A 72,089-nucleotide genomic window follows, 5' to 3' on the forward strand; every position below is an offset into this window, starting at 1 on the left:
GACCGATGGAGTGCAGTTTTTGGAAAAAGTGGACCCTTGCCTTTTGGCTGATCCATTTGTGGTTTCAGGGTGTGTGGAAACAGAATTGGGTACTGTGGAATTGGTGAGTGTAACCAGAAGTGGTCTTCTCATAATTGTTTGTGTTTCTGCTGGTCAGAGGGAGAAGGCGCTCAGCGTTAAACGAATGCCACTAGCCACTTTAAACAATGCCACTTTATATAATGTTCTCATACCCTACATTGCTCATCTCATATGTATATACTGTACGCTATACCATCTACTATATTTTTATGTACATATTCGTATTCATTCCTTTACACTTGTGTGTATAAGGTAGTTGTTGTGAAATTGTTAGGTTATATTACTTGTTAGATATTACTGTATGGTCGGAACTAGAAGCACAAGCATTTCACTACACTTGCATTAACACCTGCTAACCATGTGTATGTGACAAATACATTTGATTTGATTTGAGTGGGGGCAAGAAATGTGAATTCTTCCGCTCTCAAAAGGGCGCCATTGAAAGAAGTGATTACTGGGGTAAATGTAAAAGTTGACCAACTGAAGGGGAAGATTCCCGGTGTTTGTGATGCTCATCATTTGGTGCGACGCAGACAGGGTGGTGAAACAGAGTCATTGTCTGTTCTTTTGAGTTTTGATGTTGTGTCTTTGCCCGACAAAGTGATGTTAAGATATATAAGTTATCATGTATGAGCTTTTGTGTCGAATACCTCACATTGTTACAGGTGTCAAGCTTATGGGCATGTGGCAGCAGTGTGTAGTAGGGAGGTTCCTAGGTGTGAGAAGCGTGCAGAAGGGCATGAGACAAATAAATATGTATCATTGGGGAAAGTAGTGGATTGTGTTAATTGTAGGGGTGCCCATGGGGCTGGGAATCAGAAATGTCCCGTGCAAGAGAGGCAGGTTCAGGTTTCCAGAGTTAGAGTAGTGCAGAAGTTATTGTATGCTGAGGCAATGAAGAAAGTACAGGAAGATGGGTAAAGGGGGAGTGTAAGGGGGTGCGTAACTGGTGGCAGGGAAGTCAGACGCAGGAGAGCAGAACTAGGTAGTAGCCGGAGCAGTTTAATCCAAAAACCAACGGCATAAAAATAAAACAGAATATGGGTACAAAAACCCGACGCGCACCAGTAAACAAGTGCACAAGCACTTACAACAAACAATCCCACACAAAGACATGGGGGGAACAGAGGGATAAATACACAACAAATAATGAGGGAAATGGAAACCAGATGTGTAGGAAAACAAGACAAAACAAATGGAAAATGAAAAGTGGATCGACAATGGCTAGAAAACCGGTGACGCCGACCTCCGAACGCCGCCTGAACAAGGAGAGGAAACGACATGACAGTACCACCCCCTCCCCCACGCGCGGCTCCAGCAGCGCGCCGACACCGGCCTCGGGGACGACCCGGAGGGTGAGGTGCAGGGCGATCCGGACAGAGACGGTGGAACTCCCGCAGCATTGAAGGGTCCAACACGTCCTCCACCGGAACCCAGCATCTCTCCTCCGGACCGTACCCCTCCCAGTCCACGAGGTACTGAAGGCCCCTCGCCCGACGTCTCGAATCCAGTATAGATCGAACGTAGTACGCCGAGGCCCCCTCGATGTCCAGAGGGGGCGGAGGGGGCGGAGGAACCTCCCGCACCTCAGACTCCTGGAGTGGGCCAGCCACCACCGGCCTGAAGAGAGACGCATGGAACGAGGGGTTAATACGGTAATCGTGGGGAAGCTGTAACCTGTAACTCACCTCGTTCAGTCTCCTCAGGACTTTAAATGGCCCCACAAACCGCAGACCCAGCTTCCGGCAGGGCAGGCGGAGGGGCAGGTTTCAGGTCGAGAGCCAGACCCGGTCCCCCGGTGCGAACACCGGGGCCTCACTGCGGTGACGGTCTGCGCTGGCTTTCTGGTGCAGCACGGTGCGCTGAAGGTGAACATGAGCGGCGTCCCATGTCTCCTCCGCGTGCCGAAACCAGTCGTCCACCGCAGGAGCCTCGGTCTGACTCTGATGCCAAGGAGCCAGAACTGGCTGATACCCCAGTACGCACTGGAAGGGGGAGAGGTCAGTGGAGGAGTGGCGGAGCGAGTTCTGGGCCATCTCTTCCCAGGGCACGAACACCGCCCACTCCCCTGGCCGGTCCTGGCAATAAGACCTCAGAAACCTACCCACATCCTGGTTAACTCTCTCCACCTGCCCGTTACTCTCGGGGTGAAAACCTGAGGTAAGGCTGATCGAGACCCCCAGACATTCCATGAATGCCCTCCAGACCCTTGAATTGAACTGGGGACCCCGATCAGGCACTATGACCTCAGGCACCCCGTAGTGCAGGAAGACGTATGTAAACAAGGCCTCCGCAGTCTGTAGGGCCATAGGGAGACCGGGCAGAGGAAGGAGATGGTAGGACTTAGAAAAAAGGTCCATAACGACCAGGATCGTGGTGTTACCCTGTGAGGGAGGAAGATCAGTAAGGAAATCCACCGACAGGTGCGACCAAGGCCATTGTGGAACGGGTAAGGGGTGTAACTTACCTCTGGGCAGGTGCCTAGGAGCCTTACACTGGGTGCACACCGAGCAGAAGGAAACGTAAACCCTCACATCCTTAGCCAAAGTGGGCCACCAGTACTTCCCACTCAGACATTGCACCGTCCGACCGATGCCTGGATGACCAGAGGAGGGTGACGTGTGGGCCCAATAGATCAGCCGGTCACGGACAGCTGACGGAACGTACAGACGCCCAGCGGGACACTGGAGGGGAGTGGGCTCTGCATGTAGCGCCTGCTCAATGTCCGCGTCCAGCTCCCACACTTCGGAGCCCACCAGGCAGGAGGCCGGGTGTATGGGGGTGGGATCCATGTGCCGCTCCTCTGTGTCATACAGCCGGGACAGTGAGTCTGCCTTGGCGTTCTGGTAACCTGGTCTGTAAGAGAGAGTGAAAACAAAACAGGTGAAAAACATGGCCCACCTTGCCTGGCGAGGGGTTCAGTCTCCTCGCCGCCCGGATGTACTCCAGATTGCGGTGGTCAGTCCAGATGAGAAAAGGGTGTTTAGCCCCCTCAAGCCAATGTCTCCACGCCTTCAGAGCCTTGACGACAGCCAACAGCTCCCGCTCCCCCACGTCATAGTTTCTCTCCGCCCGGGCTGAGCTTCCTCGAGAAGAAGGCACAGGGGCGGAGCTTTGGTGGTGTACCTGAGCGCTGAGAGAGCACAGCTCCTATCCCAGCCTCGGACGGGTCCACCTCCACTATGAACGCCAAAGAGGGATCCGGATGAGCCAGCACGGGAGCCGAGGTAAACAGAGCCCTCAGGTGACCAAAGCCCTGTCCGCCTGAGCCGACCACTGCAAACGCACCGATCCCCCATTCAGCAGTGAGGTAATCGGAGCCGCCACCTGACCAAAACCCCAGATAAACCTCCGGTAGTAATTGGCAAACCCTAGAAACCGCTGCACCTCATTTACCATGGTGGGAGTTGGCCAATTACGCACGGCTGAAATGCGGTCACTCTCCATCTCCACCCCTGAGGTGGAAATGCGATACCCTAAGAAGGAGACGGACTGTTGAAAGAACAGGCATTTCTCAGCCTTGACGTACAGGTCATGCTCCAACAGACGACCAAGCACCCTGCGTACCAGGGACACATGCTCGGCGCGTGTAGCGGAGTATATCAGAATGTCATCAATATACACCACTACACCCTGCCCGTGCAGGTCCCTGAAAATCTTGTCTACAAAGGCTTGGAAGACTGATGGAGCATTCATCAACCTGTACGGAATGACGAGGTACTCATAATGCCCTGAGGTAGTACTGAAAGCCGTCTTCCACTCGTCTCCCTCCCGGATATGCACCAGGTTGTAAGCGCTCCTGAGATCTAGTTTGGTGAAGAAGCGCGCCCCATGCATTGACTCAATCGCTGTGGCTATGAGAGGTAGTGGGTAACTACCTCACAGTGATCTGGTTTAGACCTCGATAGTCAATACACGGGCGCAGACCTCCCTCCTTCTTCACAAAAAAGAAACTTGAGGAGGCGGGTGAAGTGGAGGACCGAATGTACCCCTGACGCAGGGATTCGGAGACATATGTTCCATAGTGTATCCCCTGTGACAGGGGATACACGTCACTCCTGGGAAGTGCGGCGTCTACCGGGAGATTTATCGTACAATCCTCTTGTCGATGGGGTGGTAATTGAGTCGCCTTCTTTTTGGAGAAGGCAAGAGCCAAATCGGCATATTCAGGGAGGATGTGCACGGTGGAAACCTGGTCTGGACTCTCCACTGTAGTAGCACCAACGGAAACCCCTAAACATCTACCCGAGCACTCTTGCGACCACCCCATGAGAGCCCTCTGTTGCCACGAGACAGTGGGGTCGTGACAGGCTAACCAGGGTAGGCCTAGCACCATGGGAAACGCAGCTTAGTCAATAAGAAAAAGACTGATTCTCTCCTTGCGATCCCCCTCCATCACCATGCCCAGGGGAGCGGTGGCCTCCCTAATCAACCCTGACCCTAATGGTCGACTGTCTAAGGTGTGAACGGGGAAGGGCACAGCCACGGGAACAATGGGGATCCCTAAACTATGGGCAAACGATTTGTCTATAAAATTCCCAGCCGCGCCTGAATTGACGAGTGCCTTATGCTGGGACTGCTGGGAAGATTCCGGAAAAGTGACATACAAAAACATGTGTGCAACAGAGGGCTCTGGGTGAGAATGGTGCCGGCTCACCTGGGGTGACACCAGAGTGCCCTGCCTACTGCCTCGATCCCCAGAGGAACCAACCCGGCACCGACCAGCAGTGTGACCTTTGCAGCCACAGATGGTGCACGAGACGGAACCTCCTCTGGTCTCCCTGCGCACAGCACCTCCCAGCTCCATGGGCATCGGAGTGGTGGTGCTGGGGGATGGAACTGACAGACCCCGCTCTGGATGTCCGCGGGTAGCCAGCAGGTTATCCAACCAAATAGACAGGTCCACCAGCTGGTCGAAGGTGAGGGTGGTGTCCCTGCAGGCCAACTCCCGACGGACGTCCTTGCGCAAACTGCATAGATAGTGGTCGAGCAGGGCCCTGTCGCTCCATCCCGCGCCGGAGGCCAGGGTCCGAATGTCCATGGCGAACTCCTGGACGCTCCTCGTCCTCTGCCTCAGGTGATAGAGACGTTCACCCGCCGCTCTACCCTCGGGCGGGTGGTCGAAGACTGCCCGGAAACGGCGGGTGAAATCCTCGAAATGGTCCAGCGCCACATCTCCTTCTCCCCACATGACATTGGCCCACTCCAGGGCTTTCCCTGAGAGGCATGAGACGAGGGCGGACACCCTCTCACCGCCCGAAGGAGCCGGGTGGACGGTTGCCAGGTAGAGCTCTAGCTGCAATAGGAAACCCTAGCAGCGTGCAGCCGTCCCGTCGTACTCCCGGGGAAGGGTGAGACGAATCCTACTTGGACCGGGTGAAAGGGAGGCGAGTAGTGGAGGCCCTGGTTGTGCTGGGAGAGGCGCTGGAGGAACTCCCTGTCTCTCCCAGCTGTCCAGGGTTTGGACAACGCGGTCCATGGCGGCGCCGAGATGGTGGATCATCGCCGCTTGCTCCTGGACGCGCTCCTCGACCCCTATACCAGGGGCACCTGCTCCTGCTGACTCCATATGGTGATGTGGGATTCTGTAAGGGGGTGCGTAACTGGTGGCAGGGAAGTCAGATGCAGGAGAGCAGCACTGGATAGTAGCCGGAGCAGTTTAATCCAAAAACCAACAGCATAAAAATACAACAGAATATGTGTACAAAAACCCGACGCACACCAGTAAACAAATGCACAAGCACTTACAACAAACAATCCCACACAAAGACATGGGGGGGAACAGAGGGTTAAATACACAACAAATAATGAGGCAAATGGAAACCAGGTGTGTAGGAAAACAAAACAAAACAAATGGAAAATGAAAGGTGGATCGACGATGGCTAGAAGACCGGTGACGCCAACCTCCGAACACCGCCCAAACAAGGAGAGGAAATTACTTCGGTGGAAGTTGTGACAGGGAGGAAGTAGTGTGAGTAAAATATCTGTACGAGTACAGAGGGATAGGCCAGTAAGTGGTATGTTTCAGTAAGTTTGGATTTTTAGCATTTATAGCAATGGTTATCAACTGTACTGCAGGTCAGTCGCAGAAAATCGAGGTTGTGGTGGCGGCTGCAGAGAGGTATTTGGGTGTGCGAGACATCAGAAGAGTTACCGGGTGTGTTAAGTGGTGTTGTCCCATCCTTTCAGGTTGTTGGCATTGAGGTAGGACTAAATAGATTTAAATAGTGGAGTTGGGTGATGTTATTTTTATTAATTTTTTGAATTTTTTATGAGTGTAGTGTTAGATGGTAGGGTATTTATGTATTCATTTTTTCAAGCAAAGTATAAGGGAGTTGTACTTCAGTCTACTAGGTGGCAGTAATACAACATATTGGATGTCAACCACAATTAAACCTCATTGAAGAAGAAATAGTGCATGTCAGAGTGAAAACCAAGCCATGAGGTCAAAGGAATTGTCTGTAGAGCTCAGAGACAGGATTGTGTTGAGGTACAGATCTGGGGAATTGTACCAAAACATTTCTGCAGCATTAAAGGTCCCCAAGAACACAGTGGCCTCCATCATTCTTAAATGGAAGAAGTTTGGAACCACCAAGACTCTTCTTAGAGCTGGCCACCTGGCCAAACTGAGCAATTGGGGAAGAAGGGTCAGGGAGGTGACCAAGAACCTGATGGTCACTCTGACAGAGCTCTAGAGTTCCTCTGTGGAGATTGGAGAACCTTTCCGAAGGCCAACCATCTCTGCAGCACTCCACCAATCAGGCCTTTATGGTAGAGTGGGCCAGACGGAAGCCACTCCTCAGTAAAATGCACGTGACATCCCACTTGGAGTTTGCCAAAAGGCACATAAAGACTCTCAGACCATGAGAAACAAGATTCTCTGGTCTGATGACACCAAGATTGAACTCTTTGGCCTGAATGCCAACCAGCACATCTGGGAGAAACCTGGCACCATCCCTACCGTGAAGCATGGTGGTGGAAGCATGCGGTGGGGATGTTTTTCAGCGGCAGGGACTGAGAGACTAGTCAGGATCGAGGCAAAGATGAATGGAGCAAAGTACAGAGATATCCTTGATGAAAACCTGCTCCAAAGCACTCAGGACCTCAGACTGGGGCAAAGGTTCACCTTCCAACAGTACAACGACCCAAAGCACACAGCCAAGACAACGCAGGAGTGACTTCGGGACAAGTCTCTGAACATGTCTGGAGAGCCCTGAAAATAGCTGTGCAGCAATGCTCCCCATCCAACCTGACAGAGCTTGAGAGGATATGCAGAGAAGAATGGGAGAAAGTACCCAAATACATGTGTGCCAAGCTTATATCGTCATACTCAAGAAGACTCGATGCTGTAATCAATGCCAAAGGTGCTGCAACAAAATACTGAGTAAAGGGTCTGAATACTTGTGTAAATGTGATATTTACGTTTTTTATTTGTAATACATTTGCAAAAATGTCTAAACCTGGTTTTTCTTTGTCATTATGGGGTATTGTGTGTAGATTGAGGAAAATATTTCATTATATACATTTAGAATAAGGCTGTAATGTAACAAAATGTGGAAAGAGTAAAAGTGTTGGTGCTGACATCTTCAGGACAGGAATACCGGTTTACTTAACGGAGGAATAAACACACATGTTCATCATTGGTATTTTAACCAGAACGGGGGAAAATGCACTTTATTTATTTTCGCACATGCGCAGTCATACATCTCTCATAGGGCATGACTGTACGAGTGTAAGAACACAACTCAACAACATATTAGTCCACATGCCAACACCCCCACTTGCTCTTATACTGTACAAGTCGTATTCAACCTAACTTTATCAACACATTTAGCTTACAGTTATTCATCTCACAAATGTCAGTTTATATTCCAAACATGTAACCCAAGAATTTTTCATTTTTGAACTTCGTTACAGGTTTAGTCAAAACATCTGCAGCCATGTCTGCCGTTGGACAATATTCAATACTTATTTTACCATCACTGAGTGCAGATCGAATGAAATGATATCTGATGTCGACATGTTTACATCTCTGACGACATACTGGGTTCTTTGACAGAGCAATTGCACCTTGGTTATCTTCAAAGATTGTTACTGGTGTATATTGGCACTCACTATCCATCTCGCCCAATAACTGTACAAGGTACAAACTTTCTTGTGTAGTAGCAGCCAGTGCCATGTACTCTGCTTCACATGTAGATAAAGCTACTGTTGGCTGCTTCTTAGACCTCCATGAAATGACAGGTCCACATTTAGTTAAACTAAAACAATACCCTGTTATGCTTCGTCTGTCACTTTGATCTGCTGCCCAATCAGCATCACTATATGCTACGAGGTTGAGTTTTTCCACCCCCTTTTTGTAACACAACTCCTGATTCATTGTTCCCTTCAAGTACCTCAACACATGTTTAGCTGTTATCCAGTGTTGCTCTTTTGGTTCTGATAGGTATTGTGACAGCTTGCTGACAATCCAACTGATATCCGGTCTTGTACATGTCATCACACATATCAAGCTGCCTATCACTTCACGATACCTTTTTGAATCAATAAGTTCACCATCACCATCAAAGTTTAGTTTTTGTTCACATGGTGTTGACCTTGTCTTACAGTCTGACATACCAAACCTTTCCAGTATCTTGGTTATGTACCTTGTTTGGTTCATCGTTATTTTCCCTTCACTTTGTGTAAAATCAATGCCTAGGAAATGTCCAAGCCTCCCAAGATCTTTCATCTTAAATTTTTCACTTAACATTTCTTTTACACTTGTGAGTGAGTCACTATCACTAGCAGCGATAATTAGATCATCGACCCAAATTATCAAAATTATCCTTTCTGTTGCAGTTTGTTTGTTATAAACACAGTGATCAGCTAGGTTCTGTGTAAAACCATTTTCACTAAGGTGATCATGCAACATTTTGTTCCAGTTCCTTCCTGACTGTTTCAGGCCGTACAATGACTTGTTCAGTTTACAGACTAGTTGCTCACCTGTATCTGACCTGACTTCAAAACCCTCTGGTTGCTCCATGTACACTTCACAGTCAATAGGAGCATGTAGATATGCTGTTTTGACATCCATCTGATGTAACTCTAAGTCATACTGAGCTGCTAGCTGCATCAAACAGCGTACTGATGTCATATTTGCAGTTGGAGAAAAAGTCTCCTTATAGTCTATTCCTGCCACTTGACTATACCCCTTTGCAACATATCTTGCCTTGTATGTCTCAGTCTCATCTGAATTGTTTTTGACCGCATAGACCCACCTGCCCCCCACTGCATTTTTACCCTCTGGCAGTGTGGTTAATGTGAATGTATCATTTTCCCTAAGGGAATCCATCTCCTCCTTCATAGCAGTAGCCCAAATCTCTGATTTTGGTGAAATCATTGCTTCTTTGAAGGTTTGTGGTGCATTGCACATTACTCTGTAGCAGTAGTCAACACTAGGTGATATCTGGTCATCACATTTCACTTTACACTCATAGTCTTTTAAGTACTGGGGTTTCTTCCTCGCTCTGTCTGGATAGCGTGGACTCTGACCATCTGAAGTCTCAATTTGCACATCTTGTGTCTCTTCTGAGTTTTGATCTGCCATCTTGGCTTTCGGCATGGGGTTTTCAAATCTCTCCCCATGAAGATCATCACTGTTTTCCAAATCTGTCTGAGTTTGGTGTTCGACTACACCTTTTGTAACACACTTGACTAATCTGTTTTTAAGAACTTTCCCAGTGTGTGGGTAGTAGACTAGGTATGCTGGACTATTTTTATCATACCCGACAAAAATACCCTTTTCACATCTTGAGTCTAACTTTTTCTTGTTCTGTCTATATGCATAGCAAACAGATCCAAATTCTTTCATCTTTGAAAGATCAGGCTTTCTCCCAGTAAACATGTAGTGTGGAGTCTGTCCTACACGCTTATTGTAACACCTATTGCGAATTACTGCAGCAGTCATTACAGCATATGTCCACAAGTTCTTTGGTAGGTTGCTTTCAAGTAGCATGCATCTTGCCATTTCGAACAGTGTTCTCCAATTTCTCTCAGCGGTCCCATTTTGATGGGGTGAGTAAAGGGCTGAAGTTTCATGTCTTATGGTGTTCTTACTGAGCAGTGACTGGAACTCTTTGGCTGTGAATTCTGTGCCATTATCTGACCTGACACACTTTATTTTCCCATAAGGGGCCACATCAGCAATAAACTTCTCAGTAGCTTTTACAGTATCACTCTTTGCTTTTAGGAAATACACAAAAACTGCCCCTGAATAATCATCCGTAAATGCTAGAGTATATCTGAACCCATCTTTCGCCTCTGGCTCAATAGGGCCAGCCAAATCAGTGTGCACAAGCTCAAGAGCCGCTTTTGCCTTTTCATCAGGCTCTCTGTTTCTGCTCTGAACAAATTTTCCCTGAGTGCAGATTTCACAGTTGAGGGTAGATTTGTCAATCTTACCTGTGATTTTCATTCCCTCTGTCACATTTTCTAACTTTGACACATCCTCAAAATTACAGTGGCCAAGAATTTTGTGCCATGTGTGAATATCATAGCACCCATGACATCCATCATCATTTTCATCACTTACAGTGTTAAGATAGTAAAGTCTATCGTACTCCTCGATGTCAAAAGTGGTACCGTTCTTGTGGATGAGCTTGTTACACCCCTGTCGAAAGTTGACTGAAGCTCCGTTGGCTGTCGCTGCTTTAACAGAGAAAATGTAATGTGGAAACGACGGCACGTACAGCGCCTTCGTCAGCGTTGTTTTTACCCGACGACCCGTGTTGTCTCTCAGGTAAACCTCCGCTGCACCTCTCCTCTCCGCGACACCATTCGTTCTTGTTCCGTCAGCCAGCTCCACGGAATGTTTTTCCGGTTTGAAAGTCTCGTCAAACTCCTTAAACTTCCCGATGTCCGTGACTATATGTGACGTTGCTCCCGTATCCACCATCAGCCCTTTCTGTTTCAGTCCACTAACCTGACAGTCACTTATTCTGAATGCAAATGTGTGGCTTTCAGCATCTGTTGCTTGTTTCACATTGTCTCTTCTTTTTCGTCTGCAATTTGCGTCAGTATGAGTGGAGCTCTTGCAAAAACTACACCACTGTCTCCGTTCTTTGCGCTCTCCAGTAACGGTACATTCCCAGGCCTTGTGCCCTTTCTGGCCACAGTTGAAGCAGGTTATCTCGGTCCCTTTATCTCTCCCTCTTGGCCAGCTAACTTTAATGTTACTTACCTTCATCACGTTGCACGAATGATATAGTCCGTAACACTTTCGTCAGCGGCTTTCTGAAGAGAAGTTAGTTCAGTGTAGAGGCTAATCACACGTGGCTTCCCTTTACCTGCATAATGTTCCCTCAATATCTTCAACGCTTTTCTCCCATCATCTGCTGCTTCTCTCATTATCAGGGAAAGACTTTTATCATCCAAAACCTGTATCAATTCGGCGTAGGCTTCTTCATTTTTCTCTCCGTCTTCTTCATCTTCATCCACGCTCAATATGGCGGCCTTTAGCCCAAGTAAACGCAAGTGCCCCAAAAACTTTGTCTCCCATAACTCGTAGTTTTTTTCATCTCCGTCGAAATATAATCTATTCCATCGGCTTCCATGTTCCCTCCTGGGCCCATAACCTGTTGGTGCTGACATCTTCAGGACAGGAATACCGGTTTACTTAACGGAGGAATAAACACACATGTTCATCATTGGTGTTTTAACCAGAACGGGGGAAAATGCACTTTATTTATTTTCGCACATGCGCAGTCATACATCTCTCATAGGGCATGACTGTACGAGTGTAAGAACACAACTCAACAACATATTAGTCCACATGCCAACAAAAAGGGTCTGAAAACCTTCCGCAAACCTGGTTTGAAATACAAATAAAGCAATACCTCTCTCCCAATTAACAACACATCATATCATCGCGTGACTCCACTATTACTTCTGGTTATTATATCAATATTTGCGCATAAAGGCGTTTCCACCGCCATTCTCACATTATTCATTTCACCGACACAAAGATCCAACAATTTATCAATTGTACCGGCATATCATGTTTACATCACTTTTCCATGCGTCAGGTAATTCATCCGCATGAAATGGTTGGATGGGAACCTGGTTAATGAAATTAACTTTTTTCCCTATTTGTATATTCCATTCTAGTATATGGGATGACTGGCTATTTGTCCTCTTGAAGCATAATATAAATAAAATACAATAAGTCTGTTGCAGAGAGATCTAGGTGGTAAGCAAAAGGCCAAGGTACCATTAATAAGAGAGATGTGAAATATAATGTGACCTGCGCTAGTGTAAGTATAAAGGGGTGGGACCGAAAACCTTTCTGTGTCAGCCACTGGGCTGCGTTTTAAAGCCGACGTTCCGTTCTCCGAAGAGTTCCGTTTTGTCACAACTCCATTCTTCCTCATTTGTAAGTAAATATTTTACTGTCATTTTAGGATGAGGTTAAAATAGGCACAAATAAGCTATAGATTCGTGTTTTCTTTTTTTTTGTTTTACTCGAAGCGTTAGAATATTATTTCTGACACATTCAAGGGTGTGTCTCGAACATAAACTAAACCTCAGAAGTTATTCTTCCATTGCTGGCCGCCAGCTGACAGACATCGCTTCCTGAGACCTATTGTTGGGTTGATTTAATTGATCCTTAACATTACACTCACAATCAGTGGAACTTGGAAACAACTAACAAACTAATTATAAGAACTGTGTTGGGTAACAATGTCTCCATATTTACCTATATTTACGAAAGATTTGTAGTGCCTGCGTAGTGGTCATTTTGTGAACTGCATTTCATTGGTTGCATTTACTCCAGTGGGCTAATGGTCATTTTGACGTAAAAGGTGCTCTAAATACACCATCAGCATTATCCGCATAATGTGCAGGGGTGATCATATTGAAAGAATGTACTGTATATCTAGTAGCCTATTTCTAATGTTTTGATGTGGCAGTGGGACAGAGGCAGATGTCAAAAGGGTTCTTATTGTACCCAGGTATTTTCACCCCAAACTAACATAACGCAGCAGGCTTAACGGACCAGATGTACACAGTGAAATAGTTGTTATCCTTGGCTAATGTTCCAGCGGCACAATACGGATAACACCCCTGGACTAAAATATATATTTTTCCATTTGAAGTGGGACTATAAAGATTGTAGGCTCCCTATGTTATTAGAATAATTATCAACGTAAACTAGTGACCGCCTGAGGCAATATGCCCTGCCCAGAGACTGATGTATTTTGTCTCAATTGGACTTTCGGGGAACGGTTGTGAGCCAATTGTTTCAGTGGGTAAAGCAGGTCTCTTGGAATGGAACACTAGCTAAATACCCACTGGCCCTCTCTTACTGAGTAGTGTAATTACAGGCGTGTGTGTGTGTAATTAGTTGACCTGTGAAGATTGGGAAGACTGGATGATGAAATGTGTTTTGGGTAATCGCACACAGTCAGTAGTGGAAAAAGTATCCAATTGTCACACTTGAGTAAAAGTAAACATATCTTAATAGAAAATGACTCAAGTGAAAGTCCCCCAGCAAAATACTACTTGAGGAAAAGTCTAAAAGTATTTGGTTTTAAATATACTTTAGTATCAAAAGTAAATGTAATTGCTAAAATATACTTCAGTATCAAAAGTCAAGGTCTGAATAATTTAAAATTCCTTGAATTAGGAAAACCAGATGGCACAATCTTCTTGTTTTTTAAATTTATGGATAGCCAGGGGCACACTCCAACACTCAGACATCATTTACAAATGAAGCATTTGTGTTTAGTGAGTCCGCCAGATGAGAGGCAGTAGGGATGACTTGATAAGTGTGTGAATTGGACCATTTTCTGTCGTGCTAAGCATTCAAAATGTGACCAGTAATTTTTGGTGTCAGGAAAAATATATGGAGTAAAATGTACATTACTTTCTTTAGGAATGTAATGAAGTAAAAGTTTTTAAAATATATAAATAGTCAAATACAGATACCCCAAAAAATGATATCAGTAGTACTTTAAAGTATTTTTACTAAACTTTTCACAACTGCATACAGTATTAATGAGAGAGCAATGCTGTTTCATCTGCTTTCAAAGCTCACCACATTGTTCAATAAAGAACGCATTACTAAGAATCCTAAGAAGTAATAACAATTTTTCTTTTCATAGCTTTCCCATCTCTCTTGATTAAGTTTTGAAACTCTACAATGGCAGCGGTAAGTCCCAGCACCCAACGTGTGTGACTGGACTAGGAATGATAGTGGTCAACATTTTCATACATTTGCATGCATGCTCACATTTGAATTAGGTTTTGTTTGCGTAGTCTTGGAGTTTATTTTCTTATAAAATTGTATTTGTTACATACGCCGAATACAACCGGTGTAGACCTTACCGTGAAATGCGTACTTACAAGCCTTTAACCAACAATGCAGTTAAAGAAATAGAATTAAGAAAATATTTACAGCTTAGTCAAGGTCATTTCTACATGTAGGTACTGCAGGGGTAAAGTGACTACGCATAGATAATAAACAGTGAGTAGCAGCAGTGTAAAAACAAAGGGGGAGTCAATGTAAATAGTCCGGATGGCCATTTGATGAATTGTTCTGCAGTCTTATAGCTTGGGGGTAGATGCTCTATCAACAGTATATTCATTCAAGTTTGCATAAAGATGGGTGACGGAAATAGGCCCTAAAAACACAATCCTTACTACTGTGGCCAACTGACAAGCCTGCTTTTTGAAAATATCAGCCATAGAGCAGACGAGGTAGTCTAGCATACACTGTAAACAGTAGATACCAGTGGAGGCTGCTGAGGGGAGGACGGCTCATAATAATGGCTGGAATGGAGCGCATGAAATGGCATCAAACATGTAGCATTCCGCTCCAGCCATTACCACGAGCCCATCCTCCCCAATTAAGGTGCCACCAACCTCCTGTGGTAGATATAGAAAATACATGTATCACTGTTACTGAACCTTTTGAGATGTGTATGCTTGTGCGTGTGTGTACCCATAGCCTATGTCTCAAACTACAAGGGAGTGGGAGAGTGACTGCGATACCAATGCATGGGCTGTTTAAACGTATGCCATATACATTTCTCCTACTGTAGATTGGCAACCGTGGAACCGTGGTTGAAGCCGCTGCTTTCAATGTAGAGGAGGATGTGAACCGTCTGAGAGGAGCCATGAAGGGGGCTGGTGAGTGACCGTAATGAGGTGTCAGATAAGTCGGATGTGTGCGTTAGTATCACTTTTTTTCTTCTCAGAAAGCGTTATATCCTAAAATAGTTTGTACTTTCCATGAAAGCCAAAACCTACCTTCCTGTTATACAGTATGCTATGCAGTGCCTTCGGAAAGTATTCAGATCCCTTGACTTTTTCCACAGTTTGTTAGGTTACAGCCTTATTCTAAAATTGATTAAATAGCTTTCTTTCCTCATCAATCTACACACAGTACACCACAAAGACAAAGCAAAAACTGGTATTTAGATATTTTATCAAATTTATTTAAAAAATATCACTGAAATATCACATTTACATAAGTATTCAGACCCTTTACTCAGGACTTTGTTGAAGAACCTTTGGAAGCGATTACAGCCTCGAGTCTTCTTGGGTATGATGCTACAAAGCTTGGAACACCTGTATTTGAGGAGTTTCTCCTATTTGTCTCTGCAAATCCTCTCAAGCTCTGTCAGGTTGAATGGGAAGCGTTGCTGCAAAGCTATTTTCAGGTCTCTCCAGAGATGTTAGATCAGGTTCAAGTACTGGCTCTGGCTGGGCCGCTCAAGGACATTGAGACTTGTCCCAAAGCCACTCCTGCGTTGTCTTGGCTCTGTGCTTAGGGTCGTTGTTGTTACATCTGCTCCTGCCACGCCCTCTACTGCTCATCCTGTGTCTCCTTGACCTGCCGCCACTCCCCCAGTGCTCTCTCTTTCTCTGTCTCTCTCTCTGTCTCTCTCTCTGTCTCTCTGTGTGTGTGTGTGTGATTGCATGGGCGGAGACAGGTGTGCTGGAGTCAGAGCAGATCCCCACCAGCTGCAACCTGTTCCATAATCAAGACCTCTACAAATACTCAGTCCTGCCACTTCCACACTGCCAGATCGTAATCTCTGCTCATTCTGCTCGCTCTGACTCTGGTCCCTGTCTCCAGTCTCACGTCTCCTTATCCTGCTACTCTGCCCTGGATTCCCCACTCTACTTCTCCCTTGGATTCCGCTCTGGATCTTCTTACCCTGTCCCAACCCGTCTCGCTCCAGCCTCAGCCTCGGCACCTGGTTTCCTGCCTGCCCGAGCTTCACCTGGCCTGCGCTCCATCCTCCCCTGTGTTTCAATAAATTCATTGGAAATGGTTGTCCTTCTGGAGGGTTTACCCAACTCCACAGAGGAGCTCTGTCAGAGTGACCAAGAGAGCTCCTCTGTGGAGTTGGGAGAACCTTCCAGAAGGACAACCATTTCTGCAGCACTCCACCATTTAGGCCTTTATGGTAGAGTGGCCAAAAGAAAGCCACTATTCAGTAAAAGACACAGGACAGCCTGCTTGGAGTTTGCCAAAAGGCACCTAAAGACTTCAGACCATGAGAAACAAGATTCTCTGGTTTGATGAAACCAAGATTGAACTCTTTGGCGTGAATACCAAGCGTCACATTTGGAGGAAACATGGCACTATCCCTATGGTGGGGATGTTTTTCAGCGGCAGGGACTGGGAGACTAGCTTGGAATGAGTTGTCCTGTTGGAGGGTGAACCTTCACCCCAGTCTGAGGTCCTGAGTGCTCTGGAGCAGGTTTTCATCAAGGATCTCTCTGTACTTTGCTCTGTTCATCTTTGCCTCATTCCAAACTAGTCTCCCAGTCCCTGCCGCTGAAAAACATCCCCACCCTGCTTCACCATAGGGATGGTGCCAGGTTTTCTCCAGGCCTCCTTGCTTGCACACACTTTTTCAGTTCTGCCCACAAATGTTCTATAGGATTGAGGTCAGGGCTTTGTGATGGCCACTCCAATACCATGACGTTGTTGTCCTTAAGCCATTTTGCCACAACTTTGGAAGGATGCTTGGGGTCATTGTCTATTTGGAAGACCCATTTGTGACCAAGCTTTAACTTCCTGACTGATGTCTTGAGATGTTGCTTCAATATATCCACATAATTTTCCTACCTCATGATGCTATCTATTTTGGGAAGTGCACCAGTCCCTCCTGCAGCAAAGCACCCCTCAACATGATGCCACCACCACCGTGCTTCACGGTTGGGATGGTGTTCTTCGTCTTGCAAGCGTCCCCCTTTTTCCTCCAAAGATAACGATGGTCATTATGGCCAAACAGTTCTATTTTTGTTTCATCAGACCAGAGGGCATTTCTCCAAAAAGTACGATCTTTATCCCCATGTGCAGTTGCAAACCGTAGTCTGTCTTTTTTATGGCGGTTTTGGAGCAGTGGCTTCTTCCTTGCTGAGCGAACTTTCAGGTTATGTCGATATAGGACTTGTTTTACTGTGGATATAGATACTTTTGTACCTGTTTCCTCCAGCATCTTCACAAGGTCCTTTGCTGTTTTTCTGGGATTTGCACTTTTCGCACCAAAGTATGTTCATCTCTAGGAGACAGAACACGTCTCCTTCCTGAGCGGTATGACGGCTGCGTGCGCCCATGATGTTTATACTTGCATACTATTGTTTGTACAGATGAACGTGGTACCTTCAGGCATTTGGAAATTGAAATACATCCACAGGTACACCTCCAATTGACTCAAATGATGCCAGTTAGCCTATCAGAAGCTTCTAAAGCCATGACATAATTTTCTGGGATTTTCCAAGCTGATTCAAGGCACAGTCAAATTAATGTATGTAACTTCTGGCCCTTTGGAATTGTGACACAGTGAAATAATCTGTGAACAGGAAATTTGGCATGGTTAAAAAAATAGTTTTAATGACTCCAACCTAAGTGTATGTGAACTTCCGACTTCAACTGTACCTGAGCTCAATTTCAAATTTCATAGCAAAGTGTCTGAATACTTACACGAATAAGGTATTTTTGTTTTTAATATATTTGCTAAAATTTCTAAACCTGTTTTCACTTTGTCTTTATAGAGTATGTGTAGATTGCTGAGGAAATTGTTTATTTAATTCAAAAGTAATAATGTGGAAAAGGTCAGGGGGTCTGAATTATTTCCGAAGGCACTATAAGTGCAGTCACAATTTGTATTTGTTCTAGACCTCAATACAGACGGTAGTTCCTGTACTTTCCATTTCTCTAATTGTGCCCTGAGAGTACTTTCTTTCTGCACTCCAGTATACTTGACTCATCCGTAGCCTTTACAGTATTTTGCCTTTCTCTTGTTCTATTTGAAATTTAGGATTGCATTATCGTTGCCTTGCTGATGCACAGTACCATTCCAAATTATTTTCTACATTGTAGAATAATAGTGAAGACATCAAAACGGTCAAATACCACACATTGAATCATGTAGTAACCAAAAAAGTGTTAAACAAATCAAAATACATTTTATATTTCAAATTCTTCAAAGTCGCCACCCTTTGCCTTGATGACAGCTTTATACACTCTTGGCATTCTCTCAACCAGCATCATGAGGTAGTCACCTGGAACAGGTGTGCCTTCTTAAAAGTTAATTTGTGGAATTTCTTTCCTTCTTAATGCATTTGAGCCAATCAGTTGTGTTGTGTCAAGGTAGTGTTGGTATACAGAATATAGACATATTTGGTAAAAGACCAAGTCCATATTATGCCAACAACAGCTCAAATAAACAAAGAGAAAACGACAGTCCATCATTACTTTAAGACGTGAAGGTCAGTCAATTCGGAAAATTTCAAGAACTTTGAAAGTTTCTTCAAGTGCAGTCGCAAAAACCATCAAACGCTATGATGAAACTGGCTCTCATGAGGACCACCAAAGGAAAGAAAGACCCAGAGTTACCTCTGCTGCAGAGGGTGAGTTCATTAGAGTCACTAGCCTCAGAAATTGCAGCCCAAATAAATGCTTCACAGAGTTCAAGTAACAGACACACATCAACTGTTCAGAGGAGACTGTGTGAATCAGGCCTTCATGGTCGAATTGCTGCAAAGAAACCACTACAATGACCCAACACACCTCCAGGCTGTGTAAGGGCTATTTGACCAAGAAGGAGAGTGATGGAGTGCTGCATCAGATGACCTGGCCTCCACAAACACCCAACCTCAATCCATTTGAGATAGTTTGGGATGAGTCTGACCGCAGAGGGAAGGAAACGCGCTAACAAGTGCTCAGCATATGTGGGAACTCCTTCAAGACGGTTGGAGAAGCATTCCAGGTGAAGCTGGTTGAGAGAATGCCAAGACTGTGCAAAGCTGTCATCAAGGCAGTGTGGCTACTTTGAAGAATCCAAAATATATATAATATGTTTTGTTTAACACGTTTTGGATTACTACATGATTCCATATGTCTTATTTCATAATTGTAATGTCTTCACTATTATTCTACAATGTAGAAAATAGTAAAAATATATTAAAACCCTTGAATGAGTAGGTGTGTCCAAACCTTTGATTGGTACTGTGTATATTGTGGATCTGTACCGGTCTCTATGCTGTGCAATGCAGAAAGAACTATGACCATTGTAAGAAAAAAAACACTGTTTTTTTTCTTTAAAAAAAATAAGAAAAGCCTGTACAATAGTATAAAGCCTGCACAATTTGTCTCTAAATGGGTGAATCTTGGCACCATGTTTGGAATGCTGATGCTTCACCTTACTCTAATGTGAGATGTATTAGAAACCAATGGCACATTCGTCGAGAAACAGCTATGCCCATGGGACCAAGGGGAGCAGCTTGGAAACAGGAAATGTGTCAGTTCAGCATTCATGTTGAACTCTGGTTGAGCGCTTTATAACTGTGATATCAGGGAGATATTTCTGTCCATTATTTCTATTGAAAATGCAGCCACACTATGGACGAGTGCCATTTAATGTCAAAGTTCTGTCAGTGTCAAGTTTTAACATTGACATCTCAACCAATGTTAATGTGTGAAATATTGTATTCTTAATTGCAATGGTGATTGATGCTGTTTTGTCAATAGCAAGTTATTTTATCTTATAATGCAGCATTATAATGCGAAGGTATACAGTAATGTTACTCTGATGTTTTCTTATAGGCACTGATGAGGCAGCTGTCATTGAGGTCCTGGCACGTCGTACCATTGCTCAGAGGCAAAGCATCAAGGAGGCTTACAAGCTGACTGTGGGGAAGGTAATAAGTGTTAATTTTTACTTATATCAGATAGCACGACGAATCCCCCTGCGCTGGTTGAGGGACGAAGACCGCTGCATAGGAGTGACGCACCTGTCAAAGGCAATGGACAATACCTTTGTTTATGACATTTCTCATATCCCAGTTTGAATTATCAGACTATTTTTACATTTTCCAAAGCCAAACAATGCCAGCTCCAGTAATCGAGGAAGACTATTTAGATATTCTTATATTAGATATAGTTCAAGTGCATGGCAGGAGTATGCAAGGATTGTGTAAATAGTTACATTTATCATCTTCGTTCCAGGTGTGTGGTTTTGTGTGTTACTATGGGTGTGGTGGTGTCTGGTGTTAATGTTGACGTTGTGCTCACAGTTGGTGCCTCCGGTTCATCATTAACTCTTACAAACAGATGGTGTTGTGGGCAGAGGATAGAGAGAGGATTATCTACCTTCAAAGATTATGTGGATAATACTCCTCATGAGGGTTGAAGACCTGTTTCAGTCAGGATACTGCATTGTGTGTTTAAGTGAAGTAGGAAGATTACAGAGTGACATGTTAGCTTAACTCGACATTTAAAACCGAAAGGGAAGTCTGATCAATGTTTACTCTACTGGTGGGTGCTTATCTGTCCTATTTCACATGTACAAGTGTGGAATTTATATGTGTGAATTGTTAATGTGTTTTTTGCATATGTCACTCTCCCTGAAACGATGTCTCAGCCATTATGAACAGCGCCCCTCAAGGGCACATCAACAGCTTTTTCACCTTATCAGCAACCTTTCGGCACTAGCGGTTCTGGGGGGGACCAGTGCCCCTGTGACAACAATTTTGGACCCCCTTATGGCCCCCCTAAATGTGGAGTATGAAATAATCTTTACATAACTAATCATTGTAATCGTTCTTTTTTTACATCCATTATTAGACAGTGGCAACGTGGAACACTAATTTAACCCACACATTTTCTAGAGGGACGACTTTAGGCGGAACACAACAGTATTGTACCACATGCATCAGCAAGGTTTTATTTTTTTATTTTTTTCTATTCAGAAGTTGTAAGAAATTCTATCAGATATGCTACAGTCTTCATCACTTGACCTGTCAAACGCTGTTGATTTAGTTGAAGCCTTAGTTCAAACGTTCAATGACTACAGGGATGAGTCATTTTTTGATGACCTATGGAATGAAGTGTTGAACACAGCTGAGCAATGTGATACTGCAATACACCCCCCTGCAAAATGACCAAAAAAGCTAAGCTCTCAGTTTAATGGAGACTGTGTACTCAGTACAGTGGGTCAGATTCAGAACAAGAAAAAGGCAGTTTTCGTACAACCCTTTTCTACCCTGTTTTAGATCATATGCTCCATGAGCTTAACAGAAGGTTCCCTAGCAAAAACTGTGACATAATGAATGGCATCCAAACTCTAAACCCTACAAGTGATGTGTTTCTCAAAGAGAAGTCCCTGTTTCCATTTGCTAGAATGTATGAATCCAATATTGAGGACTTGGGGCATGAACTAGATCAGTTCAGAAGAATTTTAGAAAGGAAAATACATAGTGGCATGCAGAGACCCTCCAGTGTACTAGAGCTGGCATTATTCATTGAGCCTTATAAAGAAGTTTTCTTTGAGCTCTTTAAACTGTGCAAGATGGCTGTTTCAATCCCTGTTAGTACTGCTTCTTGTGAACTGAGTTTTTCTGCACTAAAGCTGGTGAAAACGTATCTCAGGTCCACAATGTCAGATGACAGATTAAGCAATTTAGGTGTATTGAGTCAAGGAAGGCAAACTAGCGACTCCATGTGGCGGGCCGGGCACCTGCAGGCTGATCTCGATCCTCAGGTGAACAGTGTTTCGGAGGACGCATGACTCGACCTTCGCCTACTGAGCCCGTTGGGGAGTTGCAGCGATGAGAAAAGATCGGAATTGGGGGGTAAAATAAATTAAAGTTATCTAGACCCATGGTTGAATGAGAATGCTTGCCAAAGGGAAGGGCAAATATTGCTAGTGGAATCCTCATGTTCAGAAACAGGGAGACATACAGTGTGTGGGGACGCCCAGACAGACGAGGTCACTCTTTACTAGCTGTGTCGTGTGTTCAACTCCTCTGCAGCCACACCCTTCTGGCAGTTGAATTGTATCTAGAATGTGCTAGGTTAAACAATCTGAGATATGAGTGTATTGGAGAAATCGTGAATGCTGAGTTGAGCAGTAGGCAGGGGATTGTGTCCATTGGACCCATTTTAAATGTCTATGTGTAATGCCCCTGTAGGACCTGGCAGATGATCTGCAGGGAGAGCTGACGGGGAACATTGAGAAAGTGGTGCTGGGCCTCCTGATGATCGCTCCTAAGTATGACGCTTACGAGCTGAGGACGGCTATAAAGGTCAGAGGTTATTACTGCCAGGGAGACCGTCACAATATGTAACACTTTTCAATACTGTACGTCTCAGAGCTATTGACATTGTATGGGGCTATTCACCTCATCCACCACCCATAATGTGTTGTCTCACATTACTCAATGAAGTATTTACATATCTCTCCACATCTCTTTTACTGAATGCTAGGGTTCTGGAACAGAGGAGGCTGCTCTCATTGATATCCTGGCCTCAAGGACGAATGCTGAAATTAGAGCGATCACGGAGGTCTACATGAAAGGTACATCACAGTACACAGCCTCTCTGTGCAATGTATTGAATCTTCATCTGTGTAAGAGTGCTGTGTTTAAACAGGCAGCCCAATCAGATTTATTTATATATATACTGCTCAAAAAAATAAAGGGAACACTAAAATAACACATCCTAGATCTGAATGAATTAAATAATCTTATTAAATACTTTTTATTTACATAGTTGAATGTGCTGACAACAAAATCACACAAAAATAATCAATGGAAATCCAATTTATCAACCCATGGAGGTCTGGATTTGGAGTCACACTCAAAATTAAAGTGGAAAACCACACTACAGGCTGATCCAACTTTGATGTAATGTCCTTAAAACAAGTCAAAATGAGGCTCAGTAGTGTGTGTGGCCTCCACGTGCCTGTATGACCTCCCTACAACGCCTGGGCATGATCCTGATGAGGTGGCGGATGGTCTCCTGAGGGATCTCCTCCCAGACCTGGACTAAAGCATCCGCCAACTCCTGGACAGTCTGTGGTGCAACGTGGCGTTGGTGGATGGAGCGAGACATGATGTGCTCAATTGGATTCAGGTCTGGGGAACGGGCGGGCCAGTCCATAGCATCAATGCCTTCCTCTTGCAGGAACTGCTGACACACTCCAGCCACATGAGGTCTAGCATTGTCTTGCATTAGGAGGAACCCAGGGCCAACCGCACCAGCAGATGGTCTCACAAGGAGTCTGAGGATCTCATCTCGGTACCTAATGGCAGTCAGGCTACCTCTGGCGAGCACATGGAGGGCTGTGCGGCCCCCCAAAGAAATGCCACCCCACACCATGACTGACCCACCGCCAAACCGGTCATGCTGGAGGATGTTGCAGGCAGCAGAACGTTCTCCACGGCGTCTCCAGACTCTGTCACGTCTGTCACGTGCTCAGTGTGAACCTGCTTCATCTGTGAAGAGCACAGGGCGCCAGTGGCGAATTTGCCAATCTTGGTGTTCTCTGGCAAATGCCAAACGTACTGCACGGTGTTTGGCTGTAAGCACAACCCCCACCTGTGGATGTCGGGCCCTCATACCACCCTCATGGAGTCTGTTTCTGACCGTTTGAGCAGACACATGCACATTTGTGGCCTGCTGGAGGTCATTTTGCAGGGCTCTGGCAGTGTTCCTCCTGCTCCTCCTTGCACAAAGACAGAGGTAGCGGTCCTGCTGCTGGGTTGTTGCCCTCCTACGGCCTCCTCCACGTCTCCTGATGTACTGGCCTGTCTCCTGGTAGCGCCTCCATGCTCTGGACACTACGCTGACAGACACAGCAAACCTTCTTGCCACAGCTCGCATTGATGTGCCATCCTGGATGAGCTGCACTACCTGAGCCACTTGTGTGGGTTGTAGACTCCGTCTCATGCTACCACTAGAGTGAAAGCACCGCCAGCATTCAAAAGTGACCAAAACATCAGCCAGGAAGCATAAGAACTGAGAAGTGGTCTGTGGTCACCACCTGCCGAACCACTCCTTTATTGGGGGTGTCTTGCTAATTGCCTGTAATTTCCACCTGTTGTCTATTCCATTTGCACAACAGCATGTGAAATGTATTGTCAATCAGTGTTGCTTCCTAAGTGGACAGTTTGATTTCACAGAAGTGTGATTGACTTGGAGTTACATTGTGTTGTTTAAGTGTTCCCTTTATTTTTTTGAGCAGTGTATATACACACACACACAGTTGAAGTTGGAAGTTTACATACACCTTAGCCAAATACATTTAAACTCAGTTTTACACAATTCCTGACATTGAATCCGAGTAAAAATTCCCTGTTTTATGTCAGTTAGATCACCACTTTATTTTAAGAATGTGAAATGCCAGAATAATAGTAGAGTGATTTATTTCAGCTTTAATTTCTTTCATCACATTCCCAGTGGGTCAGAAGTTTACATAAACTCAATTAGTATTTGGTAGCGTTGCCTTTAATTAAATTGTTTAACTTGGGTCAAACGTTTCGGGTAGCCTTCCACAAGCTTCCCACAGTAAGTTGGGTGAATTTTGGCCCATTCCTCCTGACAGAGCTGGTGTAACTGAGTCAGGTTTGTAGGCCTCCTTTCTCACACACGCTTTTTCAGTTCAGTTTTTTTAATGGGATTGAGGTCAGGGCTTTGTCATGGCCACTCCAATACCTTGACTTTGTTGTCCTTAAGCCATTTTGCCACAACTTTGGAAGTATGCTTGGGGTCATTGTCCATTTGGAAGACCCATTTGCGACCAAGCTTTAACTTCCTGACTAATGTCTTGAGATGTTGCTTCAATATATCCAAATAATTTTCCTACATCATGATGCCATCTATTTTGTGAAGTGCACTAGTCCCTCCTGCAGCAAAGCACCCCCACATGATGCTGGCACCCCCGTTATTCACGGTTGGGATGGTGTTCTTCAGCTTGCAAGCGTACCCCTTTTTCCTCCAAAGATGACGATGGTCATTATGGCCAAACAGTCCTAGTTCTGTGTCATCAGACCAGAGGACATTTCTCCAAAAAAGTACGATCTTCGTCCCCATATGCAGTTGCAACCCGTAGTCTGTCTTTTTTATGCCGATTTTGGAGCAGTGGCTTCTTCCTTGCTGAGCGGCCTTTCAGATTATGTCGATATAGGACTCGTTTTACTGTGGATATAGATACTTTTGTACCTGTTTCCTCCAGCATCTTCACAAGGTCCTTTGCTGTTGTTCTGGGATTAATTTGAACTTTTCACACCAAAGTACATTAATCTCTAGGTGACGGAACGCGTCTCCTTCCAGAGCGGTATGACGGCTGTGTGGTCCCATGGTGTTTATACTTGCGTATTATTGTTGTACAGATGAACGTGGTACCTTCAGGTGTTTGGAAATTGTTCCCCAGGATGAACCAGACTTGTTGAGGTATACAATCTCTTTTCTGAGGTCTTGGCTGATTTCTTTTGATTTTCCCATGATGTCAAGCAAAGAGGCACTGAGTTTGAAGGTAGGCCTTGAAATACATCCACAGGTACACCTCCAATTGACTCAAATTATGACAAATAGCCTATCAGAAGCTTCTAAAGCCATGACATTTTCTGGAATTTTCCAAGCTGTTTAAAGGCACAGTCAACTTAGTGTATGTAAACTTCGGACCCACTGGAATTGTGAAACAATAAGCAATTGTTGGACCAATTACTTGTGTCATGCACAAAGTAGATATCCTAACCGACTTGCCAGAACTTTAGTTTGTTAACAAGAGTGGTTGAAAAACAAGTTTTAAATACTCCAACCTAAGTGTATGTAAACTTCCGACTTCAACTGTATATTTGGTCTTTTGACCAATCAGCTCAGCTCTGAAAAAGCTCTGTGATTGGTCAAAAGACCAATTAGTGGAAAAAATATCCGAATTGGACTGCCTCTGTAAATGCAGCCCATTTATCACATGCAGTGTATGGTACAAGTCGATACCTTAGTATTGATCACTGTGTATAAAGAATAAATCTGATATAAGATATCGGTGTCTAGTCCTCTTTAGAGTGTATGGGAATTATTATTGTTTTCTATACAGCAATATTAAACTTTTGTTACTTGCCAAACTATTGACAGGGTGTTCACAAACCGTTTCAAGTGTTGTGGTTAGAACTGCCTAGTCAGACCACTGGGTCTTAGCTCATTCATAACTTCTACTTATTTTTACTCAATCATGTGATGACAGAACATGGGAAGAGCCTGGAGGATGATATTGAGGCTGATACTTCTGGAATGTTCAAGAGGGTTCTGGTCTCTTTGCTCACGGTGAGAATCTTCCAGTATTGACCTCTCTAAATGCACACCTGGTTCACCTTCACATTCCAACAATCAAAGGAAAGCAAACAGAACTACAGTACATGGATTGTTCTATGGGAAATAGTTTGTCCTCCTTCACTTCATCCGTTATGTACAGTTTAACACATAGTGGATGTTTTGTAGTTTTTAGAGGTCTCTTATAACAGGTAATGATCATGTCATTGTCTGACTCATTGCTAACATGGCCTCTGCCTCTGTGCTTTGACTGACAGGCAGGGCGAGATGAGAGCAACAGTGTGAATGAGACTCAGGCTGTGCAGGATGCTAAGGTGAGGATATGGACCCAGAGAGGAGGTGATCTGGCTCTGTCTAACTCAGTAGGTCATGCTGGGGTATCAGGATCAATGTGCAATAATAGTGTTTAACATGATTTATAATGACTACCTCATCTCTCTACCCCACACATACAATTATCTATGAGGTCCCTCAGTCAAGCAGTGAATTTCAAACACTGATTCAACCACAAAGACCAGGGAGGTTTTCCAATGCCTCGCAAATAAGGGCAGCTATTGGTAGATGGGTAAAAAATTAAAACAGCAGACATTGACTGTCCCTTTGAGCATGGTGAAGTTATTAATTACAGTTTGAATGGTGTATCAATACACCCAGTCACTACAAAGTTACAGGCGTCCTTTCTAACTCAGTTGCTGGACAGGAAGGAAACCGGTCAGGGATTTCACCATTAAGCCAATGGTGACTTTAAAACAGTTAGAGTTTAATGGCTGTGATGAATGGATCAGCAACATTGTAGTTACCCCACGCTACTAACCTGACTGACAGAGTGAAAAGAAGGAAGCCTGTAGAGAATAAAAATATTCCAAAACATGCGTTCTGTTTGTAACAAGTCACTAAATTAATACTACAAAAAAAGTGGCAAAGCAATTCACTTTTTGTCCTGAATACAATGTTTTATGTTTAGGGCAAATCGAATACAACACATTACGGCATGCCGCTCCATATTTTCAAGGATAGCGGTAACTGTTATGTATATGCTTGTAATCGTTAAGGACTGGGGAGTTTTTCATAATAAAAATAAACGGGATGGAGCTAAGCACAGACAAAATTCTAGAGGAAAACCTGGTTCAATCAACTTTCAGTAGGACAATAACCTCAAAAATAACAAATATACACTGGAGTTTCTTACAAAGAAGACAGTTCATGTGGCTGAGTTAGTTCTTACTTAAATCTGCTTGAACGTCTATGGCAAGACCTGGAAATGGTTGTCTAACAATGATCAACAACCAATTTGACGGAGCTTGAAGAAATTTAAAAAGAATAATGGGCAAATTTTGCACAATCCAGGTGTCAAATCAAATTGTATTAGTTATATGCACCGAATACAACAGGTGTAGACCTTGCAGTGAAATGCTTACTTACAAGGCCCTAACCTACAATGCAGTTTAAAAAAATACAGATAAGAAATAAAAGTAACAAGTAGTTAAAATAACAATAGCGAGACTATATACAGGGGGGGTACCGGTACAGAGTCAATGTGTGGGGGCACCGGTTAGTTGAGGTAATATGTGTATGTAGGTAGAGTTATTAAAGTGACTATGCATAGATGATAACAGAGAGTAGCTGTAGGGTGTGTGTGGGGGGGGGGGGGGGGGGGCAATGTAAATAGTCTGGGTAGCCATTTGATTAGATGTTCAGAAGTCTTATGGCTTGGGGGTTGAAGCTGTTTAGAAGCCTATTGGACCTAGACTTGGTGCTCCGGTACCGCTTGCCTGTGGTAGCAGAGAGAACACTCTATGACTAGGGTGGTTGGAGTCTTTGACAATTTTTGTGGAAGGCTCTTAAAGACTTACCCAGAAAGACTCGCAGCTATATTTGCTGCCAAATGTATTGACTCAGGGGGTTGAATACCAATCAAGATATATTAGTGTTTTATTTTTTACATTACAGTTTGTTAAATGTTAAAAATTGTCTTCCACTTTGTGTTTAGATCATTGACAAAAAAATCACTATTAAATCCCATTTTGTAACACAACAAAATGTGGAAAAAGTAAAGGGTTGTGAATACTTTCTGAAGGCACTGTATGTCCCAAAATCTGTCAGTGTTCGGAGATTGTCCTTTTGGGTTTGTGAAATGCTTTTCCTGTCGGTTCTCAGGAGATCTACGAGGCTGGGGAGGCTTGTTGGGGAACAGATGAGGTCAAGTTCCTCACTGTGCTCTGTGTGAGGAACAGAAACCACCTACTCCGAGGTAATTGCCCCCACATTATAGAGTTTGTTAGATCTTGTTTTGGGAGTGGGAAGTGATCGAATTTGCCCTTTGTTTTATGATTCAGTGCAACATTCAAGTTGTTTATTACTCTTTACAGTGCTCTACTTTAATAAAGAAAATATATACTTCCACATTGATTTTGCTACAGAAATTAATGTACAGACACAGTTCTGCTGTCCTCTTGTGGTGATTTGGGGAACAAATATTTTATAACGCGCTTACGGCTTACTCATTCAAACAGTGATTCCACATCTCTCTGCCCCTGTCTCGTTCCCTCAGTGTTTGAGGAGTATCAGAAGATCTCTGGGAGGGACATCGAGGATAGCATTAAGAGGGAGATGTCTGGCTCTCTGGAGGATGTTTTCCTGGCAATAGGTCTGTCCGATGGATCCAATTTGTTTCACTGCCTCTTGCAATAATGTACCGAAGACAGATCCGATTGGGGGTCGAACTGGTTGAATCAACGATGTTTCCACGTAATTTCAACTGAAAAATTCACTGTGATGACTTTGAATCAACATGGAAAATGTATTTCATTTTCTTTCCCACCCGACTTTTAACCAACATTTTTTTAAACTACATTTTTACTTGATTTCACGATGAATTCACATTAGTTGACAACTCAACCAAATGTAACTAAAAACTAGACGTTGAACTGACATCTGTGCCAAGTGGGATAAGCCTTGACTGAGAGTCAGATCAGTTCTGATGAAAATAAGCACATAAAGAGTATCCTGAACCAGACAGGGCACAGTGCTATAATTAAGCAATAAGGCACAAGGGGTGTGGTAGATGGCCAATATACACAGCTAAGGACTGTTCTTAGGCACGATGCAACTAAGGTGCCTGGATACAGCACTTAGTCGTGGTATATTGGCCATGTACTACAAACCACAGAGGTGCCTTATTGCTATTATAAACTGGTTATCAACGTAATTAGAGCAGTAAAAATAAATGTTTTGTCATATCCATGGTATACGGTCTGATATACCATGGCTGTCAGCCAATCAGCATTCAGGGCTCGAACCACCCAGTTTATAATACTAATTTGAAACTAAAACTTGTTCAGCTGCCATGCCTGATATATCGCTGTATTATTTTTTTTGCAGTGAAGTGTCTCCGAAACAAGCCAGCATTCTTTGCAGAGCGGTTATACAAATCCATGAAGGTGAAGCCTTTTCTTTTACGTACTCTCCCATGAAGTGTGCATATCTGCCTACACTTGTGGATTATCCGACAGAATTTGTCAGAATGTTGAAAGCTCCCTCCCTCCTGTCTCCTCAGGGTCTGGGAACTACAGACAGCGTACTGATTAGAATCATGGTGGCTCGGGCTGAAATTGACATGTTGGACATCAAGACCGAGTTCTCTAAGGCGTATGGGAAGACTCTCCATTCCTTCATCCATGTGAGACCCTGGTCACTAGAGATTGAGTAATGATTTAAAATGTAGATTTGTGCCCATTTCGTTCTGTTATCTTGAAGTAATCCGAGTGTGTCTGTATTGTTAAGGGAGACTCATCTGGAGATTACCGCAAAATCCTGCTGGAGTTGTGTGGAGAGTAGTGGAGAGTAGGACATTGAACGTCTAGGACATCATTCAGCGATGACTTCACTCTGCAACAAGTGCACTCTGCAACAACACCATTGGTGTCTCTCCTATCTGCTGTTTCCTTTGCTTCCAGCTCTCTCAATATACTCAGCTCTTCTGTGGCCCAACACTTCAGAGCCTAACCATGATGGCTTTTTTCACAGTTTGTATTACTAATTAAACCAAAGACAAGTTACATTTTACAGCTGCCTGCATGTCTTTATTGATCCCCTGCTGCAGCTTTAATTCACGTGGTTGTTTAGAGAGGGCTGTTGCCACACATCTCAGGAAGCATCCAATATGGACCTTATTGATCTCTGCCTTCCACCTCTATCTCAGCAGAAGGACATTTTGATCTCTGACTGATTGAAGTCCATTTAATTCATTTGTTTGAATGGCTCGCTCGTTTGTTGAGTCAGCTCTGAGTCATTTGACTTATTTGGATGTTAGTCTGATTTGGAAGGAAATAAAGTATGTAGTTAATCATTCACCCAGGCACTCATACGCCTATAGCCTAATCACAGAGGGTTGTGAGAATCAAACGCTGAAATGTTGAATCCTTCATAAGGTAAGATGTGGTAGTACCTGTTAATACCATGGGGTGGAGCCGTTACCATTCTCTGGTGTGGGATAAACTCAGGAACGAGTTAAGAGTTCCCGAAACGGAGAAGCTGCATTTAGAGCAATCTGAGGTGGCTGGAAACATCATTTGTAGTTTATTTGTTGCATCTAAACTAAAGATTATTCCATAAGCTTTACAGTTGGTGGATCACTTCACTGGCTCCGAGAAGAGAGACCTTATACTGTTAAAATATTAAACTGCATGAGTACACAGCCTTGTTGGGAATTTAACAGGAATTTCATCAGTACACACATCTAGTTAACTTCATTCTATAAGCATATTTTGTGGTTTGTTTTCACAATGCCAAAGCTCAATGGGAATTTTGTGGTTTGTTTGGGTTGTTTTGAATCATACCTGGGTTTTAGTGCTCTGTGAGGTTCCTATATATCAAGTTCCAAGTCCAGGCTGTTATACAGGCTATTGTAATGAAACTGATCAGACCACCACCCTATCACACCAACAGTCAACATCCTGTTCACACAAATAGCCAGAACAACACATTTCCAACGGTTTGGTGTCTGCAGCTGGATGATCCCGTGTTAACCAGCTCTGGTAATTACACCATGTCGTGTCTCCACTTCGCACAATATGGGGTCGATACTGTATGTCCATCTTTATACCAGGTGATGGATACCCAGGTTGGTGTTCCATGTCGGGGTACAATTACCACTAAGACAAACATGTCTCAGAAAGGGAAGCCAGACAGGAAAACACTTAATTTGAATTCCTTCACAGAGGAGACATGCAGCATGAAGCGTAAGACTCTCTAGTCTATTCAAAAGATTAAGAAGACAAAAAGCAAGATTTTCTCTGCACTGAGAAAACTGCCACCTAATTTAACGTAACTGCAGCTTAACCCCATGATGAGATATGAATAGTTATTCTATGGTCATTTAATTCAGATGAGATTATAAGGTCAATACCATCAGCAAAAAAATAAAAATATCTTAAATTGTAGTTTTTCAGTGACCATGAGGTCTGAGGGGAGAAAGTCTGAACTCTGAAGATAAGGGTTGAAAGGTCAGTGAAAATGGTGTGCCTGAGTTGTGTCTCTCCTCCCTGTGTGAACCTTCACACCCTGACTTCTCCCCCTGCTGGAGGCTATGATCTGGTCTTAATGGCCATGTACTGTTATAATCTCCCCCTGGCACAGCCAGAAGAGCACTGGACACCCCTCAGAGCCTGGTTCCTCTCTAGGCTTCTTCCTAGGTTCCTGCCTTTCTAGGGAGTTTTTCCTAGCCACCATGCTTCTACATCTGCATTTGGGGTTTTAGGCTGGGTTTCTGTATAAGCACTTTGTGACATCTGCTGATGTTAAAACAGCTTTATAAATACATTTGATTTGATATGGTCTGTGAGGAAAGTTTATCCACAGCTTGAACCTGAACCGCACACTGGTGGACTGGAGATCCGTAACAAAAGTCAGGCATATAAAAGATCCATGGAACAGAAGTCAAAGTCCCCAAAAGCCAAGGCAGAAGTAAATGGGAAGAATCATCAGTATGCTATCTGAAGTTTCTGAAGACTGTCAACCTATAGCATCAGCTTATACCATGGGAAAATTGGTGAAGACTTAGATGTTGTTTCTTGTGTTACACAGAAAGCAAAAATAAGAGAAGCCCTTTTGCAATAGACAAAACCACAGAGTTGGCTCTGCAAGATACATTTAGATCACACTGCATGCAGCACGTGCAGGGAGAGAGTTGAGCTAGAAGGCTGCTCTGCATGAGCAACTTCCGTACCAGAGATCATTGTTTTGAAGCGGGACTGTTTTTTTATTATAATGTCCTCCACCAAGGTGACATCAAGCCAACAAACAAACTCTCCGTGAGCACATTCACTAAGGTATGGTTGTTGTGACGTATTCACTTTTTTCTACTGATAGAGTTGTTGTTATTATTGGCTTATTCGTTTATTTTATAATAGTTAATTCATCATAATTAATCATCTATAATAGAGTCAGTAGAAAACAGATATACAGTTTACATATTAAAATGCTTTAGTTTAATAAATTAAAATGAAAAATATTTTTGGGAGGCACTAAAAGTTTAGTTATACGCATTATCGATTTAGGACGCTTTTGGATTATCCAAACCTTGCTTTTTGTCTTGCTATTGTTGCTCTCTGTTCTCTTTGTCAAGAAAAAAACTGAACAAGGTCCAACAGTGGAGAAGACATTTTGCGGCAGATCTAACTTGTCTGCTGTGAGCTGCTGCAGTTTGACAAACTTCTCCCTATTTTCCTTTGTCTTGATGATCAAGCCATCAAATCTGGATTCCACCCAGTCAAACTGCTATCATGCAAGCATATTATGCACTTTGCTCATCAAAATCATATCACTTCAAGAATATAATGTAATACTCTGAAAAAACTGAAAGTGTATTAGGAGACTAAGAGAGAAGCTATTGAGTAACAGACTGCATGATTTCATTTCACCTGTTTGACCTGCTAACTAGAAACTGAGCAATCACTTAACATGTGATTAAATTAGTCCCTCTCGTGTCCTTCAGGGCTTTCTGAGTGGTCGTCTGACTGACTGTGTAGAGTATGAACAACCACAGTTCTGGACCTTACCACCCTCCGGCTGAACCATTGGTGATGCCTGTTCTGGTGGTCATTATCTTCATGACGGTTGCTGGCAACCTACTGGTCATCCTCACCATCGCCCGCACCCTCCACCTCCAGACCACCACCAACATCTTTGTCACCTCCCTGGCCTGTGCTGACCTTATCATGGGCTGCCTGGTGCAGCCGCTGGGGGCCTCCCTAGTGGTGACCGGGGACTGGCTCCTTAGCGGCACAGCCTGTGAGCTCTGGACATCCATGGATGTCCTCTGTGTGACAGCCAGCATTGAGACGCTCTGCACCATCGCTGTGGACCGCTATATCGCCATCACACGGCCTCTCAGGTACCAGTCTCTGCTGGGGAAACGTCAGGCGTGGCTCATGGTGTGTGTGGTGTGGGGTGTGGCAGCCCTCGTCTCTATCGTCCCAATCATGAGCCAGTCGTGGCGTGCTCATAACGACACCGGGAGCACGCAGTGCTACGAGGAGCCACGCTGCTGTGACTTCATCACCAACATGCCCTACGCCATCGGGTCCTCTGTTGTGTCCTTCTACGTCCCCCTGATGATCATGATCTTCATCTACAGTAGTGTCTTCCTCATCGCCACACGGCAGGTCAGGCTGATGAATGAAAACAAGCTGCGTTTCCTCAGTTGGTGTGACATCCCCCCGTCAGAGTGGCACCTAGTCAGCCCTGGGAGTCCCAATGGCAGGGATGGGAGCATCACTGGCAGAGCTGGGAGCAGGAACAGGACTGGGAACATCGGCAGGGCTGGGAGCAGCTTCATTTTTGACTCCATACAGTGGAGGAGCCAGGGCCGCAGGCACACTCGGCTAACTGTCCTAAAGGAACACAAAGCCATCAAGACCCTGGGGATCATCATGGGGACCTTTACTCTGTGCTGGTTGCCCTTTTTTGTGTCCAACATCATCAAGGTGTTTGACCCAGATATCCCCTCCAGGGAAGTTTTTATTCTGCTCAACTGGCTGGGCTACCTGAACTCAGGCCTCAACCCCATCATCTACTGCCACAGCCCAGAGTTTCGCTCAGCCTTCCGGAACCTTCTATGTTGCTTGTGGCTCTCTAAGGTGGGGCTCAACAGAGTCTTCAAGGGGCTGTGGACTAGTGCCATGCTGGAGGAGAGTAGAGCCGATGCAGGGACACACAGCTGCCAGGGCCTGAGACAGGGGCAGAGGCAGGGGCAGAGCCAGGATCAGGAGCATGGACTGGGGCAGGAGGGACTGCCTCTGCCGCTAACACCCATTCAACACAGTCCAGACGGAATGGATGTCACTGACACAGCGACAGTCTGAGAGAAAGTCACACCTATACAGTATATACAGAATGAATGCACTAGCTCTGTTTGGTTGATCGCATTGTTGGCTTCATCAAATTTACATGATACACAAGGGTTCAAAAAGGTTTCTTCGGCTGTCCCCATAGGATAACTATTTTTTGTTCCAGGGAGAACCCTTTTTGGTTCAATATAGAACCCTTTTGGGTTGCATGTAGAACCCTCTGTGGAAAAGGTCCTACATGGAACCCAAAAGGGTTCTTCAAAGGATTCTCCTATGGGGAAGGCCAAAGAACCCTTTTAGGTTCCATATAGGACCTTTTTTTTAAGAGTGTACAATTCACACATTTAGAGATGAGGAATAAGGAACAAATGCAAATATATATATATATATACACACACAGTGAGGGAAAAAAGTATTTGATCCCCTACTGATTTTGTACGTTTGCCCACTGACAAAGAAATCTCAAATTTGAGATTTCAAAAATCACAAATTTGGACTCATCAGACCAAATGACAGATTTCCACTGGTCTAATGTCCATTGCTCATGTTGTTTTGGCCCAAGCAAGTCTCTTCTTCTTATTGGTGTCCTTTAGTAGTGGTTTCTTTGCAGCAATCCAACCATGAAGGCCTGATTCACTCAGTCTCCTCTGAACAGTTGATGTTGAGATGTGTCTGTTACTTGAACTCTGTGAAGCATTTATTTGGCCTGCAATTTCTGAGGCTGGTAACTCTAATGAACTTATCCTCTGCAGCAGAGGTAACTCTGAGTCTTCCTTTCCTGTGTCGGTCCTCATGAGAGCCAGTTTCATCACAGCGTTTGATGGTTTTTGCGACTGCACTTGAAATTTTCCACATTGACTGACCTTCATGTCTTAACGTAATGATGGATTGTCGTATTCTCTTTGCATATTTGAGCTGTTCTTGCCATAATATGGGCTTGATCTTTTACCAAATAGGGTTATCTTCTGTATACCACCCCTACCTTGTCACAACACAACTGATTGGCTCAAACACATTAAGAAGGAAAGACCCACTTTTATTCCATTGGCTTGAATCCGCACTATGCATCTCTTGCAAGGGCGTATTTTTTACTGGCTCTCCACTGGTTTAAAAAACAACGATTGATAGGCAGCTTAAACATTTTCAATTAAACCATTATTGGGTTCAAATACACATTTAGATTTGCGAACAGCCATCCACAACAACCCCAATCAATAAGCCGCAAATAGCTAAATGAGAGAGCAATAGTGTGATTCACATCAATGCGCTATGTAGATATCAATAATAAGTGATATCCGTATCGCAGTAGACCACACCACTGCTGTCATCATTACCTCCAAACGTTGATTCAAATTGGATAATCTTTGAATGCCGACAGCAGTCTGACAGCAGTCGCACCATTGGAAGACATACTGTAGCTTGGACTATAGCCTACAAAAGTCTGTTCCTTCCTCTTTCCCCTCGATCCATCAAACACATTTGTTGTGTCATCATAGGGGTCTCTGACTTGTGGTCAAACTCGCTCAGGTGGAACAAACTTAAACTTGGGCCTTTTTTCAATGCAGATTTGAATATCATTGAGAAAACAGAAGTGTCAAAGATTTTTTTTTGCAAACATTCTTTCTGAATTTAAAAGTAATCCTCAAAGTAATCATCTAGTTTTTAAAAGTATCTGTAATCTGTTTACAATATTTCTGCTAGTAATGTAACGAATTACAGTTACCGTTTTTTGTAATCCCTTACATGTAACGGATTACATGTAACCCGTTACTCCCCAACACTGGAGATAACTGCGGATGGATCAACAACAATTGTAGTTACTCCACAATACTAACATATATTACAGAGTGAAAAGAAGGAAGCCTGTACAGAATACAAATATTCCAAAACATCCTGTTTGCAATAAGGCACTAAAGTAATACTGCAAAAAATGTGGCAAAGAAATTTACCTTTTCTCCTGAACACAAAGTATTATGTTTGTTGCAAATCCAACACAACACATCATTGGGTACCACTCTTCATATTTCATATACAGATCTGGGGAAGGACACCAAAACATTTCTGCAGCATTGAAGGTCCCCAAGAAAGTGGCATCCATCATTCTTAAATGGAAGAAGTTGGAAACCACCAAGACTCGTCCTAGAGGTGACTGCCTGGCCAAACTGGGCCATCGAGGGAGAAGGGCTTTGGTCAGGGAGGTGACCAAGAACCCGATGGTCACTCTGACAGAGCTCTAGAGTTCCTCTGTGGAGATGGGACAACCTTCCAGAAGGACACCCATTTCTGCAGCACTCCACCAATCATGCATTTATGGTAGAGTGGCCAGACGGAACCCTCTCCTCAGTAAAAGGCACATGACAGCCTGCTTGGAGTTTGACAAAAGGCACCTAAAGGACTCTCAGACCATGAGAAACAAGATTCTCTGGTCTGATGAAACCAAGATTGAACTCTTTTGCGTGAATACCAAGCGTCACATTTGGAGGAAACATGGCACTATCCCTATGGTGGAGCATGGTGGTTGCAGCATCATGCTGTAGGGATATCTTTCAGTGGCAGGTACTGCGAGACTTGTCAGGATCAAGGGAGAGATGAACGAAGCAAAGTACAGAGAGATCCTTGATGAAAACCTGCTCCAAAGCTCTCAGGACCTCAGACTAGGGCAAAGGTTCACCTTCCAACAGGACAACGACCCTAAGCACACAGTCAAGACAACGCAGGACTGGCTTCGCGACAAGTCTCTGAATGTCCTCGAGTGGACTACATAGAGGCCCGGACTTGAACCCGTTTGAACATCTCTGGAGAGACCGGAAAATAGCTGTGCAGCGACGCTCCCCATCCAACTTGACAGAGCTTGGGAGGATCTGCAGAGAAGAATGGGAGAACAAAAATTCTAAAAACCTGTTTTTGGGGTATTGTATGTAGATTTATGAGAGAATATATATATAAAATATATATAGAGTTGAAGTTGGAAGTTTACATACACTTAGGTTGGAGTCATTAAAACTCGTTTTTCAACCACTCCACAAATTTCTTGTTAACAAACTATAGTTTTGACAAGTCTGTGCAGGACACAAGTAAGTTTTCCAACAATTGTTTACAGACAGATTATTTCACTTATAATTCACTATATCACAATTCCAGTGGGTCAGAAGTTTACATACACTAAGTTGACTGTGCCTTTAAACAGCTTGGAAAATTCCAGAAAATGATGTCATGGCTGATGTAAGAACACCATCCCAACCATGAAGCACGGGGGTGCTTTGCTGCAGGAGGGACTGGTGCACTTCACAAAATAGATGGCATCCTGAGGAAGGAAAATTATGTGGATATATTGAAGCAACGTCTCAAGACATCAGTCAGGAAGTTAAAGCTTGGTTGCAAATGGGTCTTCCAAATGGACAATGACCCCAAGCATACTTCCAAAGTTGTGGCAAAATGGCTTAAGGACAACAAAGTCAAGGTATTGGAGTGGCCATCACAAAGCCCTGACCTCAATCCCATAAAAAAAATATTGTGGGCAGAACTGAAAAAGTGTGTGAGAAAGGAGGCCTACAAACCTGACTCAGTTACACCAGCTCTGTCAGGAGGAATGGGCCAAAATTCACCCAACTTATTGTGGGAAGCTTGTGGAAGGCTACCCGAAACGTTTGACCCAAGTTAAACAATTTAAAGGCAATGCTACCAAATACTAATTGAGTGTATGTAAACTTCTGACCCACTAGGAATGTGATGAAAGAAATAAAAGCAATCGTTCTCTCTACTATTATTCTGACATTTCACATTCTTAAAATAAAGTTGTGATCCTGACTGACCTAAAACAGGGAATTTTTACTAGGATTACATTTCAGGAATTGTGAAAAACTGAGTTTGAATGTATTTGCCTAAAGTGTATGCAAACTTCTGACTTCAACTTATATATATTATATATTTTTTTTTTAATCCATTTTAGAATAAGGCAACAACGTAACAAAATGTGTAACAATTCAAGGGCTCTGAATACTTTCTGAATGCACTGTAAACATAACATGTCAAATGTGCCATGATTTAATTGGGTGTTTTTCTATCTCTGTGTGTGTGTGTGTGTGTGTGTGTGTGTGTGTGTGTGTGTGTGTGTGTGTGTGTGTGTGTGTGTGTGTGTGTGTGTGTGTGTCTGTGTGTCTGTGTGTGTCTGTGTCTGTGTCTGTGTGTGTGTGTGTGTGTGTGTGTGTGTGTTTAACCAAACACGATTTTCTGGTTTATCTTCAAGTTGACTCTGCGTTCCAGAGAGGTGGTCGTTCGGTTTCTCAAGCATGATGACAGGCTGAATATTCTCTCCACAAACGCAGGGGCAGAAACCAGATCCAGCACCACAGGGTACAGCTTTGGATAAACAGCCATCCTTGCCTAACAAAACTGTTGACTTGACTCTGTAAACATGCCCCCTTTATCTCTTCCAGGTATTTCCGCAGCTCACACGGGGCACTTAATTACCTGCCAGGTTGACCCTCCCCCTAAGACACAATCTTTGATGCAACAAAGCTATATTTCTGAAGGACTGTGGTTGATATGCTTGCTGGATTCAAAGTGCTGGCACCTTTGGGGGTCCTGCTGCTCCACGGCTGTACCCCCTGATTTGCTGAAGTACAAAGACTCTGCTTCCCTCATCAGTGGCTCCATCTCTGTTGAGCGAAGTGCCAGAGACACGCTTGGGTCCATCAAGCAAGCTGCTGCAGGGGTTGGATCGAAGTTGGCTGCCAGAGGATCCAGTTTGAAGTTGGTTGATGTAGATTGTGAACAGCTCCAGCAACTGCACAAGCTGCTCCAGCTTGCCCCAGTCAAGCTCCGTGCTCGCCCTCGGATTTCTTCCATTAGCTAGTGATAGCTAGTGATGATGATGCACAAACTAGGCCTATTTGAAACATTTGCATCTAACTTGCAGCATTTACCCACCATATTTACAAGCTCAAAAACCCCATTAGAAAAAAAGCTTGAAAACCCCATTTGATTTTAGCCAGGTAGAAAAAAACTAAAACTAAACATAATTTATGATGGTTTTTATTTTATTTTAGTTCATTTTGCAGTCAAATATAGTACTTTCAGTACATGTTTTTCATTTTAATTTTAATTTCAGTTTACTAAATAGTTATTCAATTTTAGTGTTTATTTTAGTTTCAGTTCTCATTTAATAGAATAACCTTGGTACTAATATTGTTGTTACACTGCATTGTGCATGTCAATAATTGTAATGCCACTTCTTTGTTACCTGTACATATCTCAGCATTCTAATCAAGGAAGTGGTCGAGTGCTGAGAATGTTAAATACATCAACTTCCCACGCCTCAATATGTGTATGTGGGTGGTTTGTGTAGTCAGTGGACTTGAACAGTGGGTGAGTTTCAGTTGATAAACCACAGTAGTTCAGCTTGTCACTCCAGTGCCACCTTGGCATGTACAGTGTATATATAACAAGCTTAACAGACATAAGTACTGTAAGTAATTGTCAAGACCTGTTGGGGGGAAATATTTGGAAATCCTTTGTGTGATCTGTTATTAAAGGTGTGTATTTGTATTTATTATTTATTAAGGCAGCAGCTACTCTTCCTGGGGTCCAGCAAAATTAAGGCAGTTATACAATTTAAAAAACATTACAATACATTGCACAACAGATTTCACGACACATTGAGTGTGTGCCCTCGGGCCACTACTCTACTAGCACATAATATGTAATAGTAGAGTAGTGGCCTGAGAGCAGGGCGAAAATCTGATATCAACTTTGGAGGGGACAATTACATGAAATTTTCTCAAGAGGGGGACACCAAAAGTAGTGCTGTAACACATAGCCTACATTGTAATATGGTAAATGTATATTGAGGAACCAAAGAAATAATGTGTTTGCCGTACTCCTAACTACCGGTACCCAAAACTTCACAACTAATCACAACAGCAATACCATTGCCTTTAACAAATCTTAGTTCAGTCACCAGTTTAAGTTGGGAGTGGGGGTATCCATGGCATTTTCCAATTATGTTCCTATTTTACAAGTCAAAGAAATTGAGAACCTTTCATAATGTTGCCAAACAAAGACTCAACAAACTTACCTGAGACTCCCTGTCTCTGCCAGTCTGTCCCCAACTCTGCTGTCTGTGTGCCATCTGTTGCCTGCTCTGCCTAATGACATCATTGTGAAACATTTCCATTTGAATTTCATTTCTTTCCTATGAACATTTTATCAACTAGTCTTTGAGATATTAGGCTACTAGGGTTCTTACGTTGCGTTTTGGTGTACTGAAAAATACTCTGATGTCCGTCTTTTATTTTTCTGCCATTTCTCTACCTGGCTGGCTGGCTACACACACACACAGTGTGTAGGTTATTTACAGTAGGAGATGGGCTTCTATCATTTTATCTTTTATCATTCTATTTGGGCTTCGATCTAAAAGGTAGCTAGCAAATGTGAAACGGATTAAAATGACAAGAGTTGACAGCTGTATGAGTTCACCATTTACACAACATATGCTGCAACCTTTTGTAATTTTAATAGTTTGTTTCATATTGGCTGGCTTCCAACAATAGCTGAATTTGCAAAGCTAGCGAGCATCAATTCCGTTTCAGTGGTGTTTGCTATAATCTTTGCTACCCGGGTTAAATAAAGGTGAAATAAAATAAATAAATAAAAGTTCCCTTGCGATATTTAAGACAATGTTAGAAGAGAGTGTAGTTCTGTTCAGTTTGGACTTCAGTTTATCGCTAACCTTATCACAGGGACTTTGAAGCACTAACTTACATCATCTGCATGCTGATCTTGGAATAAATTGACGATAGCAAAGATTCCATCTTTGACGAGGCCACATAAATGGAATAGGTACTAGCTAGCTTAATAGTTAATATTTGCCCGCTAGCTCTGCATATTCAGCTAGTGTGTGTGCACGATTGACTGGATTAACCTCACGTCAGTTACGTTCATTGAGTGCCTTTCAGACAGTAGATACACATACCTTGTGTTATGTCTACTCTAAATCCATGCTTTTAATTTAGCTGTAATGTGAAATGTTTGGTTTACGATAGATTTTGAAATGTGTATGGCATTGTGTTTGTATTAAATGAGGTATGTGTGTAAAGCTATTTTGTAGGCAAACTGAATGCGCACAACAGTAAACCGATAATCTCATAGATAACCTCACCTGAATACCATATTCATAATGTATCAAATACATGTATCAAACTGACGTAAAAACAGGAAAGTATGAATAGAGAAACAGGACGGAATTAATAAAGACAGTGAAAGACAGACAGACCGTAAACAATATGGCAGTATGACTAATTTACCTCTTAAGATGGGTCCAGTATAAACTCTGTTACCTTGCCAAATAAGGAACTGGCAGTGGATCAAACCATTTTGAGGCAAAGGGTGGGGGGGTCGCAATCTTTTGAAACTTAAAAACGCGCTATTAAGTGTCTATAATCAGCACAATTGCTTTCATTGCGTATTATTAATAGTATTTCAATTACATAGTTATGTTTCAGTGATATATTGGGGGGGACAAATCATATTTTTCCCAGGATGGGGGGGGTCGTGTCCCCCCTGTCCCCCCCGGGATTTCCGCCCCTGCTTGAGAGCACACACTACAATATCTACAACACAAAATCCAGGGGTACATGTGTATATAGTGTGTAAGTTGTCATGTGTGTGCATGTGTCTGTGCCTGTGTGTGTTTGGTCACAGTCCCCTCTGTTCCATAAGGTGTATTTCTATCTGTTCTTTTATCTCTATCACATGGTGTTCAGATATGAGCCTCTCTATCTATACCTAAAATACATCAGAGTATCTGAGAGAAGTTTTCATACATTCAAACTCAGATAAAACAACACAACTTTCCGTTTATTCTGAGCATCGATTTCTAACACCAGAGATCAGACAGAATAATGTTTGTTAGTTATAGCTGCGAGTACATCTTGTTTTTGTTGTGCTCTCCTATAAGACTAATTGAGCATTCACTACTCTGTGGTTTGGAACGTACTGTAGATCAGAGGAAATTCTGTCTAGTTGATTTCTAGAAGTTTCATTAGGCCACTAGACTAGTTAGCTGCAGAATGCCTTGGGCATAGCAGAAGAGGTATCGATCGAGACAACTTACAACATGGAGTCATTTTATTCTCTTCATAATGACAGGATGTCTAATGTATGTGAGAAACATTTAAATTATTATACACTGTCACAGACATGTCTAATTTTGAAATGATGATAAATCATTTGAGAACAGGCAACAAAAGTTAGTTTACATTAATTGGCAGTACGTTTCATGAGAGCAGTCTTTCCAAGGAGGTTGATTCATCAATGCCACTATTACAGCAATGCCAATATTAATGTGCTATGTCTTTTAGAATGATAATTGTGCTGCATTACAAGGTCCACTTAAGAATGGGAGTGTGAAGGTTGAACAAGGATAAATGTAGTATTCAAATGATATTTGTGTCTCTAGGATACCCACTGGAGAAACTACAAATCATCTGGGAATGGCTTAGTGACAGATGGCCAGACAAGTCCTCACATCATAGGACATCAGGATGTCATTGGACGTCGTAGAACATCATCTTGTGGCCAATCCATCAAATCAGAAAGTCTATGGTTTGTCAAGATAGTGTAACCCCAGATGATTCAGTTGACAGAATGACACCAGAGTTATCACAGGCACTCAGTCTGATGTTTGCTGCCTGGTCAAGGCAGAATGTAAGCGACTGGAGTCAGACAGGGAAATTAACTCTCCAAAGATGAACTGTTGTTCTAGGCTGGGTGGTTTGACAGTATGAACAATGGCATGATACTGCAGTCAATGAATTACCAACCAGCCAGTGATACAGTGTATGTTGGAATTAACTTGAAAATGAGATTGTATGAAAGGTCAATTGCAATGGTAAAGGTTACACAAGTTTGTTGAATGATTCCATTTGCTGTTTTGGACGATATTAGAATGTGAGTATAAGATGTTATGTGCGCCATAGATTTTTCAATGTGTTAATTGTCCATTGCATTCCACAGAGTACATGTAATATCAACAGAAGTGCAATGCAATTAAAGGTGTTACATAGGGGCGGCAGGTAGCCTAGTGGTTAGAGCGTTGGATCAAGTCCCCGAGCTGACAAGGTAAAAAAATCGGTCGTTCTGCCTCTGAACAAGGCAGTTAACCCACTGTTCCTAGGCCGTCATTGAAAATAAGAATTTGTTCTTAACTGACTTGCCTATTTAAATAAAGGTAAAATATATATATAACCATTTCTATATAATTATTTAGGCCTAGTACTCATTACCAAGTGAAAATTCCTACAAAGAATAGATGAGCTTGTACTTTTTACAAAACAATTAGGAATTTTATTGTTAGATTAATAATTTGATGAATTAGATGAAACAAAGATATAACATAAAAGTAACTATTCTAGTGGTGACTCAAATCTGTAGCCTATAGAGTGAGTAGCCTAGATAGCTAATTTACTAAATGGGATTGTCCTTTTCTCCCCTTTTTAATATTACAAGTAACAATGGAAATCAACAACTCTGTCTGTCTTCATCTGTTTCTTTCTTGTAAGCATTTTTCCATCCTAGAGTCTGAGACCTTGTGGAAATCTGTGGTAGAGAAGAAGAATGTATGACAATTTAGCATTAGTTAAAAATACATAATGACAGCTGGAATTATGTATGATAAACTATCTCTACCTCTATTTTCCAATGTTGCATCAATTAATCATGAGTTCAATCACGGCAGTATTTGCCAGGGTCATACAACTAATGGCTCCCAGACAAGTAATGAGTGGGCTAAAAAGCATCAGTACTAAAAGCCTGCAACCCATCTGTTCAATCATCAATCCATCTGTGTCCGACGTTACTGTCACAACGTCCACAGAAGGTGGCGCCACTCCCCGGTCGGGAAAACCGCATTTAGTACCACATCTGGCCATTATGAGTACCTCGTCATGCCGCATGGGTTAAAGAATGCTCCCGCCGTCTTCCAATCCTTTGTAGACGAGGTTCTTAGAGACCTGCTCGGTCAGGGTGTGGTGGTATACATCGATGACATTTTGATCTACTCCGCCACACGTGCCGAGCACTTGTCTCTGGTGCGTAAAGTGCTTGGGCGGCTGCTGGAGCATGACCTGTACGTCAAGGCTGAGAAATGTGAGTTCTTCAAACGAGCCGTCTCTTTTCTGGGATATTGCATTTCCACCAATGGGGTAGAGGTGGAATGTGACCGCGTTACAGCCGTGAGTAATTGGCCGACTCCAACCACAGTGAAGGAGGTGCAGCGGTTCTTGGGGTTTGCCAATTACCTCGGTCGAGGTTTATCCGGGGCTTTGGTCATGTGACGGCTCCCATAACCTCACTGATGAAGGGGGGGCCGGTGCTGCTGCGGTGGTCGGCAGAGGCGGACAGAGCCTTTAGTCGTCTGAAGGCTCTGTTTACCGATGCCCCGGTGCTGGCTCATCCGGACCCCTCTTTGCCATTCATAGTGGAGGTGGACGCGTCCGAGGCTGGCGTTGGAGCGGGGCTGTCGCAGCGCTCGGGTGCGCCTCCGAAGCTTCGCCCCTGTGCGTTCTTTTCTAAGAAGCTGAGTCCGGCGGAGCACAACTATGATGTGGGGGACCGGGAGTTGTTAGCTGTGGTCGAGGCCCTGAAGGTGTGGAGACATTGGCTTGAGGGGGCACGGCACCCTTTCCTCATCTGGACTGATCACCGTAACCTGGATTACATCCGGGCACCGAGGAGACTTAACCCTCGTCAAGCCAGGTGAGCCATGTTTTTTACGAGGTTCCAATTCACCTTGTCGTACATTCCAGGTTCCCGGAACCGGAAGGCCGATGCACTGTCGCGTCTCCACGACACCGAGGAGCGGACCATCGATCCTACTCCCATACTCCCCGCCTCCTGTCTGGTGGCACCGGTGGTTTGGGAGGTGGATGCGGACATCGAGCGGGCGGGGCAGTCAGAACCTATTCCACCTCAGTGTCCCGCTGGTCAGAAGTACGTCCCGCTTGGTGTTCGCGATCGTCTGATCCGGTGGTCGCACACTCTACCCTCCTCGGGTCATCCTGGTGTGGAACGGACAGTGCGGGCCCTGAGAGGGAAGTACTGGTGGCCCACTTTGGTTAAGGATGTCAGGCACTATGTCTCTTCCTGTTCGGTGTGCGCCCAGTGTAAGGCTCCTAGGCACCTGCCGCGAGGGAAACTACAGCCCCTCCCTGTTCCACAGCGACCGTGGTCCCACCTGTCGGTGGATTTCCTTACGGATCTCCTGCCTTCTCAGGGGAACACCACGATCCTGGTCGTTGTGGATCGGTTCTCTAAGTCCTGCCGTCTGATCCCTTTGCCCGGTCTTCCTACGGCCCTACAGGCCGCGGAGGCCCTGTTTACGCATGTCTTCCGGCACTACGGGGTGCCCGAGGACATCGTCTCTGATCGGGGTCCCCAGTTCACGTCCAGGGTGTGGAGGGCGTTTATGGAGAGGCTGGGGGTCTCGGTCAGTTTGACTTCGGGTTTTCACCCCAAGAGTAATGGGCAGGTGGAACGTATTAACCAGGATGTGGGCAGGTTTCTGCAGTCCTATTGCCAGGACCGGCCAGGGGAGTGGGCGAAGTTTGTGCCATGGGCCGAGATGGCGCAGAACTCTCTGCGTCACTCCTCTACTAACCTGTCGCCCTTCCAGGTGGTATTAGGCTACCAGCCAGTCCTGGTGCTTTGGCATCAGAGCCAGACAGAAGCTCCTGCGGTGGAGGACTGGGTTCAGCGCTCGAAGGAGACCTGGAGTGCTGTCCAGGAGTGCCTTAAAAGAGCTGTAGGATGGCAAAAGGAGAGCACTGACCGTCGCCGCAGAGAGGCCCCCGTGTACAAACCAGGGGACAGAGTCTGGCTCTCGACCCAGAACCTGTCCCTCCGCCTGCCCTGCTGGAAGCTGGGTCCGCGATTTGTGGGGCCGTTCAAAGTCCTGAGGAGAATAAACGAGGTGTGTTATAGGTTACAACTTCCTTCATATTAGCGTATTAACCCCTCGTTTAGGATTTTTATTGGTAGATTAATAATTTGATGAATTAGATGAAACAAAGAGATAACATAAAAATAACTATTCTAGTGGTGACTCAAATCTGTAGCCTATGACAATTCAGCATTAGACACTACTGTCACGACTTCCACCGTGGGTGGTTCCTCTCCCTGCTCGGGCGGTGCTCGGCGGTCGGCGTCGCCGGTCTACTAGCCGTCACCGATCCATTTTTCTTTTTCCGTTTGTTTTGTCTGTGGGTTTTTATAAATTTGAGGAGCGTGGTTTTTTCCTCCTCCCATGAGTACTGTATTCTCTTTTTTTTATCGTAGTAGTTGTCATTGGTATAGTACCTGTTTTTGTTGTGGACTTGCCTATTAAAAGACGCTCCCCTGTATATAGCCTCGTTATTGTTATTTTATTGTGTTGCTTGAAAAAATATTTAAAAATTCTGCTTTAGTTTATTTAGTAAATATTTTCATAACTCTATTTATTGATCTGCGCTGTTGGTTAAGGGCTTGTAAGTAAGCATTTCACGGTAAGGTCAACACCTGTTGTGTTCGGCGCATGTTACCTAGCTAGCTACCTAGCTAGTCCTTGTGTTATCCAGATAGCTATAAGCGTGCATGCTAACACCAACTAACTAAATTTGCATATTTCCATTAGGTAACACCTAGTCTGTGTGCGTGGGCAAGTGCGCGTGGGCAATAACTCAATTTGCCCTCGCACTCCTTCTGAACAACACCATTTTTAGAAACTCTGGCAAATTGTAAAGTCTAAAAAACTCAGTCTACTGAGTCTGTTCGTAACATATTCTAGATTTGGGAACAGAAACTGTATTGAGATCATATGTTTAATTGATCCATCTCGCTGCAACTTTCTCCTACTGCCAGCCACTGAGCTTCCTCTCCACACCATATTTTTCGGGGAGAGAAAACTCCAGTGAGACATTGGGGACATTTTTCTATCTGTGCTAACATAATAATAAGCTAGAGAATGTTTAGCTACATAGAAAATGAACAAACTTTACTCATAACGTTAACATGCAGGGTGTGCTCCGTTTGCATCACTTTCAATGGGGGACTTTCATGGTTCATCGTTATTGTGGCCAGCTTCACACATAGATGAGCCCAGCTAGCTAGCGAGAAGTGACTAGAGCAAGATAGAACAATTAGTTCCACAACTGGATGTTGGTAAACTATAATTACAAGTACCCCTCAAGATACAATTCATTTTAACTAGCCAAATCCTGTGTAACACCTAGTAATTACATTGTACACTTGCAGATATTACTTGTATTTATCATCCCACTTGGATCGCACTTCCAGAAGCTTGAAAATGAGGGCCAGGTTGTCATGATGGGTAATGTACTGTATAAGTTCGTAAATTTAGTGGACACCGGCCCATTTGTAACAAGCATTCGTTGTTACACTTCTGGAATTACAGACAGCAATTACTACCAGTTACATGTTGTTATTACATTGTAATTATGAGTTGTTACATTTAGCTACAATACTAGTTAGTGTAGTAAGGACCACTTAAAAGGAGATGTTACCATCTTTTTCTTTGTCCAAATGAATTACTTTTAAAAAGGTGAGAGATAGGATTGGGGCAGATGAGTCATGGAACCATCTGTGCAATCGCTTAATTCATTACCTCTTTGAAGCATTAATTAATTTGTTGTTTATCTGTCTACCAGACTTCCCTCATATACAATATAGTGTCTTGGCAGTAGTAGACCTACATGTCTGTGTACCACAGATAGCTGGCTATAATGTCTAAGTTTACAGCTGTCATTGCTGATTCAGAATGATTTGTGTGTGTGTGTGTGTGTGTGTGTGTGTGTGTGTGTGTGTGTGTGTGTGTGTGTGTGTGTGTGTGTGTGTGTGTGTGTGTGTGTGTGTGTGTGTGTGTGTGTGTGTGTGGGGGGGGGGGGGGTGTGTGTGTGTGTGTGTGTGTGTGTGTGTGTGTGTGTGTGTGTGTGTGTGTGTGTGTGTGTGTGTGTGTGTGTGTGTGTGTGTGTGTGTGTGTGTGTGTGTGTGTGTGTGTGTGTGTGTGTGTGTGTGTGTGTGTGAGAGAGGTATGATTGGGATGTAAAATACTGTTTAATCTTTGTGCATATTTTTCTTATGTTTTACACTTGTGTAGACATGTAGAAATGTTAATTATTCACACTTGGCAAGAGGAATTAAAATAAAGTGCAACTTTTCTGACCACACAGAACCCTTGACAAAATCTTAATGCCTGTGTTTAAGAATGCAATAACGAGGGTCATTTGCTGATAAATCTAATTGTATTTATTTATTGTATTTCACCTTTATTTAACCAGGTAGGCTAGTTGAGAACAAGTTCTCATTTGCAACTGCGACCTGGCCAAGATAAAGCATAGCAATTTGACACATACAACAACACAGAGTTACACATGGAATAAACAAAACATACAGTCAATAATACAGTAGAACAAAAGAAAACAAAAAGACTATATACAGTGAGTGCAAATAAGGTAAGTTAAGGCAATAAATAGGCCATGGGTGCGAAGTAATTACAATATAGCAATTAAACACTGGAATGGTAGATGTGCAGAAGATGAATGTGCAAGTAGAGATACTGGGGTGCAAAGGAGCAAGATAAATAAATAAATACAGTATGGGGATGAGGTAGGTAGATAGATGGGCTGTTTACAGATGGGCTATGTACAGGTGCAGTGATCTGTGATCTGTAATAACTGGAATCCAGGCAACACTGAGGAACAAATAATTACTTTTTAGGAAAAGAGTAATAACTGAATCCCCATCAAGAGTCCAGAGGAGATTGCAGCCACAACTAATCTTAGTCAAAGTTCTTTATTTAGGACAGGGTCTGACCTTTCCACATAGCCTTCATTATATGCACCACCTCCATCTAGACAGAGAATGACCCAGTCAAAAATATATCTACTATTGATGTTCAAATTGAACGCTCCATCTCAGGTGACCTGCCACAGGAAGACACATGGCAGACAAGACTGTATGCATTGTCTACCAACCAGAGGGAGTAAATGACGGCATCAGAATTCTACTCCTCTCCTTTCACAGACATGTTCCATCAAACAGAAAATTGTCTGAGTGTATGACTAGAAAATAGTCACGTTTCATAACCCATCTGATATACAATTTCAATCTCTCCAATCTCCCATGACTCCATTCACAGCTGAGATGTTCACATGGGTATATCAATCAGGTGTCCTACTGGGGAAAGTAATATACTCCTTCCACCAAGATAGTGTGAAGTGAATGTGCTATGCTGGGCATGGGCTGGAGAAAGCATTGATTCTACTCTGTCTTGTTCTGATGAATGCAATGCAGTGGTTCTGCTGACTGTCAAGTGGAAAACATTTCTAGCTGCTCAGAGAGGAGGAAAAAGCAGCTATTGAAATTTCTGATTACTCACAATCAGTATCTGAGCTCTGATTGTGTCCATCAGGCTGAACTGAGAACCCAAGAGAGAGTGCATATGTGAGGTGACTAAGCAGAGCAAAGGATCTAAGGATTTGGAAGCGTGAGTGCAAGAGAAACAGGAGACGAAAGAGCCTAAGATCATGAGCTCTTTGATCAATAATTTCTGCAGCTTCCCCAGTGATTTTCAGCCAGGTCTGAAGTTGTATTTTTATCTGACACTGCGATTAAAAAAACATGAGAGAATTATTCTCATGAAATATGATATGAAATGAGATAATATATAGTTTGGTCATTCATCAGGAATCTCTTCGGTCTCTAGAATCAATGTCAGATGATCTTGAGTTGGCCCGTTTGTTGACGTTAAGTAGAAAGACCATCTTGAGTAGAAAGTAAAGGATAAGCTTGCTGGTATTGAACAGTGTGAAGAGTGCTATGATAAAGGGAAAAACAGGCAACGGCGAATGGCTCCAATTTAGAAAAAGAATAAAGACCAGGAAGAAATTAGCAGATGTGTTGTTTACTGTGAAAGACATACAGCAGAGTTATACAACATGAGACATAGACTGAACTGGCATGATCTGATGATTGCATATATATAACATGTTTGCTTTTGGAAGCGTACCTGATTCAAATAAATTCATTGAAATCTTGTGGACAACAGAAAATGTGTTAATTTAGCAGCTAAGTCATCAATTCTGACAGCGACCAAAAAGCCTTTGAATGAGATGGGATCATGGACAAATTATGCCATCCTTTCAGCCAGACAAAGCTGCTTTGCAATTATGTATTAGAAAACATGAAACACTAGTAGAAAATTAGTATGAGTAGTAGAGCTATGACTCTGTTGCAATGCTTGCACTTATTTCAATCATGGAAAAATATGAAAATGATAATTAAAGAATGTTTATTTCATGTTAGGATTGTTTTCCCCATGGTCAGAGTAATGAACTATAGGTTTCCATGATACTGTAGTTTCTTAAATAGTACCATTAGTACTGAGCCTGTTTGACAGCCTGTTCTCGCCAGAAACAAACTGCTACTCGAACAAGATGTGTGCCTTGACAGACTGCACCCCAAAGGAATGACAAATCTAGGGTCTTTGTTGGACAAAGTAACACAGGAAGTTTTGCAAAGAACATTTAGTCCTGTTTTGTATGCAGCCCCGAAACTTCTATGTCACTTACGGAGCCTGCTACTGTAAGTGCATATTTTATAATTACATTATGTATAGTTGACTAGCATAGTACAGGTAACTGCCAAAATAAAGGAAACACGAGTAAATTAGGGATACAGTTAAGAACAAATTCTTATTTACAATCATGGCCTAGGACCAGTGGGTTAACTGCCTTGTTCAGGAGCAGAACAACAGATTTTTACTTTGTCAGCTCGGATTCAATCTAGCAACATTTCGGTTACAGTCCCAACGCTCTAACCACTAGGCTATGTCTATTGCAACAACAGGGGCAGGCAAACGACAGGTCAAGACAGGCAGGGGTCGATAATCCAGAGTAGCGGCAAAGGTACAGGATGGCAGGCAGGCTCAGGGGCAGGCAGAGTGGTCAGGCAGGTGGGATCAGAGTCAGGAGAGGCAAGGGTGGTCAAAACCAGGAGGACTAGAAAAGAGAGACTGGGGAAAAACAGGAGCTGAGAAAATGCTGGTTGACTAGAACAAACAAGACGAACAGGCACAGACAGACAGAAAAGACAGGTATAAATACCCAGGGGATAAGTGGGGAAGATGGGCGACACTTGGAGGGTGAAGACAAGCACAATGACAGGTGAAACAAATCAGGGCGTGACAGAATTCTAGACACTTGTAGAATCTATGTCACAGTACATTGAAGCTGTTTTGTCGGCTCGAAGTGGCCTAGCACCCTATTAACCTGTTGGGGCTCGGGGGCAGTATTGAGAAATTTTGAAAAAAATATGTGCCCATTTTTAACTGCCTCCTACACCAACTCAGAAGCTAGGATATGCATATTATTAACACATTCGGATAGAAAACACTCTGAATTTTCTAAAACAGTTTGAATGGTGTCTGTAAGTATAACAAAACTCATATTGCAGGCAAAAACCTGTGAAAAATAGATAAAAGAAAATGTGAATTTTGTGACTGTACTATTTAGTGTCATTGTTTTATAGATACCATAGTGAGAAAGGATTCATTTCGCAACACCTACGGCTTCCACTAGATGTCAACGATCTTTATAAAGTTGTTTGAAGCGTCTATGATAAACAGAGAGCAAATTAGAATGCAAGGAAGTTGACATGTCGTCACTTCATTTCTTTGCGCCTGCGGATAAATCTGAGAAGCGTGAGTTTGTCATTATTGTGTATCTAGACATAGGATAGGTTGTGTGAAAATATTACTGATGTTTAACGTTAAAAATGGACCAAAAGATTAATGCTAAACAACATTTGACATGTTTGAACGAACGTAAATAGATTATTTACTAGGTTATTTTAGCTTTTCGGCGTGATTTTAAACCCCCCCCCCCCCCCCCCACCACCACGTTTTGTGGGAGCATAATGAACGCTAACTACTTGGTGTTATTTGGACATAAATTATGAACTTTGTCAAAAGAAACCACATTTGTTCCGGACCTGGGATTCCTGGCAGTGCCTTCTGATGGAGATAATCAAAGGTAAGGGGATATTTACAATGTTATTATCGATATTAGATGATGCTAACTGTATAGCATAGCTTATTGTTCTTAGCATAGCACCCCGTTTATTGCAAAATGTGATTTCCCAGTAAAGTTATTTTGAGATCTGGCCATTCGGTAGCAATTACGAGATGATAATATATTATTCTTTGAATGACAATATTATAATTTACCAATGTTTTCGAATAGTAATTTTGTTATGTTCACCGGAAGCATTTCAGAGAAGAAAAAAATCTGAATTTCACGCTACTGTAAAATGCTGTTTTTGGATATAAATATGAACTTGATGGAACAAAAAATGCATGTATTGTATAACATAATGTCATAGGAGTGTCATCTGATGGAGATTGACAAAGGTTAGTGCATAATTCTAGCTGGTTTCTGCTTTTGGTGACGCCTGACCTTGAATTGAAAATGGATGTTTGTACTTTTGTGGCTATGTACTGTCCTAACATAATCTAACTTTATGCTTTTGCCGTAAAGCCTCTTTGAAAATCGAACAATGTGGTTAGATTAAGGAGATGTTTATCTTTTAAATTGTGTAAAATAGTTGATTGTTTGAGAAATTGAAATTATTAGATTTTTGATGTTTTGAATTTCCAGTCTTGTTAGCAATCCCGACTCGGGGTTCATTGCTAACCTGTAGCCCCAACAGGTTTTAAGGCATTTTATGTTGGTGTTTCTTTTCTTTTATCAGTTAGCTGTTTGCAGCTATTGTAAGTAAAATACACATTTGGTGGGTGCTTATATTTGTATTATACACATGTGTGAATTGGAAACCTTTTTTTTCTATCCAAACTCCCCTGAGACACCCTCAGAGAGTGGGGCTCACAGCCAAGGTCTGCCATAATCAACAGTGAATATTGAGCAATTAGGGTTAAGTGCCTTGCTCAATTGATAGATTTTTCACCTTGTCGGTTTAGGGATTCAAACTGGCAGCCTTCCGGTTATCTGGCCCAACGCTCTAACCACTAGGCTACCTGCTGCCTAGGCTGCCTATTCTGTACTCGGCATGAGGTTGAATTTAATGGAAGAGCACTGCACTCAGTTTTAGTACATTTTAATATACTGAGCAGTCAACGTTTTACACGCAGAATCTTTGAATCTTCCCTTTGTTCAATTGCAACAACGTGTTCTCTGCCTCTATGTGAATATCCTCAGGAAACTCACAAAACTTCTTTTTTTTAACACTGCTTCCCTGCTCTCATTCAGTCATACAGACCTTCCCTCCTTGAAAGAACAGACTCTCTCAGCAGGGTAACAAGTTCTTGTCTCTGATGGAGTGTTGAGAGTTTTATTTGGGCTCCTGAGTGGTGCAGCGGTCTAAGACACTGCATCTCTTTGAGGCATTACTACAGACCCTGGTTTGAATCCAAGCTGTATCACAACCGGCTGTGATTGGGAGTCCCATAGGGCGGCGCACAATTGGCCCAGTATCGTCCGGATTTGGCCGGTGTAGGCTGTCATTGTAAATAATAATTTGTTCTTAACTGACTTGCCTAGTTAAATGAAGGTTAAATAAAAAATAAAAAATAAATGTAATGGTGAATAGTAAGTGGATGATGCATCATGTGGTCTAAATGGACTCAAAATGTGCAGTTTCACACTGGGCAACTGAGAAAAAAACTGTAGATGCACACATATGTCACATACAGTCAATAACTTCTGTGAGAAAAAACAACCCCTATTGGGAGACAAACATCAATTGTTGAAAGGCATTAAAACCGACTGTTTTGAATCGGGGTACACAGGGTCATTGGCGTCTTTACTGTACCAACCTGGACTCAGGGGTAGAATACTAAATGTTCTGAGACCAGTTTGCAGCAACATAGCAAACAAAAATCCAGGACACTCAAATTAGTGTGATATGTTACGTTTGGTATAGTATGTATTCATTTCTGGATGTCGAGCATCCATTTTGTATGATATGTTGCAAATTACAATTAGTATGATACAGTTGAAGTCGGAAGTTTACATACACTTAGGTTGGAGTCATTAAAACTCGTTTTTCAACCACTCCACAAATTTCTTGTTAACAAACTATAGTTTTGGCAAGTCATTTAGGACATCTACTTTGTGCATGACACAAGTACTTTTTCCAACAATTGTTTACAGACAGATTATTTCACTTATAATTCACTGTTTCACAAAAAAATTGTAGACTTCCACAAGTCTGGTTCATCCTTGGGAGCAATTTCCAAACACCTGAAGGTACCACGTTCATCTGTACAAACAATAGTACGCAAGTATAAACACTATGGGACCACGCAGCCGTCATACCACTCAGGAAGGAGACGCGTTCTGTCTCCTAGAGATGAACATACTTTGGTGCGAAAAGTGCAAATCAATCCCAGAACAACAGCAAAGGACCTTGTGAAGATGCTGGAGGAAACAGGTACAAAAGTATCTATATCCACAGTAAAACGAGTCATATATCGACATAACCTGAAAGGCCGCTCAGCACGGAAGAAGCCACTGCTCCAAATCCGCCATAAAAAAGCCAGACTACGGTTTACAACTGCACATGGGGACAAAGAGAAATGTCCTCTGGTCTGATGTAACTGTTTGGCCATAATGACCATCGTTATGTTTGGAAGAAAAAGGGGGAGGCTTGCAAGCCGAAGAACACCATCCTAACCGTTAAACATGGGGGCAGCAGTATTATGCTGTGGGGGTGTTTTGCTGCAGGAGGGACTGGTGCACTTCACAAAATAGATGGCATCATGAGGCACAAAAATGATGTGGATATATTGAAGCAACATCTTAAGACATCTTAAGATATCAGTCAGGAAGTTAAAGCTTGGTCACAAATGGGTTTTCCAAATGAACAATGACCCCAAGCATACTTCCAAAGTTGTGGCAAAATGGCTTAAGGACAACAAAGTCAAGGTATTGGAGTGGCCATCACAAAGCTCTGACCTCAATCCCATAGAAAATGTGTGTGCAGAACTGAAAAAGTGTGTGCGAGCTTCAAACCTGATTCAGTTACACCAGCTCTATCAGGAGGAATGGGCCAAAAATTCACCCAACTTATTGTGGGAAGCTTGTGGAAGGCTACCTGAAACGTTTGACCCAAGTTAAACAATTTAAAGGCAATGCTACCAAATACTAATTGAGTGTATGTCAATTTTTGACCCACTGTGAATGTGATGAAAGAAATAAAAGCTGAAATAAATAATTCTCTCTTATTATTCTGTCATTTCACATTCTTAAAATAAAGTGGTGATCCTAACTGACCTAAGACAGGGAATTTTTACTAGGATTAAATGTCAGGAATTGTGAAAAACTGAGTTTAAATGTATCTGGCTAAGGTATATGTAAACTTCGGACTTCAACTGTATGTTACGAATTCCAATTAGTATGATATGTAACGAATTCCAATTAGTATGATATGTAACGAATTCCAATTAGTATGATATGTAACGAATTACAATTAGTATGATATGTAACGAATTACAATTAGTATGATATGTAACGAATTACAATTAGTATGATGTGTTCCAAAATCCAATTTGTTGTGACTAACGTTAGCTAGGCTATGGGTTAGGGTTAGGGTTAGGGTTAGGGTTAGGTTAAAGGGGATAAGGTTAGGGTTAGGGGAAGAGTTGGCTGACATGCTAAGTAGCTATAAAGAAATAAGTGATTGCAAAGTTGCTAATTAGCTAAAATGCAAAAGTTGTCTGTGATGAAATTTGAAAAGGCAACCTTTGGGTTGCTAGATGTTCACCGTCCTCCCTCCCTAAAATAACGCTTGTCTGCCATTTGTCATTGGTGTTACTCACACCTTAAATGACAATTCTGGCTTTCCATAATGTTTTTCCGTCAAATCAATTTGCGCATGTAATCAAGGAGATAAATGGTAATTTGAAGAAAGGTTTTTATTATTTTATTTTAACATAGTAAGGGACGGTATGTATAAAGTTTTATCTATACTGTTTTTGCTGTAACGTCAACAATAATTGAAGGTGAGTCATCAAAATGTAATAGTTATTTCCTTAGAATGTTTACTTTTGAATAAAATTACAATTAGGTTGGTAAAATACCAATAATCTGTGCTGTTACATTGCACATCATGTAACACCAATGACTTGACACATGATTATCAGAATCAACTTCAACCATTTATTACATTTTAAAACTGAAAATGCCATGGAATATGTTACAATTTCTCTCCCGACACCCAATTGAAATACAAAAGGAAGATTTTTGCAGTTTCCCTGCGTTGTCTGTATAGCTTGTGTTTCTCTGCTGCACACAATTTGTTCATACCTGACAAAATAAATACATAGGATTTGGTTAAGATACTTTAATTTACCATACTGAATGCTTTTGTGTTGATAGCATATTTGTAGGAACTTGATAATAACTTGCATAAACAAAAATGTAATTGAATCTTAATTGTTTTGTTAATAATTCTGTTTTGCTTTACATACAAAGGATAAACACCAATGACACATTTGATTTAGACACATGAAATTACCAAAGATATATTTAATTGGTAGTATATGAAGAGTGTGCAGACTCACCATGTCATGCATGTGTGTAGGAACGGACCAAGGCGCAGCGTGAGTATCGTTCCACATCTTTTATTAGAATCATACAAAAACCCCAACATAGAAAAAAGAAACTAGAACACAACATAGAACAAACAAACTAGAATAAACCCCCCAGTCACGCCCTGACCTACTCTACCATAGAAAATAAGAGCACTCTATGGTCAGGACGTGACACACCATGTGCTTCCATAAATGTCCCCCCTCAATAAACCATTTGCCACAGGATGTACTTTTTAGGATTTTGTATGTAAAAAAATATATATATAATAATTTGCAGAGAACACCAATGACATTACATTTCGGGACAGGTATTCCTTTTTCATTATTGTCACGTGTGCTCCCTCTCCGGCCTCTAGGTCACCGGGCTGCCTCTTATGGTGCACACCTATCACCATCGTTACGAGCACCTGCATGTCATCAGACTCACCTGGACTCGATCACCTCCCTGATTTACCTTTCCTATATATGTCACTCCCTTTGGTTCCTTCCCCAGGAGTTATTGTTTCTGTTCCAGTGTCATGTCTATGCCTTATTTGTGTTTCTTGTTTTGTATTTAGTTGCATTTATTTATTAAAACACTCACTCCCTGAACTTGCTTCCCGACTCTCAGCGCACTCGTTAAAATTATTCTTTGGTTATCTATTCAGTAAATATAAGGCTTTTGTTCAATTCATGACATTCAAAATAATATATAGGTTGACGACATCCGATCCTCAACCTGTTGGGGCTAGGGGGCAGTATTGAGAACTACGTTGTCCGATTTCAAAAAGGCTTTACGGCGAAAGCATAAAGTTAGATTATGTTAGGAGAGTACATTGACAATAGCTGTGTGTAATGTTTTGTCAATTCAAAGACAGGCGTCACCAAAAGCAGAAAACCAGCTAAAATTATGCACTAACCTTTGACAATCTCCATCAGATGACACTCCTAGGACATTATGTTAGACAATACATGCATTTGTTGTTCTATCAAGTTCATATTTATATCCAAAAACAGCGTTTTACTATGGCGTTGATGTTGAGGAAATCGTTTCCCTCCAATAACCGCCAGTCAATCAGCACGACAAATTAAATAATTACTATTCGAAAACATTGGTAAAATATTATATTGTCATTCAAAGAATTATAGATTTACATCTCTTGAACGCAACCGGATTGCCAGATTTAAAAATAACCTTACTGGGAAATCACACTTTGCAATAATCTGAGCACTGCGCCCAGAAAAATACGCTTTGCGATACAGACTAACCGCCATGTTGGAGAGATCTAAAATCGAAAATACTATGTAAATAATCCATTACCTTTGATTCTCTTCATCAGATGTCACTTCCACGAATCCCAGGTCCATAACAAATGTAGTTTTGTTCGAAAAAGCTCATAATGTCCAAAAAGCTCCGTGTTGTTAGCACATGATCTATGCCCGCCGGACTTCTCGTCATGAACGAGGGGAAAAAAAATATTTACGTTCGTTCAAACATGTCAAACGTTGTATAGCATAAATCATTAGTGCCTTTTTTAACCAGTACATGAATAATATTCAAGGCGGACGATTGCATTCTCTTTTAAAACGTATTGGAACGAGAGTACCCAACATGAACTCGCGCGCCAGAGTCTAATCGGCCACCACCATTCCAAGGCTCTTGTTCATTCAGTTCTCACAGTATAAGACTCAAAACACTTTGTAAAGACTGGTGACATCTAGTGGAAGCCATAGGAAGTGCTCAACAATTAATAAGCCCCTGTGTGTTTCAATGGTATAGGCTTAAAGGTAATTCAACACATCAGGTATCCACTTCCTGTCAGAATTTGTCTCAGGGTTTTGACTGCCATATGAGTTCTGTTATACTTACAGACACCATTCAAACAGTTTTAGAAAATTCAGAGTGTTTTCTATCCAAACCTGAACAATAATATGCATATTCTAGCTTCTGAGTTGGTGTAGGAGGCAGTTAAAAATGGGCACATATTTTTTTCAAAATTCTCAATACTGCCCCCTAGCCCCAAGAGGTTTTAATAAACAAAAATTAACACTGAACAAAAATAATGACGAAAACAGTCTTGTCAGGTGCAACAAACACTAAACAGGAAACAACAACCCACAAAACCCATAGAAAAACACCCCTACTAAATAGGACCTTCAATTGGAGGCAACGAGGAACAGCTGCCTCCAATTGAAGGTCAAAACAATAAACTAGACATAGAAATAGAAAAAATAGAAAATAGAACATAGAAATACAGAACATAGAACACAACCCAAAAACCCCGACAACACAAAACAAACACACCCCTGCCACGTCCTGACCAAACTACAATAACAAATAACCCCTTATACTGGTCAGGATGTGACAGATATGCTTAAGTCTGGAGGTGTTTGTGATTGTATGAAGAAAATAAACAAATATGGACAGTAATCATGTACTATTATAAATATAGTACTAGAATATGGTACTGATTTGAATGGCGCCGGAGAGGATGGCTGCCGTTTTACAGGCTCCTAACCAACTGTGCTATTTTGTTAGTTTTTTCGCGTTGTTTGTAACTTCTTTTTTTTTTTGTAATCGCTGTTCTGATGTCCAGAAGTTATTTTCGGTCATCAGAGACGGTAGCAGCAACATTATGTACAGAAAAACATAATGTTGCTGCTACCATCTCTTATGACCGAAAATAACTTCTGGACATCAAAACATCGATTACTCACCTCGAACTGGACAAATATTTTTTTCTTTAACGAGTCCGACGGAAAGGATATACTGCTTTCTCGGGAACGGGCCCAAATCCCTGTCATTTGCGTGAAGAAAAGACAGAGAAAAAGGAAGCGGAGGTCGGGCTGCTTACTGAGAATTCATAGGCCAGTGAGTAAACCTCCACTACCATCCGTTCTATTGGCCAACGTGCAATCATTGGAAAACAAAATGGATGATATACGATCAAGACTATCCTACCAACGGGACATTAAAAACTGTATTATCTAATGTTTCACCGAGTCGTGGCTGAACAACAACACGGATAATATAGAGCTGGCGGGATTTTCCATGCATCGGCAGAACAGAAAAGCTACGTCTGGTAAGACGAGGAGCAAGGATGGTGTGTCTATTTGTCAATAACAGCTGGTGCGCGATGTCTAATATTAAAGAAGTCTTGAGGTATTGCTCGCTTGAGGTAGAGCACCTTATGATAAGCTGTAGACCACACTATTTACCATAGAGTTTTCATCTGTATTCTTCGTAGCCGTCTATTTACCACCACAAACTGATGCTGGCACTAAGACCTCACGCAACGAGCTGGATAAGGCCATAAGCAAACAAGAAAATGCTCATCCAGAAGCAGCGCTCCTAGTGGCTGGGGACTTTAATGCAGGCAAACTTAAATCCATTTTACCTCATTTCTACCAGCATGTGCAACCAGAGGGGAAAAAAACTCTAGACCACATTTACTCCACACACAGAGACGCATACAAATCTATCCCTCGCACTCCATTTGGCAAATCTGACCATAATTATATCCTCCTGATTACTGCTTACAAGCAAAACTTAAAGCAGGAAGTACCAGTCACTCGCTCAATACGGAAGTGGTCAGATCACACAGATGCTACTCTACAGGACTGTTTTGCTAGCACGGACAGGAATATTTTCTGGGATTCATCCAATGGCATTGAGGAGTATACTCCTCAGTCATCGGCTTCATCAATAAGTGCATCGACAATGTCCCAACCAGAAGCCATGGATTACAGGCAACATCCGCATTGAGCTTAAGGCTAGAGCTGCTGGTTTCAAGGAGCGGGACACTAATCCGGAAGCTTATATGAAATCCCTCTACGCCCTCAGATGAACCATCAAACAGGCAAAGCGTCAATACAGGATTAAGATTAAATCCTACTACACCGGCTCTGACGCTCATCGGATGTGACAGTGCTTGAAAACTATTATGGACTACAAAGGGAAACCCAGCTGCGAGCTGCCCAGTGACAGAAACAAAATGAGCTAAATGTCTTTTGTGCTCTCTTCGAGGCAAGTAACACTGAAGCATGCATGAGAGCACAAGCTGTTCTGGACGACTGTGTGATGGTGCTCTCGGTAGCCGATGTGAGCAATATCTTTAAGCAGGTCAACATTCACAAAGCCGTGTGTCCAGACAGATTACCAGGATGTTTACTCAAACATGCACGGACCAACTGGCAACTGTCTTCACTGACATTTTCAACCTCTCCCGGATTGAGTCTGTAGTACCAACATGTTTCAAGCAGACCCCCGTAGTCCCTGTGCCCAAGAAAGTGAAGGTAACCTGCCTAAATGATTACCGCCCCATAGCACTCACATCGGTAGCCATGAAGTGCTTTGAAAGGCTGGTTATGGCTCACATCAACAGCATCAAACTGGATACCATAGACCTACTCCAATTCCCATACCGCCCAAATAGATCCACAGATGACGCAATCTCAATCGCACTCCACACTGCCCTTTCCCACCTGGACAAAAGGAACACCTATGTGAGAATGCTGTTCATTGACTACAGCTCAGCGTTCAACACCATAATGCCCAAAAAGCTTAATAATCCAAGGACCCTGGGACTAAACACCTCCCTCTGCAACTGGATCGTGGACTTTGTGACGGACCGCCCTCAGGTGGTAAGGGTAGACAAGAACTTGTCTGCCACACTGATCCTCAATACAATGTATGCAGGGGCGAAAATCTTATATCAACGTTGGGGGGGACAATTATATGAAATTTTCTCAAGAGCAATTCCTGAGGGGGACACCAAAAGTAGTGCTGTAACACATAGCCTACATTGTAATATGGTAAATGTATATTGAGGAACCAAAGAAATAAGGTGTTTGCCGTACTCCTAACTACCGGTACCCAAAACTTCACAACTAATCACAACAGCAATACCATTGCCTTTAACAAATCTTAGTTCAGTCACCAGTTTAAGTTGGGAGTGGGGGTATCCATGGCATTTTCCAATTATGTTCCTATTTTACAAGTCAAAAAAATTGAGAACCTTTCATAATGTTGCCAAACAAAGACTCAACAAACTTACCTGAGACTCCCTGTCTCTGCCAGTCTGTCCCTGCATATCTGTCCCCAACTCTGCTGTCTGTGTGCCATCTGTTGCCTGCTCTGCCTAATGACATCATTGTGAAACATTTCCATTAGAATTTCATTTCTTTCCTATGAACATTTTATCAACTAGTCTTTGAGATATTAGGCTACTAGGGTTCTTACTTTGCGTTTTGGTGTACTGAAAAATACTCTGATGTCCGTCTTTTATTTTTTTGCCATTTTTCTACCTGGCTGGCTGGCTACACACACACACACACCGTGTGTAGGTTATTTACAGTAGGAGATGGGCTTCTATCATCTTATCTTTTATCATTCTATTTGGGCTTCGATCTAAAAGGTAGCTAGCAAATGTGAAACGGATTAAAATGACAAGAGTTGACAGCTGTATGAGTTCACCATTTACACAACATATGCTGCAACCTTTTGTAATTTTAATAGTTTGTTTCATATTGGCTGGCTTCCAACAATAGCTGAATTTGCAAAGCAAGCGAGCACCAATTCCGTTTCAGTGGTGTTTGCTATAATCTTTGCTACCCGGGTTAAATAAAATAAATAAATAAAAGTTCCCTTGCAACAATTTAGCTTTTGCAACGAGACCATTAAATATATTTAAGACAATGGTAGAAGAGAGTGTAGTTCTGTTCAGTTTGGACTTCAGTTTATCGCTAACCTTATCACAGGGACTTTGAAGCACTAACTTACATCATCTGCATGCTGATCTCGGAATAAATTGACGATAGCAAAGATTCCATCTTTGACGAGGCCACATAAATGGAATAGGTACTAGCTAGCTTAATAGTTAATATTTGCGCGCTAGCTCTGCATATTCAGCTAGTGTGTGTGCGCAATTGACTGGATTAACTTTACGTCAGTTACGTTCATTGAGTGCCTTTCAGACAGTAGACACGACCCCTCTTTTACCTTGCCTAGGGGATCAAACCATTGTGAGGAAAAGGGTGGGGGGGTCGCAATCTTTTGAAACTTAAAAACGCGCTATTAAGTGTCTATAATCAGCACAATTGCTTTCATTGCGTATTATTAATATTATTTAAATTACATAGTTATGTTTCAGTGATAGTCAGTGACAGTCGTGTCCCCCCCGTCCCCCCCCGGGATTTCCGCCCCTGAGTGTATGCTTAGTCCCCTCCTCTACTCCCTGTTCACCCATGACTGCGTGGCCAAGCACAATTCCAACACCATCATTAAGTTTTCTGACGACACAACAGTAGTAGTCCTGATTACCGACAACAATGAGACAGCATATAGGGAGGAGGTCAGAGACCTGGCAGTGTGATGCCAGGACAACAACCTCTCCCTCAATGTGAGCAAGACAAAGGAGCTGATCGTGGACTATAGGGAAAGGTGGGCCGAACAGTCCCCCATTCACATCAACGGGGCTGTAGTGGAGTGGGTTGAGAGTTTCAAGTTCCTTGGTGTCCACATCACCAATGAACTATTGTGGTCCAAACACACCAAGACAGATGTGAAGAGGGCACGACAACACCTTTCCCCCTCAGGAGACTGAAAAGATTTGGCATGGGTCCCCAGATCCTCAAAAAGTTCTACAGCTGCAACATCGAGAGCATCCTGACCGGTTGCATCACCGCCTGGTATGGCAGTTGCTCGGCATCTGACTGTAAGGCGCTACAGAGGGTAGTGCATACGCCCCAGTACATCACTGGGACCAAGCTTCCTGCCATCCAGGACCTATATACTAGGCGGTGTCAGAGGACAGCCCAAAAAATTGTCAAAGACTCCAGTCACCCAAGTCATAGACTCTTCTCTCTGATACCGCACGGCAAGCGGTACCGGAGCACCAAGTCTAGGACCAAAAGGTTCCTTAACAGCTTCTTCCCCCAAGCCATAACACTGCTGAACAATTAATCCTATTTACATTGACACAACCCCCCCCCCCCCCCCCCCCCCCCCCTTTGTTTTTACACTGCTGCTACTCGCTGTTTATTATCTATGCACAGTCACATTACCCCTACCTACGTGTACAAAATACCTAGACTAACCTGTACCCCCGCACATTGCCTTGGTTATATAGCCTTGTTATTGCTATTTTATTGTGTTACTTTTTATAGTTTTTTTACTTTAGTTGATTAGGTAAATATTTTCTTAACTCTTTCTTGAACTGCATTGTTGGTTAAGGGCTTGTAATTAAGCATTTCACTGTAAGGTTGTATTCACATGTGACAAATGTTTGATTTGATTTGAAATAGGCTGAAACGGAAACTGTATCACAACTTGAAACTTTAAATGAGAACTGTGAGAACCAAGAATGGTACCTTGGCAACAGCTGAGTTTAAAAACTGAGTTGTGACGTTGGCAGGCAGGTTGAGGCAATCTAGAAGAGAAGAGATTGAGATGCTCTGTGAATCATGACTGACAAGCTGTCAGCTCTCTGCCCTTCTTGACTCTTAACAGATAACCAAGAAGTCACACAGCTGTCTTTACCTGTCTGCATATTCACTGTACTGTAGTTTCAAAAGACTCGAGATGAGTTTGAGCTCAGTGTGTGAATATGGTAATAGCAACAGTGTGATTGGTGCTGACAAAATAAGATTATACTTAACCCACCAATCAAAAGTGTGGGATTACTTTGCTTTTCTCTCAATTGGATTCTTTGCAGCTGTGCATGCTAATGTTATTCCATAATTACATTATTCTTTTCCGATTTAACTGGGCTCTCTCTCTTTGATCATTCTCCCCCTCAGCTCATACCTCAGTAATAGCCCGAGGCAGACAGAAGATAATTAGTTCTGAGACCACAAGACAAAAACACAGACTATATTAAAAAATATATTGAATAGACATATTTGAAATTAAAATACAAAACAAGTGTGTCTATGTATGCCACTACGCGCTGAAAGACCTGGGATGTTTGTCATCTCATGCTTTTGCTAATGTCAAATAAACATTTGATTGCCTGTCAAAACAACAACACTTCAAGAAACTCATGTCATGTGTATTACCATTTGTCTTACCGTTCCCGGAGGATAAATAAATGCTACTTGAAGGAGATTTGTGGTTCAAATAGAGCTAAACAATCCACACAGTGTGGACAGCGCATCTGCCCAGCTAGCATTGTAAATCTTCCGTTGGTAGACACAGACACATTATGGGCACAGTTCAATACAGTTGCCCCCAGATTTGAGCAGCACATCTGTGTTTAGTCCTCTGTGTCATAGTCTTGACCCTTGATGGAGATCTTTGCGGTCCGAACTCGGCCATCCACCCCAGGGTACGTTTCAGTGATCTTTCTGATAGGCCATGAAGCCGGAATCTACTGAGGGTCCACAATCATAGCAATCTGGCCTACATCAAGGTTTCCCTGCCAGTTTCACATTTCTGATGTGTCTGAAGAGTAGGGAGATAGTTGCGGATGAAAGCAGCTCAGAAGTTGACAACCAAGAAGGTCACTAGAGTAAAAGATGGCTTGTGGGAGAAAGGAATCGCGCTGCAACATTAGCTAAATGTTTGGTGTGACTGGATCTGGGTCAGCCAGGTCAGAGGATACTGTGCATGTCCCAGTGGTTTAGAATTAAGGATTCCCTCTATCTCTACCAACACAGACTGCTTCTGCTGTTGATTCCCTAGCACCACATGAAGGGCCATTTTCACAGGTTTGATTTCATACTTCCAGCTCCCACCAAAATGAGGAGCAGAGGGACGATTGAAGGTAGCAGAGCTGTCATCTAACACAGGGTTTGCTGGTGAAGGTGTCAGACAAGTGTAATACCCTGTTAAAACCATGTATTAGAAACACTACATTTTATTACAGCCTTTCCTATTGAGACCATGTTGTTTGCGTTGCATCAAACACATGTGAAAGCTTCAAAGAAACAATCTGTCAATAATTTAAGAGGCACTCTAGGTTTAATTATTTAATGTGCCGTCACATTGATGTGAACTAAAGTAACCTGGTTTGGTTTAGCCAAAAAGAAGCGTTATTAAGTTTTTGAGCCAATCGTGTGATCTCTTTATATGAACCTTGAGGCTGTACGCGACGTGAGAGAAAAGAGTTGTTGAACGTAAACTTTTATATTTGTGAAGATATGATTTGCATTTAGCAAAAAGACTGTTGTTTAATTTTACATACCTGTTACAAGTCTAGAGAAAGTCTAGTTAAACATCTATCTATGAAATTTACCTGAATTCACCGGATTTGGATAATTTTGCCATCGTCGCTTCAAGAGTTAGCCTGGTTTTTGTTTTCGAGACGACCTGAAAACTTATTTGGTGACGATGGACATCTCTTCTATTTCATGCAGTGTATTTTCTGCCATTGATTATAGATAGGCATCGGCCTTGGAATGATTGTTTCAGGGAGTTTGCTACGGTATTGTGAGTAACATTGGGTTTCCCATTCATTTGCTGAATCATTCGATCTTCATTGAGCTCCAATGGGTGCAAGACTGAGTTTTCAGAGTGCACTCAAATACCAGAGGGTTTTTATTTCTATAGCGTGAATACATTTTTATTTATATACATAAATAGTTAATTTACTGAGATGTCCTTTTCACCATTATTCCCATGCGGATCTATCCGAGTCTTGAGAGGGTTACACAAGCTATATTCAATATGTTGTCAGGGCAGAAGATGAGGGTAAAATTAATGGAATTTTCTTAATTGCAACCATTTCATTGACCTTGTTTTATTCTATTTTAGCTAATTCCTCATCTTGAGATGTCTCAGCCTCAGGAAAACTAAACTTCTGGAGGACCTATCATCCTTTCACTCCATCCTCTCTACCTTCTCTCCCTCTGTATCCGCTGCTAAACCCACTTTCTATCACTCTGAATTCCAAGCTTCTGCCTCTCACCCTAGAAAACTATTTTCCACCTTCTCCTCCCTCCTTAATCCTCCACCCCTCCCCTCCCCTTCCCTCCTCGCTCTCTGCAGACAACTTTGTCAAGACTTTGAAAAGAAGGTTGACGACATCCGCTCCTCATTCACTCAGCCTATTGAGTCCACTGGTCTCACTCACACAGAGCTACCTTATGCCTTTACTTCTTTCTCCCCTCTCTATCCAGATGAAATCCCGCAACTAGTGAGGTCCTGCCACCTGACAACCTGCCTTACTCGACCTCATCCCCTCCTCCCTTCTCCAGAACATCTCTGGAGACCTTCTCTTATTCCTCACTTCCCTCATCAACTCATCCCTGACAACTGGCTGTGTCCCCTCTGTCTTCAAAATGGTCAGTCACTCCCCTCCTGAAGAAACCAACACTTGACTCCTCTGATGTCAAAAACTCCAGACCAGTATCAATTCTTTATTTTCATTCCAAAACACTTTAGCGTGCTGTCCCTTACCAACTCTCTCACTATCTCTCTCACCATGATCTTCTTGAGCCTGACCAGTTTGGCTTCAAGACGGGTCACCCAACCAAGACTGCTCTTCTCTGTGTCACGGAGGCTCTCCGCATTGCCAAATCTGACTCTCTCTCCTCTGTTCTCATCCTCCTAGATCTAGCCGCTGCCTTCGACACCGTGAACCATCAGATCCTCCTTTCCGCCCTCTCAGGGCTGGGCGTCTCAGGCTCTGTACACTGTTGGATTGCATCCTACCTTGCAGGCCGCTCCTACCAGATGACATGGAGAGGATCTGTGTATGCACCACATACTCTCACTACTGGTGTCCCCCAGGGCTCGGCTCTAGGCCCTCTCCTCTTCTCTCTATACACCAAGTCACTCATCTCCGTCATATCCTCCCATGGTCTCTCCTATCATTGCTATGCGGATGACACTCAACTACTGTTCTCCTTCTGCCCTTCTGACACCCAGGCGGCGGCACACATCTATATGTGCCTGGCAGATATCTCAGCTTGGATGTTGGCCCACCACCTCAAGCTCAACCTCGACAAGACGGAGCTGCTCTTCCTCCCGGGGAAGGCCTACCCGCTCCAAGACCACTCATTCACAGTTGATAACTCCACGGTGTCCCCATCCCAGAATGCAAAGAACCTTCGCGTGACCCTGGACAACACCCTGTTGTGCTCTGCAAACATCAAAGCACTGACTCGCTCCTGCAAGTTCATGCTATACAATATCCGAAGAGTATGACACTAACCAACAGAGGAAGCGACACAGGTCCTAATCCAGGCAATTGTCATCTCCCTTCTGGACTACTACAACTCGCTGTTGGCTGGGCTCCCCTCTTGTGTCATCAAACCCCTGCAACTTATTCAGAACGCTACAGCCTGCCTGGTGTTCAACCTTCCCTAGTTCTCTCATATATAAAATCGAATCAAATTTGATTTCTCACATGCGCCGAATACAACATATTGTGAAATGCTTACTTTCAAGCTCTTAACCAACAATGCAGTTCAAGAAATACAGTTAAAACCTGTTAGGGCTAGGGGGCAGTATTTGCACGGCTGGATAAAAAAAATACACCCGATTTAATCTGGTTACTAATCCTACCCAGTAACTAGAATATGCATATACTTATTATATATGGATAGAAAACACTCTAAAGTTTCTAAAACTGTTTGAATGGTGTCTGTGAGTATAACAGAACTCATTTGGCAGGCAAAACCCTGAGACATTTTCTGACAGGAAGTGGATACCTGATGTGTTGTATTACCTTTAAACCTATGCCATTGAAAAACACAGGGGCTGAGGAATATTTTGGCACTTCCTATTGCTTCCACTAGATGTCACCAGCCTTTACAAAGTGTTTTGAGTCTTCTGGAGGGAGATCTGACCGAACAAGAGCCATGGAACGATGATGTCGCATTAGACACCTGGCGCGCGAGTTCATGTTGGGTACCCTCGTTCCAATACGTTATAAAAGAGAATGCATTCGTCCACCTTGAATATTATTCATGTTCTGGTTAAAAAAGGCCCTAATGATTTATGCTATACAACGTTTGACATGTTTGAACGAACGTAAATATATTTTTTCCCCTCGTTCATGAAGTGAAGTCCGGCGGGCTTAGATCATGTGCTAACAGGACGGAGATTTTTGGACATAAATGATGAGCTTTTTTGAACAAAACTACATTCGTTATGGACCTGTGATACCTGGAAGTGACATCTGATGAAGAGAATCAAAGGTAATGGATTATTTACATAGTATTTTCGATTTTAGATCTCCCCAACATGACGACTAGTCTGTATCGCAACGCGTATTTTTCTGGGCGCAGTGCTCAGATTATTGCAAAGTGTGATTTCCCAGTAAGGTTATTTTTAAATCTGGCAAGTTGATTGCGTTCAAGAGATGTAAATCTATAATTCTTTAAATGACAATATAATATTTTACCAATGTTTTCTAATTTTAATTATTTAATTTGTGGTGTTGACTTGACTGCCGGTTATTGGAGGGAAACGATTTCCTCAACATCAATGCCATAGTAAAACGCTGTTTTTGGATATAAATATGAACTTGATAGAACTAAAAATGCATGCATTGTCTAACATAATGTCCTAGGAGTGTCATCTGATGGAGATTGTAAAAGGTTAGTGCATCATTTTAGCTGGTTTTATGGTTTTGGTGACCCTGTCTTTGAATTGACAAAACATTACACACAACTCTTGTAAATGTACTGTCCTAACATACTCTAAATTTATGCTTTCGCCGTAAAACCTTTTTGAAATCGTAAAACGTGGTTAGATTAAGGAGATGTTTATCTTTCAAAGGGTGTAAAATAGTTGTATGTTTGAAAAATTTGAATTTTGACATTTATTTGGATTCAAATTTGCCGCTCTTGAAATGCACCTGCTGTTGATGGAGTGCACCACGGGTGGGACGCCTGCGTCCCACCTAGCCCATAGAGGTTAAGAAAATATTTACTAAATTAACTAAAGTAAAAAATAAAACAAAAAGTAATACAATAAAATAACGAGGCTATATACAGTGGGTACAAGTACCGAGTCAATGTGCAGGGGTACATGTTAGTCAACTTAATTTGAACACGTTGGTAGGGGTAAAGTGACTATGCATAGATAATAAACTGCAAGTAGCATCAGTGTAAAAACAAAGGGGGGGGGGGCTTGTGTCACTGGGCAGCTCGCGGCTGGGTTTCCCTTTGTAGTCCATAATAGTTTTCAAACCCTGGCACATACGACGAGCTTCAGAGCCGGTGTAGTAGGATTCAATCTTAGTCCTGTATTGATGCTTTGCCTATTTGATGGTTTGTCTGAGGGCATAGCGGGATTTCTTATAAGCATCTGGATTAGTGTCCCACTCCTTGAAAGCGGCAGCTCTAGCCTTTAGCTCAATGCGGATGTTGCCTGTAATCCATAGCTTCTGGTTGGGATATGTACGTACGGTCACTGTGGGGACGAAGTCGTCAATGCACTTATTGATGAAGCCCGTAACTGAGGCAGTACACTTCTCAATGCCAGTTTGTGCCGGGATTCTGTAGCATAGAGTAACATCTGCTTCATCTGATCACTTCTGTATTGAGCGAGTCACTGGTACGTCCTGCTTTAGTTTTTGCTTGTAAGCAGGAATCAGGAGGATAGAATTATGGTCAGATTTTCCAAATGGAGGGAGAGGGAGTGATTTGTATGCGTCTCTGGGTGTGGAGTAAAGGTGGTCTAGAGTTTTTTTCCCCTCTGGTTGCACATGTGACATGCTGGTAGAAAGGAGGTAAAACGGATTTAAGTTTGCCTGGATTAAAGTCCCCGGCCACTAGGAGCGCCGCTTCTGGATGAGCATTTTCTTGTTTGCTTATGGCCTTATCCAGCTTGTTGAGTGCGGTCTTAGTGCCAGCATCAGTTTGTGGTGGTAAATAGATGGCTAAGAATAATATAGATGAGATCTCTCTTGGTAGATAGTGTGGTCTACAGCTTATCATGAGGTACAAGCAACACCACGAGACTTCTTTAATATTAGACATTGCGCACCAGCTGTTACTGACAAACAGACACACACCCCCGCCCCTTGTTTTACCAGAGGTAGCTGCTCTGTCCTGCTGATGCATGGAATACCCAGTCAGCTCTATATTATCCATTTCGTCGCCATGATTCGGTAAACTTAAGATATTACAGTTTTTAATGTCCCATTGGTAGGATAGTCTTGATCATAAATCATCCAGTTTTTTTTCTCCAATGATTGCACGTTGGCCAATAGAACTGATGGTAGTGGCGGTTTACCCACTCACCTACGAATTCACACAAGGCAGTTCTTGATCACCTGACAGAACTGTTGCTAATCGTTTTTGGTTATTTTGTAAAGTGTTCATTCTTTCTATTTAAAGTCAAGATGAATACATTCTCCGCTGCACGTTGGTTCCATCCTTTCAACGGCTGTTACAGAACTACCCACCAAACCAGGACCAAGCAGCGGGGATTGGAGCACCGAAAAAAAGGATG

At 42.9% G+C, this 72,089-nt stretch overlaps 2 protein-coding genes across 3 annotated transcripts; both read left to right on the forward strand.

Moving 5' to 3' along the window:
• The first annotated feature begins 12,396 nt into the window (after window positions 1-12,396).
• On the forward strand, window positions 12,397-30,760 carry LOC106568236 (annexin A4). The gene is made up of 13 exons (XM_014138401.3): window positions 12,397-12,493; window positions 14,226-14,272; window positions 15,165-15,252; window positions 20,189-20,283; window positions 22,555-22,668; window positions 22,850-22,940; window positions 26,610-26,689; window positions 26,953-27,009; window positions 28,853-28,946; window positions 29,247-29,342; window positions 30,077-30,135; window positions 30,252-30,374; window positions 30,479-30,760. Exons 2-13 carry the CDS (start codon window positions 14,264-14,266, stop codon window positions 30,530-30,532), a joined length of 960 nt encoding a protein of 319 aa, XP_013993876.1. The 5' UTR covers window positions 12,397-12,493; window positions 14,226-14,263; the 3' UTR covers window positions 30,533-30,760.
• Window positions 30,761-32,699: 1,939 nt separating this feature from the next.
• Window positions 32,700-42,359, forward strand: LOC106568263 (beta-3 adrenergic receptor). 2 transcript variants are annotated; one of them, XR_014380184.1, is made up of 3 exons: window positions 32,700-33,024; window positions 33,690-39,396; window positions 39,480-42,359. XR_014380184.1 is itself a non-coding variant. In XM_014138435.3 (2 exons), exon 2 carries the CDS (start codon window positions 33,727-33,729, stop codon window positions 35,056-35,058), a length of 1,332 nt encoding a protein of 443 aa, XP_013993910.1. In that variant the 5' UTR covers window positions 32,700-33,024; window positions 33,690-33,726; the 3' UTR covers window positions 35,059-42,359. The 2 variants fall into 2 exon arrangements, 1 of the variants encoding a protein (XP_013993910.1); XM_014138435.3 differs by having other exon boundaries at window positions 33,690-42,359.
• Window positions 42,360-72,089: the final 29,730 nt, after the last annotated feature.

This window comes from Salmo salar, chromosome 13 (assembly GCF_965601325.2).
Source record: "Salmo salar chromosome 13, fSalSal1, whole genome shotgun sequence".
NCBI classification, from domain to species: domain Eukaryota; kingdom Metazoa; phylum Chordata; class Actinopteri; order Salmoniformes; family Salmonidae; genus Salmo; species Salmo salar.

What these genes read in the sequence shown, in the direction of transcription:
- LOC106568263 (XM_014138435.3), top strand. Translation starts at nt 33,727, where the DNA reads ATGAACAACCACAGTTCTGGACCTTACCACCCTCCGGCTGAACCATTG.
- LOC106568236 (XM_014138401.3), top strand. An exon ending in AGGAGCCATGAAGGGGGCTG is followed by an intron (nt 15,253 to 20,188) that starts GTGAGTGACCGT and finishes GTTTTCTTATAG; the next exon opens with GCACTGATGAGGCAGCTGTC. An exon ending in CAGAAACCACCTACTCCGAG is followed by an intron (nt 28,947 to 29,246) that starts GTAATTGCCCCC and finishes TCGTTCCCTCAG; the next exon opens with TGTTTGAGGAGTATCAGAAG.